Here is a 72,089-nt window from a genome sequence, read left to right on the forward strand (position 1 = left end):
GATGTCATCCTCGTAACCCAGGACTTTGCCTCGGAGAGCCAGGATATGTCGCTTCCATCAGGAGACAGTGCATCAACTCTTCAGGATCAAGCCAGAAAATTCACTAGTCACTTACAGCACCACTGTGGGATTTCAAGCTTCGACAGGCCGGAAGACTGATAATTTTACCTCTTTCATAACCGATTGTTCCTACCCTGACATAATATCCAGTTTAACTTCCCTCTTAACCCTTTCTCTCCCTGCGTGGAGTATCCCCTGTAATAAACCCTTTAACTCTTGCTCTGCCTCCTGCTCGTCACTGCATCCTGCATCCCTGCTATTCTACAATTACACACTACAGCTCTCATCTCACAGTATAACAGCGTGAAATAGGTGTTGTAATGTATGAGCAGCACTTGTCATTTACACCACTTTGGATTTGTGCCAGATTTCAAGGCATTATTCCCCAATACCTGGGTTAGATGTAGATCGGTGTTTGTAATTACATACAGGTCTCCTCTCCTCCCTCTGCAAAATAATAGCAGTTAGATCTGTGTGATCTGGTTAGATATGAGTTTTGCCATATCACACAGAAAAAGCCATGTCTGACAATTTCTAGTTGAATTCTTTTTTTTCTTATCTAAAAAAAATATGTTTTATTCAGATCCTCAACCACTTTGGATCGCCCCCGTAGGGCAGTGGGGTACTCGGTACCGGGTTCTTCGGTTCTCAGGGGGGATGTCACGGTGGCTGACCCAGTCCGTGGCCCTCGGGAGGTCCGTTGAAATAAGAAGAAAGGTCTTTAAAGGGGAAATGTTCGTGACGCCACCTGTGGTATTTGGTCAGGGTGACCGACGCTGCTTTAAGAGATCCGCTGGGGTGATGTTATGGCAGCTAGATGGTATACCTTCCCACAGGTGAAATGTATCCCCAGGGCTTCCCAGTGTGTAGATGGTGAGAGGCGCAGTGAAGAACGAGGATACAAGGTTTCAGTCTCTTTACCTTTTACCGAAGGCTTCAGCGTCCACAGTCCAGAGCACCAGATCACAGGGCAGGCAGAGTCCGGCCGGTCTCAAGGCAAATCCAGAGTCCCCTTATCCAGGTGGAAATCAGTAGCCTTCCTCTAGCGCCTGGGTGTTGTAGTGCCTTCCTGCTGAGCTTCTCGGTAAGGTCCTCACAACTGTTGTAGATGTTATGTCTCTCTCTCTGTCCCCCTGATGGTAATGATAGGACAAACCCGTATGACTGATGGCCTGAGGCTTTTCACAGGGACTCTAGCATGCCCCAGCCCCCACAAGTTGCCACCGTGCCTCCTGGGTATGGGTCGGGCAGGTAATATGGAATTAGCTGTCCTGCCGGTCTCTGGAGCAAGGCATGGAGACGATTGCTCCCTCGGTGTTCCGGCTACTGGATCCTGCGCCTCAGAAGGAGGCAGCCTGTATAGGGCAGAACTCCTTCTGGCTTCCTCTCCTTTTGCTATGACTTCGTTTCTCACCCTCTTCAATACAATTCACTGTTCGTGTCTCTTTCTTAGGATGCTGCCGCATCGGTAGGCAGTCGCAGCTCCTTGGCCTTCTGTCTAGGCCTCTGAAAGGATCCCACCCCTGTCAGGGACCAACTACCTGAGCAGAGCTCAGATACTAGCTCACTTGGTGAAACCCAGCCAGCTTCTGTCTAACTTCCTATCCAGACCACCAGTTTTACCTAATTGTGAAGAGTGCCCTAATAAATAGGAGCATAGCTCCCCCTGGTGGACTGGAGTGTGAAATGTGTTGTGTGGTTTGTGATACCTGGTAAAGTGATCTCCTTTATTGCCTTCAGACGTAACATCACTCCCCCTGGTGGAAGAATGACATTACTGCAACAACCAGGACCCTGGGGCACTGCACTCCCCCCTGTTAAATCCAGTACTCCAGGACTGGGAAAAGAAAACAACAATACATTAGCAAAAAGACATACAAATTTTTGAAATGCTATAAAACAAATTAATTTAACTATGCTTCCCTTTATGGGAGGTGAGGACACTTGAACGTTACAAACAAGAACATATTTACATTGCTGACCAATAACAGATGTGCTAACTAACTATGAAATACGATTACCCGTACAGGTATACTATCTATTGAGTGCAAAAGCAAACATTTTATCTTTATTTAAGTGCAAAAGTCATTAACGAACCCCCATGGGCTTACTTTATTTAAATGCAGAACAGTCTATTAACCCCCATGGGCTCACTGCATTCTCTTCATTTTATCTAAAGTACATTATCAACTATTTTCCACTAAATCTAAATTTCTGGCTACATACTATCGATTATGTAAACATTATTACTATCTAAACCTAAATTTCTAACTTTATTTGCTATATTACTCTATAATATATTAACTTTTTATCAAAGTGCAACAAGTAAACATTCCCTTTAACCCCTTCCCGACCCATGACGCCACATAGGCGTCATGAAAACCCGTGCCAATCCGACCCATGACGCCTATGTGGCGTCATGGAATGATCGCGTCCCTGCAGATCGGGTGAAGGGGTTAACTCCTATTTTACCCGATCTGCAAGGAGAGGGGGAGTGGTGCTTCAGCCCAGGGGGGGTGGCTTCACCCCCCCGTGGCTACGATCGCTCTGATTGGCTGTTGAAAGTGAAACTGCCAATCAGAGCGATTTGTAATATTTCACCTAAAAAACAGGTGAAATATTACAATCCAGCCATGGCCGATGCTGCAATATCATCGGCCATGGCTGGAAAACCTGAAGTGACCACCCCCCACCCCACCGATCGCCCCCCCACCGCTCCGTTATGGGGTCCGGTCCCCTCCGTCCTGTGCTCCGCTGCCCCGTGCTCCTGCCCGCTCCCCCGTCCTGCTGTCCGCTCCCCCCGTCCTCCGATCACCCCCCCTGTGCTCAGATCCACCCCCCCACCACCCCTTCATACTTACCGATCCTCCCGGTGTCCGGCCGTCTCCTCGCTGGGCGCCGCCATCTTCCAAAATGGCGGGCGCATGCTCAGTACGCCCGCCGGCCGGCAGATTTCTTACAGGTACATTTTGATCGCTGTGGTAGGTTCTACCACAGCGATCAAAATAAAAAAAATAATAAATAAACCCCCCCCCTTTATCACCCCCATAGATAGGGACAATAATAAAATAAAGAAAATATATATTTTTTTTTTTTCCCACTGTGGTTAGGGTTAGAACTAGGGTTAGGGTTAGAACTAGGGTTAGGGTTACGGGTAGGGTTAGGGTTATGGCATGTGCGGATTTGGCAGCGGATCCGCAGCGGATCGGCCGCGGATCCGCAGCGGATCGGCCGCGGATCCGCAGCGGATCGGCCGCGGATCCGCAGCGGATTGGCCGCTGCGAATTCGTAGCAGTTTTCCATCAGGTTTACAGTACCGTGTACACCTATGGAAAACCAAATCCGCTGTGCCCATGGTGCGGAAAATTCCGTGCAGAAACGCTGCGTTGTATTTTCCACAGCATGTCAATTCTTTGTGCGGATTCCGCAGCGTTTTACACCTGTTCCTCAATAGGAATTCGCAGGTGAAATCCGCACAAAAAAACACTGGAAATCTGCTGTAAATCCGCAGGTAAAACTCAGTGCCTTTTACTTGCAGATTTTTCAAAAGTCGTGCGGAAAAATCTCACACGAATCCACTACGTGGGCACATACCCTTAGGGTTAGGGTTGGAATTAGGGCTAGGGTTGGAATTAGGGTTACGGGTGTGTTGGGGTTAGGGTTGTGGTTAGGGGTGTGTTGGGGTTAGGGTTGGGATTAGGGTTATGGCTACAGTTGGGATTAGGATTAGGGGTGTGTTGGGGTTAGTGTTGAAGTTAGAAATGAGGGGTTTCCACTGTTAGGGCACATCAGGGGTCTCCAAACGCAACATGGCGCCACCATTGATTCCAGCCAATCTTGCATTCAAAAAGTCAAATGGTGCTCCCTCCCTTCCAAGCCCCGACGTGTGCCCAAACAGTGGTTTACCCCCACATTTGGGGTACCAGCGTACTCAGGACAAACTGGGCAACAACTGTTGGGGTCCAATTTCTCCTGTTACCCTTGCAAAAATAAAAAATTACTTGCTAAGACATAATTTTTGAGGAAAGAAGAATTATTTTTTATTTTCACGGCTCTGCGTTGTAAACTTTTGTGAAGCACTTGGAGGTTGAACGTGCTCATCACACATCTAGATAAGTTCCTTGGGGGGTCTAGTTTCCAAAATGGGGTCACTTGTGGGGTGTTTCTACTGTTTAGGCACATCAGGGGCTCTGCAAATGCAACGTGACGCCCGCAGACCATTCCATCAAAGTCTGCATTTCAAATGTCACTACTTCCCTTCCGAGCCCTGACGTGTGCCCAAACAGTGGTTTACCCCCACATATGGGGTATCACTGTACTCACAACAAACTGGGCAACAAACATTGGGGCCCAATTTCTCCTGTTACCCTTGTGAAAATAAAAAATTGCTTGCTAAAACATCTTTTTTGAGGAAAGAAAAATGATTTTTTATTTTCACGGCTCTGCGTTGTAAACTTCTGTGAAGCACTTGGGGGTTGAATGTGCTCATCACACATCTAGATAAGTTCCTTGGGGGGTCTAGTTTCCAAAATGGGGTCACTTGTGGGGTGTTTCTACTGTTTAGGCACATCAGGGGCTCTGCAAATGCAACGTGACGCCCGCAGACCATTCCATCAAAGTCTGCATTTCAAATGTCACTACTTCCCTTCCGAGCCCTGACGTGCGCCCAAACAGTGGTTTACCCCCACATATGGGGTATCACTGTACTCACAACAAACTGGGCAACAAACATTGGGGCCCAATTTCTCCTGTTACCCTTGTGAAAATAAAAAATTGCTTGCTAAAACATCTTTTTTGAGGAAAGAAAAATGATTTTTTATTTTCACAGCTCTGCGTTGTAAACTTCTGTGAAGCACTTGGGGGTTGAATGTGCTCATCACACATCTAGATAAGTTCCTTGGGGGGTCTAGTTTCCAAAATGGGGTCACTTGTGGGGTGTTTCTACTGTTTAGGCACATCAGGGGCTCTGCAAATGCAACGTGACGCCCGCAGACCATTCCATCAAAGTCTGCATTTCAAATGTCACTACTTCCCTTCCGAGCCCTGACGTGTGCCCAAACAGTGGTTTACCCCCACATATGGGGTATCACTGTACTCACAACAAACTGGGCAACAAACATTGGGGCCCAATTTCTCCTGTTACCCTTGTGAAAATAAAAAATTGCTTGCTAAAACATCTTTTTTGAGGAAAGAAAAATGATTTTTTATTTTCACGGCTCTGCGTTGTAAACTTCTGTGAAGCACTTGGGGGTTGAATGTGCTCATCACACATCTAGATAAGTTCCTTGGGGGGTCTAGTTTCCAAAATGGGGTCACTTGTGGGGTGTTTCTACTGTTTAGGCACATCAGGGGCTCTGCAAATGCAACGTGACGCCCGCAGACCATTCCATCAAAGTCTGCATTTCAAATGTCACTACTTCCCTTCCGAGCCCTGACGTGCGCCCAAACAGTGGTTTACCCCCACATATGGGGTATCACTGTACTCACAACAAACTGGGCAACAAACATTGGGGCCCAATTTCTCCTGTTACCCTTGTGAAAATAAAAAATTGCTTGCTAAAACATCTTTTTTGAGGAAAGAAAAATGATTTTTTATTTTCACGGCTCTGCGTTGTAAACTTCTGTGAAGCACTTGGGGGTTGAATGTGCTCATCACACATCTAGATAAGTTCCTTGGGGGGTCTAGTTTCCAAAATAGGGTCACTTGTGGGGTGTTTCTACTGTTTAGGCACATCAGGGGCTCTGCAAATGCAACGTGACGCCCGCAGAGCATTCCATCAAAGTCTGCATTCCAAAACGTCACTACTTCCCTTCCGAGCCCCGGCATGTGCCCAAACAGTGGTTTACCCCCACATATGGGGTATCACCGTACTCAGGAGAAACTGGACAACAACTTTTGGGGTCCAATTTCTCCTGTTACCCTTGCAAAAATAAAAAATTCTGGGCTAAAAAAATATTTTTGAGGAAAGGAAACACATTTATTATTTTCACGGCTCTGCGTTATAAACTTCTGCGAAGCACTTGGGGGTTCAAAGTGCTCACCACACATCTAGATTAGTTCCTTGGGAGGTCTAGTTTCCAAAATGGGGTCACTTGTTAGGGAGCTCCAATGTTTAGGCACACAGGGGCTCTCCAAACGTGACATGGTGTCCGCTAATGATTGGAGCTAATTTTCCATTCAAAAAGCCAAATGGCGTGCCTTCCCTTCCGAGCCCTGCCGTGTGCCCAAACAGTGGTTTACCCCCACATATGGGGTATCATCGTACTCAGGACAAACTGGACAACAACATTTGGGGTCCAATTTCTCCCATTACCCTTGGAAAATTAAAAAATCCTGGGCTAAAACTCATTTTTGAGGAAAGAAAAATTATTTTTTTATTTTCACGGCTCTGCGTTATAAACTTCTGTGAAGCACCTGGGGGTTATAAGTGCTCACTATGCATCTAGATAAGTTCCTTGGGGGGTCTAGTTTCCAAAATGGGGTCACGTGTTGGGGAGCTCCAATGTTTAGGCACACAGGGGCTCTCCAAACGCGACATGGTGTTCGCTAACGATTGGAGCTAATTTTCCATTCAAAAAGTCAAATGGCACGCCTCCCCTTCCGAGCCTTGCCGTGCACCCAAACAGTGGTTTACCCCCACATATGAGGTATCAACATACTCAGCAGAAATTGCCCAACAAATTTTAGGATCCATTTTATCCTGTTGCCCATGTGAAAATGAAAAAATTGAGGCTAAAAGAAATTTTGTGTGAAAAAAAAGTACTTTTTAATTTTTACGGATCAATTTGTGAAGCACCTGAGAGTTTAAAGTGCTCACTATGCTTCTAGATAAGTTCCTTGGGGGGTCTACTTTCCAAAATGGGGTCACTTGTGGGAGCGCTCCAATGTTTAGGCACACGGGGGCTCTCCAAACGTGACATGGTCTCTGCTAGCGATGGAGATCATTTTTCATTCAAAAAGTCAAATGGCGCTCCTTCCCTTCCGAGCCTTACCATGTGCCCAAACAGTGGTTTACCCCCACATGTGAGGTATCAGTGTACTCAGGAGAAATTGTCCAACAAATTTTAGGATCCATTTTATCCTGTTGCCCATGTGAAAATGAAAAAATTGAGGCTAAAATAATTTTTTTGTGAAAAAAAAGTACTGTTTAATTTTTACGGATCAATTTGTGAAGCACCTGGGGGTTTAAAGTGCTCACTATGCTTCTAGATAAGTTCCTTGGGGGGTCTAGTTTCCAAAATGGGGTCACTTGTGGGGGAGCTCCAATGTTTAGGCACACGGGGGCTCTCCAAACGCGACATGGTGTCCGCTAAAGATTGGAGCCAATTTTTCATTCAAAAAGTCAAATGGCGCTCCTTTCCTTCCAAGCCCTGCCGTATGCCCAAACAGTGGTTTACCCCCACATATGAGGTATCAGCGTACTCAGGACAAATTGTACAACATCGTTCGTGGTCCAGTTTTTCCTTTTACCCTTGGGAAAATAAAAAAATTGTTGCTAAAAGATCATTTTTGTGACTAAAAAGTTAAATGTTCATTTTTTCCTTCCATGTTGCTTCTGCTGCTGTGAAACACCTGAAGGGTTAATAAACTTCTTGAATGTGGTTTTGAGCACCTTGAGGGGTGCAGTTTTTAGAATGGTGTCACTTTGGGGTATTTTCAGCCATATAGAACCCTCAAACTGACTTCAAATGTGAGGTGGTCCCTAAAAAAAATGGTTTTGTAAATTTTGTTGTAAAAATGAGAAATCACTGGTCAAATTTTAACCCTTATAACTTCCTAGCAAAAAAAAAATTTGTTTCCAAAATTGTGCTGATGTAAAGTAGACATGTGGGAAATGTTATTTATTAACTATTTTGTGTCACATAACTCTCTGGTTTAACAGAATAAAAATTCAAAATGTGAAAATTGCGAAATTTTCAAAATTTTCGCCAAATTTCCGTTTTTTTCACAAATAAACTCAGAAATTATCGACCTAAATTTACCACTAACATGAAGCCCAATATGTCACGAAAAAACAATCTCAGAATCGCTAGGATCCGTTGAAGCGTTCCTGAGTTATTACCTCATAAAGGGACACTGGTCAGAATTGCAAAAAACGGCAAGGTCATTAAGGCCAAAATAGGCTGGGTCATGAAGGGGTTAAGGGCAAAGTCAAGTCTTTCAATGAGGTAGTGCAAACAATCACATCATCAATATTCAAGTCAGTTTTAAAGGTGACGTGATGCGAGGGACCCGTGACGAAACCCCAACGTTGGTCTTGGGTGGGCTACAAGATGTGTATCCTGACCCAGAATTCTGCCACACCAATGGTTTTTTTTTCAAGTCTGAAAAGCAAAGTAGTTTTTACAGCAAGATTAACAGCAGTTTCTGTTGGAGGCAGTCTCTGTAAAAGCCTCCTTTGTAAAACCAGTAGGGAGCACCGTTAAGAAGATGCCAACTATTTACAAGGACAGTTTGTGATCATGCACAGTTCATGATTCTGCAGTTCACGGATACAATAAGAAAACTTGTGCAAAACTAGTGCAAAAGTAAGGATCCTTTTAAGCATGGGACCCCTTTAAGAGTTAACCTTAGACGGGTTTTAATTAGAAAAAGGAAAGTTTGAGAACTATTTACAATCTTCAGTCAGTGTTCTTTTATTGCAACTCTGGAGGTATCACTGGTGGAGGTAGTCCTTTTGGGTACTGGCGGCAACCAGGTGCTAAATAGGGGGCTACCTCACTCCAGATGGGGGTCTAAGTGCCCACTGAATTCAGTTCCGGGGTAACCTTAGCACAGGTTACCATTGGAGTTGGTTCCGTGGCCACAACAGTTTTTGTAGTAGTGACGGTGTATATTGTGGTCCTTGTGAAAGTACAGGTAGGAGTGACAGTAGTAGTGGTAGTAGTGGCAGTGTTCTTGACACATGGCGGCGCTGTTGTCGCAGGAGACAGCATAGCTGGAGTTTTAGCATGGTGTGTCATAGTGTCTCTTTGTTTGTGGACATTCAGGGCAAACCATCCCTTTTCACCAAAGTGCCTGGTGTAAGTAACTTTATCCCCTGGATACAGGTCTCTGTCTGGATGTCCTTCCCAGAGATGAGACTCTACGTCTCTGCGGTTGACAAATATTTTGGCATATAGTCCTTGTTCTTTGATAAAGCCCCATCCTCCTTGTAATTTAAAGGTTACGACTGTGCCCTGCTTACGCAGGGCCTGGTTAGTGGTGCGATCCTTGCAGGCCTGGGCTTTAACTTGTCAGTCTCATTTGTCAAAGGCTCTGCGTTGGGCCTGGTGTCTTTTTTGTGTTTCCTCCCACTTGCGAGCAAGCTGGGCCTGGTAGTCCTCCCAACTTAGGACTTCCACGGTTTCTCCCTTCTGCTTTTCTGCCCCGGGGAACCCCATGAAGTCTGATCCGGGATTCACCCAGCGGTATACAGTCCGCTCTGCATACAACTCACCCGGCAGGGTGGTGGGTGTAATTGGGCCTTCATGAATTGCTCCATGCCCATGGCCTGGTCCCAAGGCTCAAGACGCTGGAGGCGGTGATTACCGCGAGGAGGTGGTGCTGCTTCGGGGCCTATCAGCAGTTCCTCTGTCACCGGGGCAGGGTCGGCGTCCTTACCTGCCGCAATGGTGTCCTCGATGTCGGCTGGCTCTGCTGGCGGCGGCGTCTGCAACTGTGCTGGCAGTGGCTCCTGGAGTGCTGTCGATGGGTCCTCCGCAGGCGTTGTCCGGCATGCGGCCTTGGTGCTCACCCGCAGCTGCAGGAGCTGGTCGATTAGCTCCTCCACTCCGGCCTGCAGGAAGTCAGCGCCAACTGTGGATGCCTGGTTGCGGTGCCTCTCCAGGTAGCTGGGGGAGTCCTCTGCTCCGACCCCACGCTCTGGTTCCGGACGACTGGCCATGGCGTCCTCCACATGGCTCACTCCTTCCTCGTCCTTTTCCCGCTCCCTTCTCCGGGGGCGGTTTCTGTTTCTTCGTCTCTGCCCGCCATGGAGGATCAGGAGGCGGATCTCGGCTGCTGCTGGACACGTCCTCAAGGTACAGAGATATTTAGACTTGGCGGCCATTATTTTTCACGCTTCTCAGTTCGTTCACGCCCACGATGAAACGCCCTTCTTCTTCTCCTGCGCTCCTCGTGGCGCTGTAATGGCGGCAGTTTTGGTGGGAATTTTGGCGGTCCTTTGCAATACACAGTCTTTTAGCAAATCACAGTTCAACACAGTTCTGGCAGAGTTCTTAGGCGCACATGACCCGATTTTCAGGCTTAAGTAGATCCTGTTCGTGATGCCAAAATTTGGATCGCCCCCGTAGGGCAGTGGGGTACTCGGTACCGGGTCCTTCGGTTCTCAGGGGGGATGTCACGGTGGCTGACCCAGTCCATGGCCCTTGGGAGGTCCGTTGAAATAAGGGGAAAGGTCTTTAAAGGGGAAATGTTTGTGATGCCACCTGTGGTATTCGGTCAGGGTGACCGACGCTGCTTTAAGAGATCCGCTGGGGTGATGTTATGGCAGCTAGATGGTATACCTTCCCACGGGTGAAGTGTGTCCCCAGGGCTTCCCAGTGTGTAGATGGTGGATGGTGAGAGGCGCAGTGAAGAACGAGGACACAAGGTTGCAGTCTCTTTACCTTTTGCTGAAGGCTTCAGGGTCCACAGTCCAGAGCACCAGATCACAGGGCAGGCAGAGTCCGGACGGTCTGAAGGCAAATCCAGAGTCCCATTGTCCAGGTGGAAATCAGTAGCCTTCCTCCAGCGCCTGGGTGTTGTAGTGCCTTCCTGCTGAGCTTCTCGTTAAGGTCCTCACAACTGTTGTAGATGTTATGTCTCTCTCTCTGTCCCCCTAATGGTAAGGATAGGACAAACCAGTATGACTGATGGCCTGAGGCTTTTTACAGGGACTCTAGCATGCCCCAGCCCCCACAAGTTGCCACCGTGCCTCCTGGGTATGGGTCGGGCAGGTAATAAGGAATTAGCTGTCCTGACGGTCTTTGGAGCAAGGCATGGAGATAATTCCTCCCTCGGTGTTCCAGCTACCGGATCCTGCGCCTCAGAAGGAGGCAGCCTGTATAGGGCAGAACACCTTCTGGCTTCCTCTCCTTTTGCTATGACTTCGTTTCTCACCCTCTTCAATACAATTCGCTATTCGTGTCTCTTTCTTAGGATGCTGCCGCATCGGTAGGCAGTCGCAGCTCCGTGGCCTTCTGTCTAGGCCTCTGACAGGATCCCACCCATGTCAGGGACCAACTACCTGAGCAGAGCTCAGATAGCAGCTCACTGGGTGAAGCCCAGCCAGCTTCTGTCTAACTTCCTATCCAGACCACCAGTTTTACCTAATTGTGAAGAGTGCCCTAATAAATAGCATAGCTCCCCCTGGTGGACTGGAGTGTGAAGTGTGTTGTGTGGTTTGTGATACCTGGTAAAGTGATCTCCTTTTTTGCCTCCAGACGTAACATCACTCCCCCTGGTGGAAGAATGACATTACTGCAACGACCAGGACCCTGGGGCGCTGCAACTTCATTATGATGTTAGTGCCTTAAATTCTGGAGAAAAGTCCTCTTCAATATGAGTTCATCAACTTGACTACCGTCTTACATTCAGACTTAAAAAAAGGCACATGTGAAACTGCGTTGTTTTCTAACACACAGAATTGAGACATATTTTTAGTAATGACCTAAAGGACAAACTATTCCATTAGATCAGAGAAGCTTACTGTTGTGTGAGGAGTATGGCAGACCATTTGCATGTCTGCAGAAGCGTGAATGCTGTTGACAGCTTATACAGAAAAACCTACACACAGCAATTTGTTACTAAATTTCACCAGCCAATACAGGCCAGATCCACTGAGTCATAACACAATACATAGAAGAATAGTATTAAATATTAATTCACAGATGAGAAATTTGATTTAATGTATGCTTGCTTATTTATATATCTACTCTACATTTATAAGATCATTATTGTATTATCATTATTTTACAACCTCTTTGTCCCTTTGATTCATCTTGCAATCATTATAAAGTAGGCATAAGGAGCAGAGATTTAAAAGGGGATTGCATCTCCTTGCCCTTCTGACATTCATGTCATTCCCTGCACTTTTTAAACATTGTTTATAGGTATATTTTTCAGTAAAATGTAAATTGTTCATTTACTCTATAAACTTCTGACAACATGTCTCTGAATTTCCAAGCAATACATTTTGTATTTTTTTTCTGAAAAAGAAAAATGATCAAAATTAAAAAAAACAAAAACCCAGTGCTTTCAGACCTCAAATAATGCAAATAAAACAAGTTCATAATCATTTAGAAACAACGATACTAATGTTTTAACTCAGGAAGAGTTCAGAAATCAATATTTTGTGGAATAACCATGATTTTTAATCACAGCTTTCATGCGTCTTGGCATGCTTTCCACCAGTCTTTCACACTTTTTTTGGCGCAAAAATAGGAGCAGTTTTTCTTTGTTTGATGGCTTGTAACAATCCATCATCCTCTTGATTACATTTCAGAGGTTTTTAATGGGATTCATGTCTGGAGATTGGGCTGCCCATGACAGGGTTTTGACGTGGTGGTCGCTTAATTTTTGTCAGAGCTGTAGGCAACGTTTCAGATAAAACAAATCCTTTCTCAAGCAATGGATCAAGCAGTGCTACAGACAGGACCGGACTGGCCATGGGGCAGTTCTGGCAAATGCCAGAAGGGCCGGTGGCAGTAGTGGGCCGCTCGAGTGTGCCGCTGTCGGCACACTCCCCCCTGCTGTCGGCACACTCCCGACCCCGCATTCAACTATACCGGCGTCATAGACACCGGTACAGTTGAATGCAATGATGGAGGAGAGCGTCTGCTGATGCTCCCTCTCCCATCATTCCCCGATCTACCTACCGCTGACACTGCGGGTGCGCGATGACATCATATCATCGTGCACCGGCTGTGTGACCGGGCAGACTGCAGCTGCTGAGACCGGAGCCAGGATCAGCGCGGGGCACGAGGAGAGGTGAGTAGAGTGTTTTTTTTATTATTATTATATATCAATGAGTGATAACTGGATTGTGGGGCTATTGGGGGGGGCTGCATTACATTCTATGGGGCTGTGCTGCATTACATTCTATGGGGGCTGTGCTGCATTACATTCTATGGGGGCTGTGCTGCATTACATTCTATGGGGGCTGGCTGCATTACATTCTATGGGGCTGTGCTGTATTACATTCTATTGGGGCTGTGCTGCATTACATTCTATGGGGGCTGGCTGTATTACATTCTATGGGGGCTGTGATGTATTACATTCTATGGGGGCTGGCTGTATTACATTCTATGGGGACTGGCTGCATTACATTCTATGGGGGCTGTGCTGCATTACATTCTATGGGAGCTGGCTGTATTACGTTCTATGGGGGCTGTGCTGCATTACATTCTATGGGGGCTGGCTGCATTACATTCTATGGGGGCTGGCTGCATTACATTCTATTGGGAATGGCTGCATTACATTCTATGGGGGCTGTGCTGTATTACATTCTATGGGGACTGTGCTGCATTACATTCTATGGGGGCTGTGCTGTATTACATTCTATGGGGGCTGTGCTGTATTACATTCTATGGGGGCTGGCTGCATTACATTCTATGGGGGCTGTGCTGCATTACATTCTATGGGGGCTGTGCTGTATTACATTCTATGGGGGCTGTGCTGTATTACATTCTATGGGGGCTGGCAGTATTACATTCTATGGGGGCTGGCTGTATTACATTCTATGGGGGCTGTGCTGTATTACATTCTATGGGGGCTGTGCTGCATTACATTCTATGGGGGCTGTGCTGTATTACATTCTATGGGGGCTGTGCTGTATTACATTCTATGGGGGCTGGCAGTATTACATTCTATGGGGGCTGGCTGTATTACATTCTATGGGGGCTGTGCTGTATTACATTCTATGGGGGCTGTGCTGTATTACATTCTATGGGGGCTGTGCTCTATTACATTCTATGGGGGCTGTGCTGTATTACATTCTATGGGGGCTGGCTGCATTACATTCTATGGGGACTGAGCTGTAATGTTGGATACAGCTGTAATTATATGTTATATAGTCGTGTTACACTCCCCTCACTTCTTGTAACCTACGAGTGTACAAAGATATTATACAGTCACCATGCGACAAGTGGGCCTGTGTAACTTCACATGCCAGGGCTGAATTTTAGTCCCAGTCCGGCCCTGGCTACAGACATATATAGGGTGCACATGTGATTAATGAATTAATTAGCATAACATTTCAAACATGATTTTTGAAGACCTATTCACCGTGTTACATAGATTAAAGTGCTAAGTGCAAATATACAAAATCTTTCATAAAATATCTTATACACATATAGTGATATATAGTGTACTAAGTACCTAATATTGCAAATATCATGTGATTAATTAAGTAGTTGCAGGTGTTGCACGCCAAAAAGGACTAAAAACACATCTTCATTAAAAATACATGCTAGATCCCCGGCGTCCTCAGGAGTCTATTACACATGTCTGTGATGACATAACAACCTTCCCATAAATCCAAATTCTTCAGCAATGTGGTGCTGAAGAAAAAAAGATCGGGAAAGGTTCTGACTGCTGCGCATGTCCATAGTTTGTAAAGTATTTAAAACGTCATTATGGCACTGTTTTAGGGCTCTTTCACACGCTCTGATATTTCCGGTACCGGAAAAACCGGTACCGGAGATATCCGTGTCCGTATGTCCGTGTGCTCAAGTGGCACATACGTGCGGCATCCGTTTGCCGTCCGTGTGCCGCCTGAGGACCACACGGACCGTGCAGGAGAGACAGCGCTACACTAAGCGCTGTCCCCCCCGCATGTGGTGCTGAAGGCAGAATTAATCTCTTCTCCCCCAGCGTTCGTTGGAGAGAAGAGATGAAAGATCTTTTTTTTTTTTTTGCGGGGGGGGTGAAAAATAAAGTTTGCATGTGCCCCCGCCTCCCCCCTCAGTGCGCCGCCTGGCCCCTTGCCGCAGAAATACTCACCTAGCTCCAGCGATGTCTCCTCTGTCCTCTCAGCGCTGGCAGCTACTCCTGTGTGAGCGGTCACGTGGGACCGCTCATTACAGTCAGTGAATTTTCCCTGACTGTAATGAGCGGTACCACGTGACCGCTCACACAGGAGAAGCTGCCAGCGCGGAGAGGACAGAGGAGACATCGTGGGAGCTAGGTGAGTATTTCTGCGGCAAGGGGCCAGGCGGCGCACTGAGGGGGGAGGCGGGGGCACATGCAAACTTTATTTTTCACCCCCCCCCAAAAAAAAAAAAAAAAGATCTTTCATCTCTTCTCTCCAACGAACGCTGGGGGAGAGGAGATGAATTCTGCCTTCAGCACCACATGCGGGGGGGACAGCGCTTAGTGTAGCGCTGTCTCTCCTGCGGGCGGTACGTGCACACGGAGGAGAGTGCACACTGTTCTCCGTGTGCACGTGTGCTGTCCGTATTGTGGTCCGTGCTGCCGGTAGAAAACGGATATGTCGACGTGTTTTCAGCACGGACATACGGTCCGTGTGAAAACACGCACATGTGCATAGACCCATTCATTTTAATGGGTCTACGTGTGTCAGTGTCTCCGGTACGTGAGAAAACTGTCACTACACGTACCGGAGACACTGACGTGTGAAAGAGGCCTTAAGGCGCACGATAAGCACATTTCCCACATAGTGCATAAAAAATCACTTGTCATAAAATACCGCCATATACTGTGGCTTCTCATTATATCTCTGTTTTAAGGCACAGGATAAGTGCACTTATCACACAGTGTATAAAAAATCACTTGTCATAAAATACCGCCAAATATTGTGGCTTGTCATTATATCTCTGTTTTAAAGTATACAAAAAAATCACTTGCCATTAAATACCGCCATATATTGTGGCATGATGCAGGTAATGTAATATAACAAATATAAGCACACATCATAAATATAGCGTTAGTAAGAGAACAAGTTACCAAGGAATATGGCATATAAATTAGGAGGTCAGGACATAAGTCCATCCGTGCCACAAAGTGTGGGGGAACCCCATCAGTCAAATGGGGCATCCCACACCCAAACGTGTAATGTGAAAATGGAAGGGAGAGTAAATCCCCCCACCAACCAACCACAAAGGTGGCACATCACGACCAAAAGCCCATTTTTTCACAAAATGTTCCTTGCCATTAAACAATTGATATGCAATGATGGTGCATTTACCACTTGACTGATGGGGTTCTCCCACACCTTGTGACACGGATAGACTTATGTTAATTTATTCAAGGGTAACAGGAGAAAATTAACTCCAAAATTTGCTGTGCAATTTCTCCTGAGTACTCCGATCTACAGCAGGGCTCAGAAAGAAAAGAACACCATTTGACTTTTTGAATGAAAAATTTTCTGGAATCATTAGCGGTTGAAATATCACATTTCTAGAGCCCCTAATGTGCCTAAACAGTAAAAACACCCTACAGATAAGGCCGGCGTCACACTCAGCGTATGTAAATACGGTCCATTTTCAGCCTCAACCTCGGTAGTGAGAGCCGAAACCACAACACCGTTTTGGAGGATGGGTACTGGATCTTCCCGAGGCTCTCCCCCCAGAAAACACCTGGACAAAGCATCCGCCTTAGTGTTTTTAGAACCAGGTCTGTAAGTGACAACAAAGTTGAACCGCGTGAAAAACAATGCCCAGCGAGCCTGCCTGGGAGACAGACGCTTGGCAGACTCCAAATAAAGCAAATTCTTATGGTTGGTAATAACAGTAACCTGATGAACCGACCCCTCCAAAAAGTGTCGCCATTCCTCAAAGGCCAATTTGATTGCCAACAACTCTCTGTTGCCGATATCGTAGTTACGTTCGGCGGGCGACAGTTTCTTGGAAAAATAGGCGCATGGACGCAAACCGCTCAAGGATGAGCCTTGTGACAGCACCGCCCCCACACCAACCTCAGAGGCATCGACTTCTACAACAAAAGGTTTCGATAAATCTGGCTGCACCAGAATGGGAGCCGAAACAAACCTGTTTTTAAGGGATTCAAATGTGCGCACAGCAGACTCAGGCCAAACGGAGAAATTGGTACCCTTTTTAGTCATGTCAGTTAGCGGTTTAGCAATGATTGAAAAATTCTTGATAAACTTCCTATAGTAGTTAGAAAACCCAAGGAACCGCTGAAGTGCTTTTAGGTTATCAGGCCGTTCCCAATGCAACACCGCTTGCACCTTAGCGGCGTCCATTTTCAACCCTGAAGCAGACACAATATAGCCCAAGAAAGGCAACTCCTATACCGAAAATACACATTTCTCCAGTTTCGCATATAGCTTATTGTCATGTCGGATGCTGTTCAGACCAGGTCGTTCGACAGACAGCGGTAATTCCGCTTTTGACCACTATGCGCTCATTGGCGTCGGCTAGATTTTATCTAGCTGGTCCGGGGTTAATTTACCTGGTGCTCGGATTGGAAGCTGGGCCATGCCCACTGCCTTTAAATAGTTCTCCTGAACATTGGGCATCGCCGATTATAGCTTCTGTCTTGTGCGTTGTTATCTCGGTCTGGAGTGGTGAGCTAGTAGTTGGAGTATCGTTGCTGGTGGTGTATTTCCCTTTGTCTTATTTACTCCTTCCTATATTTGTATTTATTTTGCCCTGCGCACTTATTGTGTATTCCTGAGTGACTGCGGTGTGGTGTATATTTTTACCGTTATCCTTGTCTGTGCTAACTGTGGGTATTGGTGTATAATCGTTTCACTGGGTGGTGGGCAGTGGTTTCAGCCTAGGGTTGAAACAGGAGACAGGGTGAGGTTCGAGGCCTAGACATGCACACCATCAGTGTAAACTCTAGGTAGAGGGTCAGTCAGGATTTCCCTAGTCTGAGGGAAATTGCAGGGGCCCGGGTTATTTGCTCTTGCCCACCTAGTCTTCCCGTGACATTATAATCGGCCTTTAAAACAAAAAAAAAAGGGGGGGTTTCCTTTTTTTTTGTTGTTTTGTCATGGATCCCATGACTGCCATAACCCGCCAGTTGGAGGCGCTGTCCCTACAGGTCACTGAGTTGAGGGGGGCAGTGCAGCAACAAGGACTAGCAGTATCTAATGTGCAAGCTGGAGCGACAGGTAGAGTTGCTGAGCCTAAGTTTCCTTTGCCTGAAAAATTTGCTGGGGAACGCAGTAAATTTGTTTCTTTTCGTGAAGCTTGCAAACTATATTTCCGTATGCGCCCGATCTCCTCGGGTAATGAGGCTCAGCGTGTGGGCCTGGTGTTGTCATTGTTAAGAGGGGATCCCCAAGCATGGGCGTTTTCTTTGCCATCTGATTCAGCTGCATTTGACTCTGTGGAGAGTTTTTTTTCCTTTCTTGGAAATATATACGATGAGCCTGACAGAATGGCTCTAGCAGAATCTAAGATACGCACTATTCGCCAGGGGGAGCGAGTTGCAGAGGATTACTGTTCTGAATTTCATTGCTGGGCGATCGATACACAGTGGAATGATCCAGCGCTGCGGAGTCAGTTTATTCATGGGGTTTCTGGAAGGGTTAAAAAAGCCCTTCTGATGTACGAGACTCCTACTTCTCTAGACTCCGCTATGAGTTTGGTTGTCCGCATTGATCGATGTTTGCGTCAGGGGGAGCATGAGACATCGCCTATGGGAGAGGGTTTAGGTTCACGTGAGGTTGCTGCAGGTGAGCCCACGGAGCCTATGCAAATCGCAGGGGTGTCACATGTAAAGTGTCGAGCCCCTGAGCTCAGGAAGCAGGGAGCCTGTTTTTACTGTGGTAAAACTGGTCATTTTATTAACATCTGTCCTCTGCTGTCTAAGAAAAATGCAACGGTGGAAAACTTCTAAGCTCAGAGGGTGTGGAGGAGACCAATCTGAGCTTATGTATATCCTCCATGGTGGTTTCTCAATGCATGCTCCCTGCTAAGGTTATTATCGCTGGCAGTGAGCTGCCAATTACTGTTTTTGTGGATAGTGGTTCAGCCACAAATCTCATTGATGAGGAGTTTGCGCGCACAGCAGGTTTTAGGATTGAAAAACTGCCTCATCCTATCCGCGTGGTCACCATCAATGCTGCTCCTCTCTCACAGGGGGAGATTACTGAATTTGTGGCTGAGGTGAAACTCCACATTGGGGTTTTACACTCCGAGCAGGTTACATGTAAGGTGCTCAGGAATCTACCTGCTCAGGTGGTTTTGGGTTTTCCATGGTTGTCTATGCACAACCCGGTAATTGACTGGAAAACTCAGGACTAGTGTTGAGCATTCCGATACCGCAAGTATCGGGTATCGGCCGATACTTGCGGGTATCGGAATTCCGATACCGAGATCCGATACTTTTGTGGTATCGGGAATCGGTATCGGGATTAATATCAATGTGTAAAATAAAGAATTAAAATAAAAAATAGGGATATACTCACCTCTCCGGTGGCTCCTGGACTTTACCGCCGTAACCGGGAGCCGTTGTACCTAAGAATGCACGCTTGAAGGGCCTTAGATGAGGTCACTGCGCTCTGATTGGTCCGTAGCGGTCGCGTGACCGCTACGCGACCAATCACAAAGCAGTGACGTCACCTAAGGTCTTTCAAGCACTTGAAATACCTTAGAAGACGTCACTGCTTTGTGATTGGTCGCGTAGCGGTTGCGCGACCACTACGCGACCAATCAGAAGCTGCGGACGTCTTCTAAGGTATTTCAAGCGCTTGAAAGACCTTAGGTGATGTCACTGCTTTGTGATTGGTCGCGTAGCGGTCACGAGACCGCTACGGACCAATCAGAGCGCAGTGACCTCATCTAAGGCCCTTCAAGCGCGCATTCTTAGGTACAACGGCTCCCGGTTACGGCGGTAAAGTCCAGGCTGCGTCGGAGGGTGAGTATATCCCTATTTTTTATTTTAATTCTTTCTTTTACACATTGATATGGATCCCAGGGCCTGAAGGAGAGTTTCCTCTCCTTCAGACCCTGGGAACCATACAGGATACCGTCCGATACTTGGTGTCCCATTGACTTGAATTGGTATCGGGTATCGGTATCGGATTAGATCCGATACTTTGCCGGTATCGGCCGATACTTTCCGACGGTATCGCTCAACACTACTCAGGACATAGTTCAGTGGAGCGAGTTCTTCCAGGAGAATTCCCTGGCCACATGTGTGTCTGCTGTGACTTCAAGCGTTCCGGAGTCACTTCTGGATTTTGTGGATGTGTTCTCTGAGAAGGGTTGTTCAGAGTTGCCGCCACATCGTCCCTATGACTGTACTATCAGGTTTACACCAGGGGCCAAATTGCCTAAAGCAAGGATGTTTAACATCTCCAGTCCGGAGAGACAAGCGTTAAAGGATTACATTGCTGAAAGTTTGAGCAAAGGGCACATCAGGCCTTCATCCTCGCCTGTGGCAGCAGGGTTCTTCTTCGTGAAGAAGAAAGATGGCGGATTACGCCCATGTTTGGATTTCAGGGAGTTGAACCAGATTACAGTTCGTGATCCATATCTCCACACAAGTGACACCATTTTGGAAAGTAGACCCCCTAAGGAACTCATCTAGATGTGTTGTGAGAGCTTTGAACCCCCAAGTGTTTCACTGCAGTTCATAACGCAGAGTCGTGAAAATAAAAATTATTTTTTTTCACACAAAAATTATTTTTTAGCCCCCAGTTTTGTATTTTTCCAAGGGTAACAGTTGAAATTAGACCGCAAAAGTTGTTGTCCAATTTGTCCTGAGTACGCTGATACCCCATATGTGGGGGAACCACCGTTTGAGTGCATGGCAGAGCTCAGAAGGGAAGGAGCATCATTTGGAATGCAGACTTAGATGGATTGGTCTGCAGGCGTCACATTGCGTTTGCAGAGCCCCTAATGTACCTATACAGTAGAAACCCCCCACAAGTGACCCCATATTGGAAACTAGACCCCCCAAGGAACTTATCTAGATGTGTTGTGAGAACCTTGAACCCCCAAGTGTTTAACTACAGTTTATAACGCAGAGCCGTGAAAATAAAAAATCTTCTTTTTTCCACAAAAATTATTTTTTAGCCCCCAGTTTTGTATTTTCCCAAGGGTAACAGGAGAAATTGGACCTGAAAAGTTGTTGTCCAATGTGTCCTGAGTACGCTGATACACCATATGTTGGGGTAAACCCCTGTTTGGGCGCACGGGAGAGCTCGGAAGGGAAGGAGCACTGTTTTACTTTTTCAATGCAGAATTGGCTGGAATTGAGATTGGACTCCATGTCGCGTTTGGAGAGCCCCTGATGTGCCTAAACAGTGAAAACCCCCCAATTATAACTGAAACCCTAATCCGAACACATCCCTAACCCTAATCCCAAAGGTAACCCTAACCACACCCCTAACCCTGACACACCCCTAACCCTAATCCCAACCCTATTCCCAACCATAAATGTAATCCAAACTCTAACCCTAACTTTAGCCCCAACTCTAACCCTAACTTTAGCCCAAACCCTAACTGTAGCCTAAACCCTAGCCCCAACCCTAACCCTAGCCCTAACCCTTGCCCTAACCCTAACCCTAACCCTAACCCTAGCCCTAACCCTAACCCTAGCCCTAACCCTAACCCTAGCCCTAACCCTAACCCTAACCCTAGCCCTAACCCTAAACCTAGCCCTATCCCTATCCCTAACCCTAACCCTAAACCTAGCCCTAACCCTAATGGGAAAATGGAAATAAATACATTTTTTTAATTTTTTTATTTTTCGCTAACTAAGGGGGTGATGAAGGGGGGTTTGATTTACTTTTATAGCGGGTTTTTTGGCGGATATTTATGATTGGCAGCCGTCACACACTGAAAGACGCTTTTTATTGCAAAAAATATTTTTTGTGTTACCACATTTTGAGAGCTATAATTTTTTCATATTTTGGTCCACAGAGTCATGTGAGGTCTTGTTTTTGCGGGACGAGTTGACGTTTTTATTTGTAACATTTTCGGGCACGTGACATTTTTTGATCGCTTTTTATTCCGATTTTTGTGAGGCAGAATGACCAAAAACCAGCTATTCATGAATTTCTTTTGGGGGAGGCGTTTATACCGTTCCGCATTTGGTAAAATGGATAAAGCAGTTTTATTCTTCGGGTCAGTACGATTACAGCGATACCTCATTTATATAATTTTTTTATGTTTTGGTGCTTTTATACGATAAAAACTATTTTATAGAAAAAATAATTATTTTTGCATTGCTTTATTCTGAGGACTATAACTTTTTTATTTTTTCTTTGATGACGCTGTATGGCAGCTCTTTTTTTGCGGGACAAGATGATGTTTTCAGCGGTACCATGGTTATTTATTTTTGCATTTTTGGGGGAATTTTTTTTTTTTTTTACACATGTCAATTTTTTTTTCACACTATAACATTGCCCCAGGGGGGGGCATGATGTTATAGTGTAAGATTGCCGATCTGACACTTTGCTGTGCACTGTGTCAGATCGGCAATCTGACGTGCACAACTCCTGGTGGCTTCCCGGCGCCTGCTCTGAGCAGGCGCAGTGAAGCCACCTCCCTGCAGGACCCGGATGCCACAGCCATCTTGGATCTGGGCCTGCTGCAGGGAGGAGGAGGTAAGAGACCCTCGGAGCAACGCGATTACATCGCGTTGCTCCGGGGGTCTCAGGGAAGCCCGCAGGGAGCCCCCTCCCTGCGCGATGCTTCCCTGTACCGCCGGTACACTGCGATCATGTTTGATTGCAGTGTGCCGGGGGTTAATGTGCCGGGGGCGGTCCGTGACCGCTCCTGGCACATAGTGCCGGATGTCAGCTGCGATAGTCAGCTGACACCCGGCCGCGATCGGCCGCTCTCCCCCCGTGAACGTGGCTGATCACACTGGACGTACTATCCCGTCGGTGGTCATACGGGCCCACCCCACCTCGACGGGATAGTATGTCCAGTGTCAGAAAGGGGTTAAAATAATTATTTTTGCATCGCTTTATTCTGAAAGCTATAACTTTTTTATTTTTCTGCTGATGGAGCTGTGTGGCAGCTTGTTTTTTGTGGGACAAGATGGCATTTTCAGAGATACCTTTTTTATTTACTTTTGTTTTTTTTATCACGTTTTATTCCACGTTTTGTTCGGCATGATAAGGGTATGTGCACACGTTCAGATATGCCTGTGGAATTTTCTGCGCAGATTCAGCATCTCTTGGCGGAAAATGCAGTTAAAAATCCGCACGGATTTGAAGCGTTTTTGATGCGGATTTTCATACATTTTTTTCATCTGGATTTGTATGTGTTTTTATAGGCTAAATAAAGATCTATTATTTAACAAAAAAAAAATTGATGTCATTTCTTGTCCAACCTCTTCATTTACGTACTCCATTGAAGAAAAATGTTTACACACACACACACACACAGATAGATAGATAGATGATAGATATATAGATAATAGATAGATCTATAGATAGATAGATAGATAGATAGATAGATAGATCTATAGATAGATAGATAAATCTATCTATCTATCTATCTATAGATCTATCTATAGGCAAAGTTCTGTGGATTTCCAAAAGGGGCTAAAATCTGATGCAGAAAATGGTGACAAACTGCTGCTGGACACTGATTCGGTCTGCATTTTCCTGGGATATCTTTCTTGTGCAAAACTAAAGACTGAGAGGATATTAAGTTGCTAAAGTGTAAATGAAGAAAGTTTTGTTCAACGATAGATAGATAGATAGATAGATAGATAGATAGATAGATAGATAGATAGATAGATAGATCTATAGATAGATGGAAACTGTTTGGATAAGAATACAAGAACAGAACAATGGAAAGGACATGATTGTAGGTAGGGTTGAGCGACTTTTATTTTTATAGGATCGGGTCGGGTTTCACGAAACCCGACTTTCTCAAAAGTCGGGTCGAGTGAAATCGGCCGATCCTATAAAAAAGTCGGGGTCGGGGTCGGCCGAAACACGAAACCCAATGCAGTGCAATGGGATACTATGGTTCTCAGGGTCTGAAGGAGAGGAAACTCTCCTTCAGGCCCTGGGATCCATATTAATGTGTAAAATAAAGAATCAAAATAAAAAATATTGATATACTCACCCTCGGACGCGCCCTGGTACTAACCGGCAGCCTTCCTTCCAAAGAATGAGCGCGTGAATGACCTGCGGTGACGTAGCGGCTTGTGATTGGTCGCGAGCGGTCACATGGGCGGTCACGCGACCAATCACAAGCCACGACGTCATCTAAGGTCCTTCCCGCGCTCATTCTTAGGAAGGAAGGCTGCCGGAAAGAAGCAGGGCGCGTCCGAGGGTGAGTATATTCCTATCAGGTATTAAATATGGATTCCGATACCGATTCCCGATATCGCAAACATATCGGAACTCGGTATCGGAATTCCGATACCAGATTCAGAAGATCGCTGACCTCATGGCCGACCCCACACAGGCCAAAAGCCAAAAGTCGGCGACTTCTGAAAATGGCCGACCCGTTTCGCTCAACCCTAATTGTAGGCATTTACTACAGGCCACCTGTGCAAGCTGAAGATATGGGTGAACTTTTTATGCATCAAATGGCCAAGTTCTCCCTAAAATATGACATAGTGGTCATGGGAGATTACAACTATCCAGACATTTGTTGGGAATCTCTCTCAGGCAAAACTAACAGGTCAAGCAAATTCTTATCCTCTCTTGCTGACAATTTTATCTACCAAAAGGTAGGGGAGAAAACAAGGGGATCTGCTACCTTGGATCTAATCCTTATAAACAGGGAGGAAATGGTTGAGGGGGTAAGAGTGGCTGGGACCCTAGGAGGTAGTGACCATGCTATTTTAGAATTTTGGATAACTAGAGGAGGAAGACCTGTGAAGACTCAGACATCAAGGTTAGGTTTCAGAAAGGCAGATTTTAAGGGACTCCGAAAGAGCATCAGAGGGATCCAATGGCTGGATAGTCTTAAGGACAAAAATGTCCAGGAAGGTTGGGAAATCTTGAAAAATGAGATTCTCAAAGCACAATCGTTAAAAATTCCAAAAAGAGGGAAAAATACAAAGCATTTAAGGAAACCAGGATGGATGAACACAGAACTTTAACACATGCTAAAAAGTGTGATGCAGCAGTAGGACCATACACAGTGAAACGGCAGTGACCCAAACAAGTTCAAACAAAACGTTATTTTACTGTGTTACTTCACACAGTCAATATAGTATACAGCTTCTTCATACAGTCCATTAATAATGCATGGCTATATGATGCAGTCAATACACTGGCCAACCTTTCCTCTGTCCAGTTTCCCTGGGTGACCGCACGCCGGTAACAAGTTTCTGTACTCACTCAGTGCACTGCACTCTTTATCCTATGGAGTGCAGCCGGGTACACATAAGACAGCCCAAGAAGCAGGGTGTCAGTCTCTCTGGTTCCTTTAGCCTCTGTGTTGCTCCACACAGAGAGAGCTCTGCAGACAACTGCCCTGTCTACTTCCAAGAACACACTGACACCTCCCCCTCTATTCCAGGGCTTTTAATCAGTCACTGCTTCACTATTTTAATTACAGCCACACCTGTGTCTGTAGTACGCCCTCATGGCCTCACTACGCTTCCATACACATTCTGGGGAGCACATACAGCACCCCCTAGCAACAGGGGTCACTGCCTCACAAAAGGAAGAAAGAAATGTTTATCAAATGGAAAGAGGGAGGCATATCTAAAGAAGAATATAATGCTGTCTGCAGAACCTGCAGGGCACGAATCAGATTATCTAAAGCTGACAATGAATTAAGGCTTGCAAGAGACATCGCAAGCAATAAAAAAGGATTTTGGGGATAAGTCAAAAGTAAAAGAAAAGTCAAAGATGCTATAGGATTTTTACAGGATGAAAATGATGAAATTGTAAGAAAGGAACTTTTAAATTCCTATCATCTAATTTTCACTGTCCTATTAAGGGAATAGAAGAATCCAGGATATCTATAAACAGAAAGATAGTGAGGAAACACTTAGCTAACATAAATGAATTCAAGTCTCCAGGTCCAGATGAATTACACCCCAGAGTACTGAAGGAGATAGCAGAAGAAATTTTTGAACCACACTCAATAATCTTTGAAAATTCTTGGAGAACAGGAGAAGTCCCAGAAGACAGGAGAAGAGCAAATGCTGTTCCTATCTTCAAAAGGGGAAGAAGGTGTACCCAGGGAACTATAGGCCGGTGAGTCTGACGTCTATACCAGGAAAGATCTTTGAATAAATTATTGAACAACATGTATGTAAGTACCTGGATAAGAATGAAGTGATTTACCAGAGTCAGCATGGGTTTGTAACTAATAAGTTATGGCAGACTAATTTAATTTCCTTCTATGACAAAATCACTGACTGGGTGGATCAGGGAAATGCTGTAGATATAGTATATCTTGACATCAGAAAAGCATTTGACAAAGTATCTCACACAATCCTTATTGAAAAAATGACTAAGTATGGAATGGACAAGGCAACTGTTAGGTGGATTTATAACTGGCTTTGTGATTGGACCCAAAGAGTGGTCATAAATGGCTGCACATCCAGTCGGAAGAATGTTTCAAGTGGGGTACCACAGGGCTCTGTCCTGGGCCCTCTACTGTTCAACATATTTATTAATGATTTAGATGAAGGAATTGAGGGTAAACTGATTAAATTTGCTGATGACACAAAGCTAGGAGGGATAACTAATACGAGAGAAGAGAGAGAGAGGATTCAAAAAGATATAAATAAACTGGAGCAGTGGGCAGCAACTAACAGAATGGTATTTAACAGGGAAAAATGCAAAGTACTACATCTGGGCAATAAAAATGAAAAAAGCATATACAGAATGGGAGGAAGAGGGCTAAGCAACAGCAAATGTGAAAAAGACTTGGGTATAGTAATAGATCATAAACTGAACATGAGTCAACAGTGTGATGCAGCAGCAAAAAGGCAAAAACAATTCTGGGATATATTAACACAAGCATACAGTCTAGATCACGTGAAGTCATTATTGCCCTCTATTCCTCTTTGGTCAGACCTCATTTGGAATACTGTGTCCAGTTTTGGGCACCACAATTTAAAAAAGACATCAACAAACTGGAGCAAGTTCAGAGAAGAGCGACCAGAATGGTGACCGGTCTGCAAACCACGTCCTTTGAGGAACATTTACAGGATTTGGGAATGCTTAGCTTGCAAAAAAGAAGACTGAGAGGAGACCTAATAGCTGTAAACAAATATCTCAAAGGCTGTCACATTGTAGAATGATCATCTTTATTCTCATTTGCACAAGGAAAGACTAGAAGCAATGGGATGAAACAGAATGGGAGGAGATACAGATTAAATATTAGAAAAAACTTTTTGACAGTTATGGTGATCAATGAGTGGAACAGGCTACCACGAGAGGTGGTGAGTAGTGTTGAGCATTCCGATACCGCAAGTATCGGGTATCGGCCGATACTTGCGGGTATCGGAATTCCGATACCGAGATCCGATACTTTTGTGGTATCGGGTATCGGTATCGAAACAACATTAATGTAAAAATGTGTAAAAGAGAGAATTAAAATAAAAAATATTGCTATACTCACCTCTCCGACGCAGCCTGCACCTTACCGAGGGAAGCGGCAGCGTTCTTTGTTTAAAATTCGCGCTTTTCTTTCCTTTACGTGAAGTCCCGGCTTGTGATTGGTTGCATCGCAGTCACATGGGCGACGCAACCAATCACAGCAAGCCGTGACGTAATTTCAGGTCCTTAAGGATTTTAAAATTACGTCCCGGCTTTGTGATTGGTTGTGTCGCAGTCACATGGGCGACGCAACCAATCACAGCAAGCCGTGATGTAATTTCAGGCCCTTAAGGATTTTAAAATTACGTCCCGGCTTTGTGATTGGTTGCGTCGCAGTCACATGGGCGACGCAACTAATCACAAGCCGTGACGTCACGGGAGGCTGGACACGCGCGCATTTTAAAATGCGCGCTTGTCCAGCCTCCCGTGACGTCCCGGCTTGTGATTGGTTGCATCGCGGTCAACCAATCACAAGCCGGGAGGCTGGACACGCGCGCATTTTAAAATGCGCGCTTGTCCAGCCTCCCGTGACGTCCCGGCTTGTGATTGGTTGCGTCGCGGTCAACCAAATTTTAAAATGCGTGCGTGTCCAGCCTCCCGGCTTGTGATTGGTTGACCGCGACGCAACGTCTCTTAAATATTTTCCTAATGTTCAAAAGCAATTTTGCTATTCATATTTCATGTATTTCATATTAGACATGCTTTAGCACGATAGAGTGCAACCTTTTTTGTATATTTGTGTATGGAGGTAGCTGCTCCTGGTATGCACCTATTTACACTAGTTTGGATGTGCCAGTCTTTTTTTCTGTCATTTCTATGTTAGCTTACTGACTGAGCACTCCTCCCGTCACCATCTGGTTTTTAATTACATCTCATCACACTTGGTTCCGGCCAACCCATATGTAGGCTTTGCTGAACAGAGGTGTCCACATTCACCCAGGCATACAGACATTGGCCTTCAGTAAGAGTTCACATTTCGACAGGGAAGTCAGGGACCCATTAGTTTAGTGAGACCACCTTGACGATGGTTGATGGGCTCACACTATTTGATTAAATCAAATTCTGTGCAAAGCTTCTCTTAAATATTTTCCTAATGTTCAAAAGCCATTTTGCTATTCATATTTCATGTATTTCATATTAGACATGCTTTGGCACGATAGAGTGCAACCTTTTTTGTATATTTGTGTATGGAGGTAGCTGCTCCTGGTATGCACCTATTCACACTAGTTTGGATGTGCCAGTCTTTTTTCTGTCATTTCTATGTTAGCTTACTAACTGAGCACTCCTCCCGTCACCATCTGGTTTTTAATTACATCTCATCACACTTGGTTCCGGTCAACCCATATGTAGGCTTTGCTGAACAGAGGTGTCCACATTCACCCAGGCATACAGACATTGGCCTTCGGTAAGTGTTCACATTTGGACAGGGAGGTCAGGGACCCATCAGTTTAATGAGACCACCTTGACGATGGTTGATGGGCTCACACTATTTGATTAAATCAAATTCTGCGCAAAGCGTCTCTTAAATATTTTCCTAATGTTCAAAAGCCATTTTGCTATTCATATTTCATGTATTTCATATTAGACATGCTTTGGCACGATAGAGTGCAACCTTTTTTGTATATTTGTGTATGGAGGTAGCTGCTCCTGGTATGCACCTATTCACACTAGTTTGGATGTGCCAGTCTTTTTTCTGTCATTTCTATGTTAGCTTACTGACTGAGCACTCCTCCCGTCACCACCTGGTTTTTAATTACATCTCATCACACTTGGTTCCGGGCAACCCATATGTAGACTTTGCTGAACAGAGGTGTCCACATTCACCCAGGCATACAGACATTGGCCTTCGGTAAGTGTTCACATTTGGACAGGGAGGTCAGGGACCCATCAGTTTAATGAGACCACCTTGACGATGGTTGATGGGCTCACACTATTTGATTAAATCAAATTCTGTGCAAAGCGTCTCTTAAATATTTTCCTAATGTTTAAAAGCCATTTTGCTATTCATATTTCATGTATTTCATATTAGACATACTTTGGCACGATAGATTGCAACCTTTTTTGTATATCTACCATTCTATGATTCTGATTCTTTGATATATCTATAGATAGATATAGCTATAAATAGATGGATAGATAGATATATCGATAGATAAATAATACCAAGCCCGATGCTTAGTAATAAACATAATAAAATGGTACATAAAGAGTTAAATAAAGACACACACACACAAAATCTGCGTTAGGCCGGGGTCACACTTGCGAAAAACTCGTACTAGCCTCTCTCATCAATACCGGCACTGCTGCTGGCACTTGGGACTGGAGCGTTCAGCTGCAAAGACATTCCTGCAGAAGCACACCCTGGTCCTGAGTGCCGGTGGCAGTGACGGTTACTGAGGTGCGAGACTCGTGCGAGTTTCTCGCAAGTGTAACCCAGGCCTTAAACGCAATATCTGTTTAATAAAAAAAATGGCGTGGGCTCCCGCACAATTTTCTGGGCCAGAGAGGGGGCCAATATTTATAGTCTAGGAGGCGGTTATACCCATGGATGTTCCCAGACTATGAATATCAGTCCACAGCTGTATATTTAGCCTTTACTGGCTATTAAACTGGGGACTCCCCCCAAAAAATGACGTGGGGTCTCTCTATAATTAATAGCCAGAAAAAGCTATGCAGACGGCTGTGGGCTCATATTCATAGCTTGGGAAGGGGCCATGGATATTGGCCCCCCTGGCTACAAACACCAGCTCTCTAAGATGCATCAATTCCGGCACTTAGCCTCTCTCTTCCCACTGCCCTGTAGCTGTGGCATATGGGGTAATATTTGTGGGGTTGTTGTCACCTTTGTATTGTGAGGTGACATCAAGCTGGCTTAGTAATGGAGAGGTGTCAATAAGACACTTATCCATTACTAATCCTGTAGTTGGTAAAGGGTTAAATAAAGACACAGCCAGAATAAAGTATTTTAGTGAAAAAAAACACTACACAGTTTTGCCATCTTTATTTTATGCCTAATTCCTGCGACACCCTCGATAATAAATACAAATACTCCCTGGTCCAACGCAGTCCATTTAATAACTACTGTCCCACATCAGGAGATGTGACCGCACTATAGGGCCTCCAGTGACACACTTACAGGAGAAATTGGCTCCTGCAGTGTTATCACTGAGGGTTCAATGAGTTCAGGCTCTCACTTTAAGGCTCTGCTGCATGAGAATTTTTCCCATGCAGCGGTGCCGCAAGTGACAGCGACCTCTGACGGCGGAGTGATACAGTGCGGGAGGATACCTGCCAGCATTGTATCAACGGAGCCCCTGGAGAGCCGTCACATCTGCCGCCACGGGAGATCGTCTTAGGACACTTGTTATTAAGATTACATCGGAACAGGGAGTATACTGTTGGTTTGTTTATTTTTTTTTTTACAAGTGATCAAGGGCATCGGGGACTAGGTGATTGGTGAGTATGTACTGTATGTACTGTATGTGCATATGTGTGTATGTGTGTACTGTCTGTGTATATGTATGTACTGCATGTGGGTTTTGTTTTACACTTCAACACAGTAGCCAGATGAGGGGAATACTACTATCCCATCATCCGGCTAGCTGTCACTGTAGCAGGCATAGCTGGATAGGATGCACAGATCGGAGAACCATGAGTCAAAAAATGCCAAAAACAGTTTAACAAATAATACAAAATTTATTGAGGGCACATCAATGCCATGAGTAAAATATTACCATTTACAACAAAGTAACAGTAAAGTGACTAAATCCGTGGTTACAATGGTGAGCTGAGAGCACCAGTACGGGACAATAGTACACTGAATCCCTAAAACATGCAGTAAATATGCAGTCAACAAGGTGCACTTAAAGCTATCTGCCAATGTCAGGCAGCCTGGCTAAATAATATAAACGCATGCATGAATGCTACAGTGGTAGCTAGGAGCCAAAGTGCACATGATACAAATAAAGATATTAATTACCCATGTGGAGTGAAGTAAAGGTCCCGTCCGGATCCCAGTCACATACCCCAACGCGCGTTTCACGTTTGAACGTCACCGCTTCCTCAGGGGGCGTGGCTTAATTAAGATCTCAGTCCCATATAAATAGTTGTCACATCCGATCATGTGACCAAGTGAGAATGGTGATTACGCATGCGTGAACCGCATGCAGAACCCACTATATGCGTCCCAGACCTCACCTCCACCATGCCGACACCGGTCATGTGAGCGGGCAGGCGCCACGCCCACAACACATGACACGGGACCGCCGTCAGAGGGGAGGCCGAGAACGCAGTAAGCACCGCATGCCAGCATGTAAGTATAGAGTGACAGTGCTGAAAAGTGCAACAGTGCGTAAGAATAAAAACTATTAACAATCTTATAATCCTTTGTATAACGCCGAATAATGCGCATGCGTGATGAATAATATTAGTGACTAGATCCCCAATGTCCAACCCCTATGGTCCCGCAATGGATTTCGGCCATAAACTCCACCCCAAGACCGAGATCCACAGACCAGAGGAGAACTGGGCAGGGGAATATGCAATAAAATAGGTGTGCTCATTGCGAAAAATAGTGAAAAGAACAATAGTAAATGGTAATAATAACCACAATATAAAATATCCCAACAATGTACATAGGGAAGCCTGCAATTGAGGACACACATAGTGACACAATATCCAACGTGTAGATTTAGGACGATGAAGAATGAAGCAATATATAACAAGTCTTCCGTTGGTTATTGTTACGGTAACTGTTGTTGATAGCTTTATGCATTCAGAACATGCCACAGTATATTGTCCACTTTCAGATCTTTATAATCCTTAATTCAGGGGTAAGTTTATAAATATTTCAATCCCACTTCATCTTCATATTGATGTCAACAAAAACAGACGTCACATGGACACAGTCAGGATACTGAACACACTAAAAATTGTATGATACAAAGACACAAAATTAAAAACTGATAGGGCATGGTGGGGACTACAGGAAAAAGAATAAGCATATATATCTCTATCAAAGATAAGAGGAGAATCCATGCGCTTCATTAAGACCTATGGGCGTCATTGTGCCCAGTGTGGTAATCCAGCGGCATTCTCTCTGTGCCAGAATGCGCTTGATATTTCCACCTCTAATACCACACTGGACAAGATCAATTCCACGTACCATGAGGGATTTCGGGTTACACCCGTGAAACTGTCGAAAATGGCGTGGTATTGTTTTCAATTGTGTCACGTCTGTCACATTTGCAGCAGCCATTATGTCACGCACATGTTCCCGAGTACGGGTGCCCAAACGGCGAGACGTTAAACCGATATAGATCTTAGGGCAGCTGCATACAGCGTAATATACAACCTGAATGGTATTGCAGGTTATATGGTAATTGATAGAAATTTTTTTTTACCATCTGCTGACTCAAAAGTAGCAATGCGACAGACATTTTGACAAGAGACACAATCGCCACATGGAAAACAGCCATGAGGTGGCCCACCAGATCCAAAATTGTATATATTTAACTTGGGAACATAGTGACTTGACACCAACAGATCCTTAAGGTTTTTACTACGTCTTGCGGTCATTGAGGGACATTTTGTCAGGCATTTAGAGAGGAATGGATCACTATGGAGAATGCTCCAATGTTTTTGGAGACATTCCCTCATAGTGGACCATTCACCATTGTAAGTGGAAATAAATCTTACCACATTTTGCTGTTCAATGGTTTTCATGCTCTTTTTAGCAGAGCAATTCATCGCGCGGCACATATTTGGCTCTTAAGTACCCCTTGTTGATACTTCTATTGCTATACCCCCTAGTTTGAAATCTGACTTTAAGATCAGCTGCCTGGGCCTCAAATTTGGTGGTGGAGGAGCAGATCCCCTTCATCCTGAGATGCTGACCAACTGAGATGGCTTTGATTGTACTATACGGATGGCCTGATTCAGCATGCAAGAGTGAGTTGACCGACGTGGATTTTCTGAAAACGTCAGTCTGCAAAAAACGGTCACGATCGACCTCGATCTTAATGTCCAGAAAATCCACCTCGGCCTTACTCATTTGATACGTCAGTTTAATATTATACGTATTCTCATTAAGTTGATGCATGAACTCGTGTAAAGCCTCATCAGGTCCTTGCCATATGATGAATAAATCATCAATATAGCGCAGCCAGCACTGCACATGGTCCGTGGCCCGCGGCCCTCCCCCGCCAAAGATCTCCCTCTCCCAATAACCCAGGAAGAGATTGGCGAAAGAGGGCGCAGCAGCCCATGGCAGTGCCGCGCTGCTGCAAATAAAAAACATCCTTAAAAACAAAAAAGTTTGCTGGATAGGACTAGTAGTCCCATCGGACGATGCCTGCCTACATACAGACCTGCACACACACACCCACACAGCCCCGCACACACCCACATACCTGCAGACACCCGCAAACCCACGCACACACACAGATACACACAGACACGCACAAAACGTTGCGTCCAAAAACTATTTTTTACGTTTTTAATAACTTCTTTTCTACTTTTTTACATTGTCTCAGGATGGAACATCAACTTTTCCAGCCCTGATCGGTGATCTAATACTCTGCAATGCCTTTGCATTGCAGGGCATTAGATCTGTGCATCGCAGGCAGGGAGGGGGTGTGTCTGCTCCTGCTCCGAGTAGAAGCTAACAGGCCACTGTCCCTGCGTATCCCTCTGGCCATCTTTCAGCCGAGGATACCATAGAGACCATCATCAAAACACAATCGCAATCACATTGTGCCGATGTGAGCAGAGAGGGGGTACCCTCCCTGTGCTATGCCCATCACTATTGCTGTTACCCTGGGCATTGCGGCAGGGTGTCAGCTCTCATATAGAGCTGACACCCACTTTTGACCGTGGTAGCGCTGAGCATGAGCCACCACAATCGTGAAGCAGTATATGTACATCGGTTTGCGGGAACACAGCTCCCGAAGCACGATACATATACGGCACATGTTAGTAAGGGGATAAAAAGGTACGCAATAAAACAAATGCAAAGTTCAGCAAAATAAACACGGCCCTTCTGGCGTAACGGGAGAATGAAAGATAATATATAGCACAGTCTATATGACTGCAGGGATCCTCCCACTCAGGAAAAACAACAGGGCTCAGCAATTAGCTTATACTATAAGCACAGCTCTGGAGCTCTTGTCTCCAGGCATACTGAACACTGAATGATTCAGAAGGCTGACTATTTACCTCCTAGACTCCACCCTGGGGTTGAGACATGGTGGATAGCCCCCCACCCACACTATAACTATCCACAAAAACCCAGTCAAAGGGAACCTGTCACCCCGTTTTTTCCGTATGAGATAAAAATACTGTTAAATAGGGCCTGAGCTGTGCATTACAATAGTGTATTTTGTGGACCCCGATTACCCACCTATGCTGCCGAAATACATTACCAAAGTAGCCATTTTCGCCTGTCAATCAGGCTGGTCTGGTCAGATGGGCGTGGTGTCTTCCCCCAGATCTTGCTTAGTTTTCCGTTGGTGGCGTAGTGGTGTGCGCACGCCCAAGTCCAGAATCCACTGCACAGGGGAGGGAAAAGAGCGCGATCTGCGCTATTACCCTGGTGATCTGTGGGGGCGGCCATCTTCCTGTGGCCGCGCATGCGCAGATCGAGTGCTCTGCTGCCCGGGGCTTCAGGAAAATGGCCGCGGGATGCCGCGCGTTCGCAGATGGAGATCGCGGCGGCCATTTTCCTGAAGCAGAGATGCGAACTCTGCTTCAGGAAAATGGCCGCCGCGATCTCCATCTGCGCACGCGCGGCATCCCGCGGCCATTTTCCTGAAGCCCCGGGCAGCAGAGCGCTCGATCTGCACACGCGCGGCCACAGGAAGATGGCCGCCCCCACCGATCACCAGGGGAATAGCGCAGATCGCGCTCTTTTCCCTCCCCTGTGCAGTGGATTCTGGACTTGGGCATGTGCACACCACTACGCCACCAACGGAAAACTAAGCAAGATCTGGGGGAAGACACCACGCCCATCTGACCAGAGCAGCCTGATTGACAGGCGAAAACGGCTACTTTGGTAACGTATTTCGGCAGCATAGGTGGGGAATCGGGGTCCACAAAATACACTATTGTAATGCACAGCTCAGGCCCTATTTAACAGTATTTTTATCTCATACGGAAAAAACGGGGTGACGGGTTCCCTTTAACATGGCCAGTTAACCCCTCTCAGCACTTAGTGTGCTGGAGCATTTTCCCCAGGTTCATATAACTAAACATTCTGAGTGATACATATCTCTCCTCCAGTAGTTTACCAGTGACCTTGTCATATATGCATGTTATCTTTCACTATTATCTGTCTGTGATGATAATGTGACTACTGAAAAGTTATCTCTACAGAACAGGATGTATAAATTCAGTATTAGATTTAGTAGCAAGTGTGAAAATTGCATTTTTATTTTTAACAGAGATAGTAATATGTCAATTTTCAAAAATAATTAAAAAATATTCGTTTAACATAGAAATTTTCTTTAAAAGGTTTGAAAATAATGAAGTATTGAAGCACAAAGCATAGTATAGTATTAATCAAGTGATGTGAATAATCATTGTGGTGCACATTCAGAAAAACTTGAAAATTTAGACAGCAAATAGTAGAACTACAGTAAATAGTTCAACTTATATTGGTCCTACATATTTACAAAAAAAACAGAGGTAACGCTTAACAGGCACTAAGCATTAAACTTTACATTTTCTAAATACACTTAGATGAAAAGCATGTTAAGATTTTGGTTAAACCTACACTGGCATTATACCGTACATGGCACTTGCATTGAAATGGTTAAATGTGGCATATTTTCTTCGACTGGCAGAAGCTTAGTATATCTTTCTCTGGGATAGTAATTAATGAGCTCTAGTTATAAAAACAATTACATTTCTCACCAGACTATACACATCGCACCTACTGTACATTTTCAAGGAAAAAAAGAACAATGATAACAAAATGCCATCCTTTAAAAATATTTTGGCGATGGTAAACTGTATAGACTATTTGAAATTTGGAAACGAACTATAGAAATTGATCTAATTTTAGAGACTATATAAAAGAAGTTTGCTCCAGATGATAGGATGACCAAGGACTGTTTCTAATTTCTTCTTGAATTTCTGGCTTTACTACCAAAGGCAAAATTAAGCATAGCGCAGTTCTTCTAAAAATCAATATGCTCTTATTGTAATGCATGTATATTCCAGTGTAACAGGCCATAGTATACCCCGAGTCCAGACTATACCCGGAGTTAAAGCAGCCTAGGCCCGTGGTATATTATAGCCTAGACCATTTCATACCCCCCGATTCCAGATTATCAGATTATGCTCCCTTGATATCAGCAGTGTTGAGTGATATACACAAGAATTACTTAATTTTTCAACATCTTATTGGGGGTTCAGGTTTGTCAGGTAAAGGTACCGTCACACTCAGCGACGCTGCAGCGATATAGACAATGAGCCGATCGCTGCAGCGTCGCTGTTTAGGTCGCTGGGGAGCTGTCACACAGACAGCTCTCTCCAGCGACCAACGATCAGGGGAACGACTTCGGCATCGTTGAAACTGTCTTCAACGATGCCGAAGTCGCCCTGCAGCACCCAGGTAACCAGGGTAAACATCGGGTTACTAAGTGCAGGGCCGCGCTTAGTAACCCGATATTTACCCTGGTTACCATTGTAAAAGTAAAAAAAAAAACACTACATACTCACCTTCTGATGTCTGTCACGTCCCCCGGCGTCCACAGGGTTACGCGCTGCTGCTCAGAGCTTCCTGCACTGAATGACGTCACCGCTGTTACTGCTGGCGCTGACACAGTCAGTGCAGGAAGCTCTGAGCAGCAGCGCGTAACCCTGTAGACGCCGGGGGACGTGACAGACATCAGAAGGTGAGTATGTACTGTTTTTTTTTTTAACTTTTACAATGGTAACCAGGGTAAATATCGGGTTACTAAGCGCGGCCCTGCACTTAGTAACCGGATGTTTACCCTGTTTACAAGTGAACACATCGTTGGATCGGCGTGACACACGCCGATCCAACGATGGACAGCGGGTGATCAGCGACGAAATAAAGTTCTGGACTTCTAGCTCCGACCAGCGATATCACAGCGGGATCCAGATCGCTGCTGCGTGTCAAACACGACGAGATCACTATCCAGGACGCTGCAACGTCACGCATCATCGTCGTTCTTGCTGCAAAGTCGCTTAGTGTGAGGCCATGTGCACACGTTCAGGATTTTTCACGTTTTTTTCGCGTTTTTTCGCTATAAAAACGTGATAAAAACGCGAAAAAAACGCCAACCTATGCCTCCTATTATTTACAGTGTATTCCGCATTTTTTGTGCAAATGTTGTGATTTTTTCCGCAAAAAAATCACATCGCGGAAAAAAAAGCAACATGTTCATTAAAAATGCGGAATTGCGGGGATTCCGCACACCTAGGAGTGCATTGATCTGCTTACTTCCCGCACGGGGCTGTGCACACCATGCGGGAAGTAAGCAGATTATGTGCGGTTGGTACCCAGGGTGGAGGAGAGGAGACTCTCCTCCACGCACTGGGCACCATATAATTGGTCGAAAAAAAAGAATTAAAATAAAAAATAGTCATATACTCACCTTCGATGTCCCCGGAGTGTTCCCGCCTCTCACCGCTGCATGCTGCCGCTTCTGTTCGTATAGATGGTGTGGTTCAGGACCTGCGGTGACGTCACTGTCTTGTGATTGGTCGCGTGACCGCTCATGTGACCGCTCGCGACCAATCACAAGCCGTGACGTCACCAAAGGCCCTGAACCACGGTGAGTATAACCATTTTTTTATTTTTTTTATTATTTTTAAACATTCTATCTTTTACTATAGATGCTGCATAAGCAGCATCTATAGTAAAAAGTTGGTCACACTTGTCAAACAGTATGTTTGACAAGTGTGACCAACCTGTCAGTCAGTTTTCCAAGCGATGCTACAGATCGCTTGGAAAACTTTAGCATTCTGCAAGCTAATTACGCTTGCAAAATGCTAAAAAAACGCGAAAAAAACGGAAAAAAAAACGCAAAAAAAAAAATGCGGATTTCTTGCAGAAAATTTCCGGTTTTCTTCAGGAAATTTCTGCAAGAAATCCGGACATGTGCACATACCCTGAAGGTACCTTAAGTAATGTGAGAAGATAACATCTTAATGGACAACAGTGTAATCTCAGATGTAATGTCCGTTGCCCGGTTCCCTTGAGAATGTATTGTAAGATCAATCTTCATCATGTGATTAACACTACAAAAACCATCCCACTAAGTGTAAGTTATTTTTAAGTTGTTAAAAAATAGCATCTAAATTCCATCTCATTTACATGGACTCATAAGATAGAGGGGTATATTGTAGCCTGGAGGGGTATAGTTTGGGATGGGCTATTTTACACACCATGGTATAGTTTAGCAGTGCCGGACTGGGAATAATAATCAGCCCTGGCACACAAACCAAAGCAGCTCACATGCTAATCTTGTTTTGGCTGTAGGAACCACCAGACTGTATGTGGAGGGGATTACTTTGGGTGCCATTCTACTGTGTTGGGAACAGAAGGGCCATCATACAGTGTTGGGGTCACTGGAGATCTTAATGTGTATGGGTGGTGACAGTGGGGTCATCACTGTGTGGGGGCACTGAGTGGGAATCATGCTGTGCATGTGGAGGGTACTGTGGAGAAATTCACTGTGAGGGTATCATGTGTTTGCGGGAAAAATTTGTTTGTATCATACTTTATGGTGGCCATTAATGGGTTATTGTAGTGGGTGAGAACACTAATGGGGTTCAGTAGGGGAAAATGACTTTGTAAGTGCTACAACACATGTCCCTCTCCCTGCCTTTAAGACATGGGATATACAGCCTTCTAGGACTTCACCTATGTGCTGTGACCTCACTTACATTTTTTAATTCTGAAAGAGGAAACCCCAATTAGGATGTCTGCTATGGATCCCCATGAATTCTATATATGCCCCAAACTGCAGGAGGACCTAAGGTCAGGTCATATTATGATAATTATAGTTTATAGACTCAGCCAATCCTCCAATCCTCCCACTTTATTAAAGGAGTTTTTAACCCAGTGAAAATGTTTAGTCCCCAGTGCTGAATACTAACAAAGTGCAATGTTCAGATTTGGCTTTATTAGGTGGTTCAAGCAGTTGTTTTTTACCAGATTCTCATTTGCTTCGTATCCATTTCTCTTAAAGAGGTTGTCTGGTCTAAGTCCCCAAGTCTGCATTCACTCTATGTCACTCTATGTGACCGCAGACTTGTGATTCCTCACATCGTACACACTGCACTCTATGGGGAGTCTTTGGTGTCAGAGCTGGGAATGGAAGTCATGTGACTGCGAGTAGGCGATATGCATACACCCGGCAACATTCGCACTTGCAATATACTTACTAGTGACACATAGTGTGAATGCCGACTTGTGGATTTAGACTGGGTAAGCCCTTTAAGAGAAACAAATGAGAATCTGTTTGGTAACAAGCATACTTACATTCACGTAACAACTGCTTGAGCTCCAAGTAAAGTCGAATCCAAACATTACACTTATAGAAATCATAGCATCTCTTGGACAAATGAGCTACTGGTGCAGAACTGGCTGGAGGGCTGGCCACTTTAAGGGGAAAATATTATTATCATAACTCATATCCCTAACCCCAGTCCCAGTAGGCAGCCTGCAGCTAGTTCTGGACCAGGGAAGGGAAAAGGGAATCAGAAAATATTTTAAATTAAACTTGCTTCTGGGCTGGGAATACTCACTCAGACCCAGACTCAAAATAGAAGCAGCCAAGAACAGGCACGCAGGCAGGAGCTCCGGCTGTCCCTGATACTTTCTCATGCTGCAGAGCTTGATCAACAGCTGCAGCCTCCGTTACAAGGGCAGGAGAGCAGAGCTCATGCTCTCCACCCACAAAGAACGTCCTGATGCGCCGACGTCAAAGTGTTCTTTCCCCTATGTGCGTAGCAGCATTCAATCAGATTTAAAGGGCCAGTGGCAGGAAAAACGGGCCAGTGGCAGGATGAGCAGGCGGGTGGCCAAATAAATGGGTGGGTGGCCGACTGGCCACATTGCAGCCCAGTGGGAAAATGCCAAGTGGGGCAGATTATCAATCCGGGCTTGTAGTTTAGGCTACAACAGTTTTTCCCACAAGGTATACTCTGGCTTGGACCAAACTATATGCAGGTTTAAACTGGGCAGGGGTTAATTTGGCCTGTTACACCGGGTCTCCCAGAGTTGAGTACTCTAGCTGATATTGCAGAAGTGGGTTCGGGTAACTCTTTAATTAATTGCTAAATAGAATACTTAAAACATGGATTTTTTAAGCAGTAAACCACCCCTTTGAACAGATCCAATCACCAAAATGCCTAATTTTCTCTTAGAAGCAGAGATGATCAGATTGATCTACCGATGATTGAGATCAAGTCGAGTTTCCTGAAAGTCAAGGTTTCATGCAAACTCAAGCACTTTGAGATTCCATTTGCAGTTTACAAAAAAAACTTGCTTTAGCAACAGAGAGCTGTAGGGGATGAGCCCCTGCTAAGAACTGAATTACACTGTGACTTTAAGAGACAATGCTCTGATTTGTGTGGACTATGGACATGCTGTGTTTTAGTTTTGAATAAGAAGCAGTAAGTGTGTCAGTTTAGAAAGGGAAGAGGAAGCTTCTTGCCTGTGAGACAAGCAGGACAATAAGTACGTCCTAGAACGAGAGACTGGTAAATGAACTAACAGCTTCAAGGGAGAAGATATTGCACAGTTATCGCAGTATTTATCACAAGGACTGTGTTAGAAGGAAAGAATCTCATCGCACACCCATGATGATTCTCCCTGAACACCTGTAACCTAAGAGAGAAAACAACACTGTGGTACCTGTTATGGACCTGGTGGTTAGGTGCACCAGGAATGACCTGATAGTTAAACACGGAATCGGGACGAGCTCTGGGGAAATGGGAACTCTGCTGACCGCAAACCCTACTCCTATCAACACAACTAGAAATAGCCGTGGAGCGTGCCTGACTCTGCCTAGACGCCTCTTCACAGCCTAAGAGCTAACTACCCCTAAAGAAAGGAAACAAAGCCTCACTTGCCTCAGAGAAATTTCCCCAAAGGTAAAAGCAGCCCCCCACAAGTATTGACTGTGAGTTAAGAGGAAATCACAAACACTGGATGAAATAGGCTTTAGCAAAGAGAGGCCAGCCTAACTAAACAGATTGAGGATAGAAAAGGGATCTTTGCAGTCAACACAACAAACTACAAAAACCACGCAGAGTGTGCAAAAAATACCCCCGCACCGACTCACGGTGCGGTGGTGCCACTCTGCACCACCAGAGCTTCCAGCTAGCCAGGCAGTTTCATGAAAGCCAGCTGGACTAGAACTTAGCAAGAAAAACCATAAGAACAAATGAACAAGCTGGAACTTAGCTTTTGCTGGAGTAGTCAGGTCCTCAGAAAGATCCAGGAGAGATCTGAACCAGTACTAGAACATTGACAGCTGGCATGGAGTAATGATCTGAGTGGAGTTAAATAGCAAATCCAGCCTAGCCCTAAACGAGGGCAGGTGGGGAAGGAATCGCAGAACCAGCAGCTCCACTCACAGCCACCAGAGGGAGTCCACGGACAGAACTCACCGAAGTACCATTCATGACCACAGGAGGGAGTTTGAGAACGGAATTCACAACAGTACCCCCCCCTTGAGGAGGGGTCACGGAACCCTCACCAGAGCCCCCCGGCCGATCAGGACGAGCCAAATGAAAGGCACGAACTAAATCGGCAGCATGGACATCAGAGGCAACAACCCAGGAATTATCCTCCTGACCATAGCCCTTCCATTTGACCAAGTACTGAAGTTTTCGTCTCGAAATACGAGAATCCAAAATCTTCTCCACCACATACTCCAACTCCCCCTCAACCAACACAGGAGCAGGAGGATCAACGGAGGGAACCATAGGCGCCACATATCTCTGCAGCAACGACCTATGGAACACATTATGGATGGCAAAAGAAGCAGGAAGTGCCAAACGAAATGATACAGGATTAAGAATTTCAGAAATCTTATAAGGACCAATGAAACGAGGCTTAAACTTAGGAGAAGAAACCTTCATAGGAACATAACGAGATGATAACCAAACCAAATCCCCAACACGAAGTCGGGGACCAACACGGCGACGGCGGTTAGCGAAACGTTGAGCCTTCTCTTGGGACAAGGTCAAATTGTCCACCACATGAGTCCAAATTTGCTGCAACCTGTCCACCACAGAATCCACACCAGGACAGTCCGAAGGCTCTACCTGCCCTGAAGAAAAACGAGGATGAAAACCAGAATTACAAAAAAAAGGCGAAACCAAAGTAGCCGAACTGGCCCGATTATTAAGGGTGAACTCAGCCAATGGCAAGAAGGTCACCCAATCATCCTGATCCTCAGAAACAAAGCATCTCAGATAGGTTTCCAAAGTCTGATTGGTTCGTTCGGTTTGGCCATTTGTCTGAGGATGGAAAGCCAAAGAAAAAGACAAATCAATGCCCATCTTAGCACAAAAGGAACGCCAAAACCTTGAAACAAACTGGGAACCTCTGTCATACACGATGTTCTCCGGAATGCCACCACATGTTGGAAAAATAATGGAACCAAATCAGAGGAAGAAGGCAATTTAGGCAAGGGTACCAAATGGACCATTTTAGAGAAGCGATCACAAACCACCCAGATGACCGACATCCTTTGAGAAACAGGAAGATCTGAAATAAAATCCATGGAAACATGCGTCCAGGGCCTTTTCGGGACCGGCAAGGGCAAAAGTAACCCACTGGCACGAGAACAGCAGGGCTTAGCCCGAGCACAAGTCCCACAAGACTGCACAAAAGAACGCACATCCCGCGACAAAGAAGGCCACCAAAAGGACCTAGCCACCAAATCTCTGGTACCAAAAATCCCAGGATGACCAGCCAACTCCGAACAATGAACCTCAGAGATAACTCTATTAGTCCATCTATCAGGGACAAACAGTTTCTCCGCTGGACAACGGTCAGGTCTATCAGCCTGGAACTCTTGCAGCACCCGCCGCAAATCAGGGGAGATGGCAAACAGAACTACCCCCTCTCTGAGAATACCAGCTGGCTCAGGAACCCCAGGAGAATCAGGCACAAAACTCCTTGAAAGGGCATCAGCCTTCACATTCTTAGAACCCGGAAGGTACGAAACCACAAAATTGAAACGGGAGAAAAACAGCGACCAACGAGCCTGTCTAGGATTCAACCGCTTGGCAGACTCGAGATAAGTCAGATTCTTGTGATCTGTCAAGACCACCACGTGATGCTTGGCTCCTTCAAGCCAATGTCACCAATCCTCAAATGCCCACTTCATAGCCAACAACTCCCGATTGCCAACATCATAATTACGCTCAGCAGGCGAAAACTTTCTTGAAAAGAAAGCGCACGGCTTCATTACAGAGCAATCAGAACTTCTCTGAGACAAAACAGGCCCTGCTCCAATTTCAGAAGCATCAACCTCGACCTGAAAAGGGAGTGAAACATCTGGCTGACACAACACAGGAGCCAAAGAGAAATTACGTTTCAACTCCTGAAAAGCCTCAACGGCCGCAGAGGACCAATTCACCACATCAGCACCCTTCTTGGTCAAATCAGTCAACGGTTTAAAAACACTAGAAAAATTAGCGATGAAGCGACGGTAAAAATTGGCAAAGCCCAGAAATTTCTGAAGGCTCTTCACAGATGTAGGCCGAGTCCAATCATAAATAGCTTGGACTTTAACAGGATCCATCTCGATAGTAGAAGGGGAAAAAATGAAACCCAAAAAGGAAACCTTCTGAACTCCAAAGAGACACTTAGATCCCTTCACAAACAAGGAATTAGCACTAAGGACCTGGAACACCATTCTGACCTGCTTCACATGGGACTCCCAATCATCCGAAAAGACCAAAATATCATCCAAATATACGATCATGAATCTATCCAGATACTTTCGGAAGATGTCATGCATAAAGGACTGAAACACAAAGGGAGCATTAGAAAGGCCGAATGGCATCACCAGGTACTCAAAATGGCCCTCGGGCGTATTAAATGCTGTTTTCCATTCATCGTCCTGTTTAATACGCACGAGATTATACGCCCCTCGAAGGTCTATCTTGGTGAACCAACTAGCCCCCTTAATCCGAGCAAATAAATGAGACAATAGAGGCAAAGGGTACTGAAATTTGACCGTGATTTTATTAAGAAGGCGGTAATCTATACAAGGTCTCAGAGAACCATCCTTCTTGGCCACAAAAAAGAACCCTGCTCCCAATGGTGACGACGACGGGCGGATATGCCCTTTCTCCAAGGACTCCTTTATATAACTCCTCATAGCGGCGTGTTCTGGCACAGACAAATTTAAAAGTCGTCCCTTAGGGAACTTGCTACCAGGAATCAAATTAATAGCACAATCACAATCCCTATGAGGAGGTAGGGTACTAGACTTGGGCTCATCAAATACATCCCGGTAATCTGACAAAAACTCAGGGACTTCAGAAGGAGTGGAGGAAGAAATTGACAACAATGAAACATCCCCATGTACCCCTTGACAGCCCCAACTGGACACCGACATTGATTTCCAATCCAATACTGGATTATGGACCTGCAGCCATGGCAAACCTAACACGACCACATCATGCAGATTATGCAACACCAAAAAGCGAATATCCTCCTGATGCGCAGGAGCCATGCACATGGTCAACTGGGTCCAGTACTGAGGCTTATTCTTGGCCAAAGGTGTAGCATCAATTCCCCTCAAAGGAATGGGATGCTGCAAGGGCTCCAAGAAAAAACCACAGCGCCTGGCAAACTCTAAGTCCATCAAATTCAGGGCAGCGCCTGAATCCACAAATGCCATAACAGAATAGGATGACAAAGAGCAAATCAGAGTAATGGACAAAAGAAATTTAGGCTGTACAGTACCAATGGTGACAGACCTAGCGAACCGCTTAGTGCGCTTAGGACAATCAGAGATAGCATGAGTGGAGTCACCACAGTAAAAACACAGCCCATTCTGACGTCTATGTTCTTGCCGTTCAGCTCTGGTCAAAGTCCTATCACATTGCATAGGCTCAGGCCTCTGCTCAGAGGATACCGCCAAATGGTGCACAGTTTTGCGCTCACGTAAGCGCCGATCGATCTGTATGGCCAAGGACATTGATTCATTCAGACCAGCAGGCGTGGGGAACCCCACCATAACATCCTTAAGGGCTTCAGAAAGACCCTTTCTGAAAATTGCTGCCAGGGCACACTCATTCCACTGAGTAAGCACAGACCACTTTCTGAACTTCTGGCAATATACCTCCGCTTCATCCTGACCCTGACACAAAGCCAGCAAAATTTTCTCTGCTTGATCCACAAAATTCGGTTCATCATAAAGCAATCCCAGCGCCAGAAAAAACGCATCTACATTACGTAATGCAGGATCTCCTGGCGCCAGGGCGAATGCCCAGTCTTGAGGGTCGCCACGCAACAAAGAAATAATGATTCTCACTTGCTGAATAGGGTCACCAGGAGAGCGGGTTTCAGAGCAAGAAACAGTTTACAATTGTTTTTGAAACTCAGAAATTTAGATCTATCCCCAGAAAACAAATCAGGAATTGGAATTCTAGGCTCCAACATAGGATTCTGAACAACATAATCTTGAATGTTTTGTACCCTTGCAGCGAGTTGATCTACACTAGAGGACAGACCTTGAATGTCCATATCCACACCTGAGTTCTGAACCACCCAGAGTTTAAGGGGAAAAGAAAGGCAAAACACACTGCAGAAAAAAAAAAATGGTCTCAGAACTTCTCTTTTCCCTCTATTGAGATGCATTAACACTTTGTTGGCCAGCTGTACTGTTATGGACCTGGTGGTTAGGTGCACCAGGAATGACCTGATAGTTAAACACGGAATCGGGACGAGCTCTGGGGAAATGGGAACTCTGCTGGCCGCAAACCCTACTCCTATCAACACAACTAGAAATAGCCGTGGAGCGTGCCTGACTCTGCCTAGATGCATCTTCACAGCCTAAGAGCTAACTACCCCTAAAGAAAGGAAACAAAGCCTCACTTGCCTCAGAGAAATTTCCCCAAAGGTAAAAGCAGCCCCCCACAAGTATTGACTGTGAGTTAAGAGGAAATCACAAACACTGGATGAAATAGGCTTTAGCAAAGAGAGGCCAGTCTAACTAAACAGATTGAGGATAGAAAAGGGATCTTTGCGGTCAACACAACAAACTACAAAAACCACGCAGAGTGTGCAAAAAATACCCCCGCACCGACTCACGGTGCGGTGGTGCCACTCTGCACCCCCAGAGCTTCCAGCTAGCCAGGCAGTTTCATGAAAGCCAGCTGGACTAGAACTTAGCAAGAAAAACCATAAGAACAAATGAACAAGCCGGAACTTAGCTTTTGCTGGAGTAGTCAGGTCCTCAGAAAGATCCAGGAGAGATCTGAACCAGTACTAAAACATTGACAGCTGGCATGGAGTAATGATCTGAGTGGAGTTAAATAGCGAATCCAGCCTAGCCCTAAACGAGGGCAGGTGGGGAAGGAATCGCAGAACCAGCAGCTCCAGCAGCCACCAGAGGGAGTCCACGGACAGAACTCACCGAAGTACCATTCATGACCACAGGAGGGAGTTCGAGAACGGAATTCACAACAGGTACCAGTAATCCCTCAGCATTGAAATTGGGAATGAGACTTTCCTGGATCCAGAAGAAGACGGATAAGTTACCTTTAACACAACAAGCTCGACTCCACTGCATCAGGACCAAGCAGCAGCTTCCAGACTTTCTTCTAAACACTACAGGACAGTGAGTGAGACACCAGTGTTCAACTGTGTTAGGGTGTAGACAAGAGTTCTTTAGCTAGGGCGCTGAAGCAGCACGGCCCGATTACACTGGTCAACAGCATTTTTGGTGCCAAAGATATTTCATCGAATTTAGGGTATTTTTGGGGTGCTGATTCTGAATACGTCATCAGTTTTGCCAGATTGGCTCAAGTTTTTGAGATTTTTGGTATCTTATTTATAGCACTTGTTGGTAAATGCGACGCATCATCTCATTAATTTCTTTGGATTAGTACTTGAACTGAGCAGTTCTCAATATAGTTTTGTGTTAATTAGTGTTCTAAAAGTTTGTTCATAGCTTGATTTTTGCACTAACTTTATGTTGTTGTCTGTTTTCCAGTGAAAAGCATGAACTCATCAAGAAGAAGTTGTCTTAACGATCCAGACTCATTCTGTTACATTTGTGGTGAATACACACTGCGAAAACATAGAAGAAACATAACAGACTTCGTAAAAAAAGTGTATTTTGCCTATTTTGGGGTTATGCTTGGGGACCAAGACAAGTTTTGGGCACCACACATAGTGTGCAAAGCATGTATCGAATTATTACGAAAATGGAGCAAAGGACAAAGAAAAAGCTTCAAATTTGGTGTTCCAATGGTGTGGAGAGAGCCAAAAAATCATCATGATGACTGTTATTTATGGTAAACACAGGTACAGGCACATCTTCACAATGAGGGACAGGCCTTCTTGCAGATTCCATGTTACTCCCATTTTCGTTTCTTATGCTTATTGAATCCTTGCACTTGCACTGCACAGAAATAACAGTCATCATGATGATTTTTTGGCTCTCTCCACACCATTGGAACACCAAACTTGAAGCTTTTTCTTTGTCCTTTGCTCTCCTTCAGGCCCTGGGATCCATATTAGTGTGTAAAATAAAGAATAAAAATAAAAAATATTGATATACTCACCTCTCTGACGCAGCCTGGACCTTACCGATGTAACCGGCAGCTTCCGTTCCTAAGAATGAGCGCTTGAAAGACCTTAGATGACGTCGCGGCTTGTGATTGGTCGTGTGGCGGTCACGTGACTGCTCACGTGACCAATCACAGGCCGCGATGTCATCTAAGGTCTTTCAAGCGCTCATTCTTAGGAACGGAAGCTGCCGGTTACATCGGTAAGGTCCAGGCTGCGTCGGAGAGGTGAGTATATCAATATTTTTTATTTTTATTCTTTATTTTACACATTAATATCGATCCCGATACCGATTCCCGATATCACAAAAGTATCGGATCTCGGTATCGGAATTCCGATACAGCAAATATCGGCCTATACCCGATACTTGCGGTATCGGAATGCTCAACACTAGTGGTGGCCAGAACTGTACACAGTATTCCAGATGCAGTATGACCAATGAGGAGTGGAGGGGATAATGACTTCATGTGATCTAGACTCTATGCTTCTGTTAATACATCCTAGAACTGTGTTTGCCTTTTTTGCTGCTGCATCACTGTTGACTCATGTGCAGTCTGTGCTCTATTACTATAGCCAAGTCTTTTTCGCACGTGCTGTTGCTTAGTTTCATTCCTCTCATTCTGTAGATGTATTTTTCGTTTTTTTTTGCCGAACTGTAGAATCTTGCATTTGTCCCTGTGAAATACCATTCTATTATTTGCTGCCCATTGTTCAAGCTTATCTAGATCCTTCGGAATCTCGGAATCCTTTCTCTCTCTTCCTAGTGTTAGCTATCCCTCCTAGCTGTGCATCATCTGCAAATTTGATTAGTCTACCTTCAGTTACCTTATCTAGATCATTTATAAAAATGTTGACTAACACTCGAGCCAGGACACAGCCTTGTGGTTCCCCACTTGAAACACTCTTACATTGGATGTGCAACCATTTATCACCACTCTTTGAGTACAATCACTGAGTAAGTTATGAATCCACCTAAGTGTAGCCAGTGGGGTCTCTCTCCTATAAAGTATAAGTTCTTTCAGTCAATGGGGTACTCTCTCTTTCTAGCTCCTGTAAAGTCTAAGCTCTTATGGTCGGCATGGTTTTCTTTCTCTCTCTCGTCTTCCGCACTTGTATTTTCTGAGTAATTACAAGATTTCCAGTATTGAGATTTAGGTCATATTTGATTTTCAATAGATTTGCTCACCTCTAATTAGAACCAATTATTTAGAATGGCAAAGCAAACATTTTCGACCTTTTTTTTTCTTTATATTATTCACATTGTCACCCTAATACAAATTTGAGATCCAGCCCTTTAGAATACATAATTTTTCACTCTACTGTATACATTCTTGAAGCCAATTGACATGTCACTGATTCTGCCTTCAGATACAAGTTTCAAGATCTCTCCTAGATTTGTTTTGATTATTAGAATATCATCCCAAAAATGTATGCTGTCATGAGAATATGTTGCACACTTGCTGGACCTATGGGGGTTATTAAGGTGTCAAAAGCTAGGTCCACTGGTTGATCAATGAATATTTTGGCCAGTCCAGCTCCCACCTACAGTGCTATAATAGCAATAATGGAATTATTACACATTTTAGTTTTATTATTTTACTGTGCCTAGTGCAATCAGGGCACTACAACCTGCACTAACACAAAGCGCAATGCCAAAACCCAAAAATCTATTCTGTGTACAGTAGTTAGTTAGCTGCTAGTGGCCATGGATACCTACGCTATTGCAATGCCTTGCACATGGGGTAAGCAACATAGCAAATCAGAAGAACTATGCTACATTTCTAATTGGAGTTATTTGCTAATACTAATATTATTACACTTACTACATCCTCTGTAAGTGGTGCAGACTTGACATAACAGAGCTAAATATTCCAACATCTGCAGACAGGTACTGCTGCCACTGGGTTTGTAACCTCATGAGTGCGCCGATTAGAGCAGTGGTACTATTTTAGTACTACTTTTAGTAAAGTCCTGCTTACCTTGCTGTTCTATCAGGTGAAAACCCAACACCCAAACTGTCCCTGGTGCAAAATGAGTTGAGTACTCCCGGTTTAGAGGGAACAATTAAAACTTTGTTTGTCTCAACTGTTAGATGGTGACAGCAAATGAGAAAAGAAAAAGCAAAGGGAGTGAAATAAATACTTGTTAATTCTTTTTCATTAAGAACATTATGTGTAATAGCTGACTGTGCTAATATTCCGTAATGAACTGGAAGACAGAAAGTGCTTTGTCAGCTCCTTTGCTGAGTCTTTTTACCTTCCGCTGTCATCCATGACTGTCTTTATCTTAAAAAGGTATGGATGGGGGTAACGGAAACAAACTTTAGGTTGTGGAGAAGGGCATGTGCCCCAGACTTGAGTAGTAAATCTGCAACGTTGTTTCTTTTCTGTCGACTTTTATCTAAACAATTGGAATAGGAGACATACCAATAAAAGTGAAAGCGAGAAAGAAAGCTCCTCTTGAAAACTATGTTTATTAAATGTATTAAAGAGGTTATCCTCAATTATTATTTTTTCTTTTCGCGGAGCTACCTACCTGCCTGTTCTGACCGGCACCGGCACAGAGGAATTACAGATGGCTCCTGCTGGCGATTCTGCTGCTTCTCATCAACAGAGCAGCTCCTCCTCTTCCAGACTGCTTTGTCGACAGGGCTTGTCTGCCAATGATATGCTGATTGACAGCTGTCTCCGCGCAGTTAGGGAGCTGGTTATCAATCAGCATGATATTGGCCTTTATATGCCCTATGAACAGAGAAGATGTTGCTCTGTGACGTGACGTCACTGGAAGCCACAGAGTTGCTGGCAGGAGTGGTCTGTGAAATCGGCGCCAGGCAGATGTGCAGGGCATTGCAGTAGCTTAGGTGTCCATGGTTATGACCAGGCAGAAAGGTAGGTCACTGCCTGTCTTTAAGTGCTTAGGCCCATAAGAAAAAAAACATTCCCAGATAACCCCTTTTAATTTCTTATACATGAGTCTATGTAAGTAATATTAATATTGTGATTCCTATTACCTGTTTTATATATTTTTTTAATGTTCATTCAATGCTGGGCTTCACAGTGCTTATATAACATGCTTATTAGTCTAATTACTGTCTGTCTCTGTACTAACAAGATACTGATGCCATTCTCTTGCTTGGTTGCCCCATCAAAGCATTTGCCCTGCAGTAAACTTCCCGCTGCAAGGTGTTAGATATAAATAAGAGGAATAAGAGGTCTGGAGTTTGTCACTCATCGTAACCAGACACCTTGAGTGAAACAGCATACATGGCATAACTGACACAGATGAAATATTGTCTCATCAAATTTACGCGAACAGGAAGTATCAAAGCCGTGAGTAGAGGTGTCAGTGTCAGCATGCTTTCCTATCACTGTGGATTGGCACTTGAAATATACTAAATAACTGAATAAATATGGCTAGAGGTGCATATACTGGAGCAGCTGAAAGATATCTAGTGCCAAACTATCTGCTTGCATATAGTTTCATCATTATTATGAAGTATAAGGTAAGTCTGCGGTATGTTCCTTCTTATTGTTCATATACTGTATATAGATGATATAATCTTCATTATTTTTCACCAAATATGTATAAGAAGCAGCACTCAAGAGATTATAAAAAAGTGGTGGTATTTATTCAGCCGTTGCTCAGGACAATGTTTCAGCTCCTCCACGGGACCATTTTCAGAGTTTCAAATCTATTTTAGTTTCCTGGCACATGTTCTCTGTTTCTACATAGTTTTTGGTTTTGGGTCAGGTATTTAGAAAGAATTGCACCATCGGTTGATTTTTTGAGGGGATTTGCGCTATCTTCACAATTTGCTTCTAATTATCATTCACATGCACAAATACATAAATTAGTAATCATATAGTATAGTCATAGTATTGTAAAGGTAAAGGTTTTTCATTCAGTCCCATTCCTACAGATGTATACAATCCAGCCCCTAGCCATGCATTTGTGAAAGGTTGGCTCAAGCATGGCAGTATAATAGGATGTCTCTTTCACAACAAGTCATTTAATACAATTTCTTCCTTCCTAGATATTCCACAATAAACTGTGAGTCGTATTATTGAAAAGTGGAATCTTTTAGAGACCACTGCAACTCGGCCACTAAGTGTATTCTATTTGGCTATAGTGCACAATCGCTGAGTGCTGAGATGAGGGCACATAAAAGTTGCCCATCTGCTGACTCACTACCTGGAGAGTTTCAAACCTCCTATGGCATTAACATTAGCAAACAAACTGCATGACGGGATCTTCCTGTCATGAATTTCCATGGATGAGTATTCAAGCCTTACATCACCTAGCACAATGCCACATGTCTGATAAGGTGGAGTAAAGCATGCAGCTAGGGCTGGTTTTAGACAGAGTGGGGCCCTGGGCACAAGTTTAAAGTGGGGCCCCAAATGCTAACATATTGCACATCACACAGAAACATTTTGGTTGTATTTACATGTGTTCAGGCCACTAAATGAGCATGATCAACAATATTGAAGTCGTTCAACGCTTGTTTCCCGACTTCTTTACACTTGCTGATGAAGAATGACAGGCACAGAACAATCACTAGTAGCTCAATTTGTCCACATACAGTATTATGCTATCAGCAGCATATCTGCAGTTTTCACCAGGTAATGTGCTGCTAATAACAATGATTTCTGTTTCGGCATAAACAATACAATCACTCGATGAATAGGCAGCATTTTCCTTGTTTAGTATAATGCACCCCATAGTCCTCCACATAGTATAATGCCCCCCATAGTCCTCTACATAGTATAATGCACTCATCATAGTCTTCCATATAGTATAATGTACATCCCATAGTGTTACATAGAGTATAATACACACCCTATAGTGCTCCATATACTGATATTACACACCCCATAGTACTCCATATAACACAATTCAAACCATAATCCTCCATAGGAGTATAATGCACCCCTGCAGGAGTACAATGCAGTGCAGTGTAGCACAACCTCCACCAGGGGGAGCATGTGAGGGAAGTGAGACTGCACACACAGAGTAGCAGCACAGGCACCACCAAGTGGTGAGAGAGTGGTCAGAAAAGCCGAGTCAAAAAACAGTCAGAAGCAGAAGTACCAGAAATTGCATCAGTACACATGGTCAGGAACAAGCCAGGGGGTTCAGCAATGGTCGAAAGTGGAAAAGACAAAGACAGAAGGCAGAAGCGAGTCTGAATACAAGCCAAGTCAAAAACCAGGGAATCAAAGCAACTAACAGGGAAACACTGGGAAAGGACAGATAGAGGGAGTCAACAGACATGGGGCAAGTCAGGGATCACAGCAGGACAAATCAAGATCTACCAGAGTCAGGTACACACACCAAAGACAGAACTATAGCTGACACCACCAGCAGGATGCATCGGAGCTAAATAGCAAACCTGAACCTAGAAAGCAGAGCAAAGTTAAGCCTTGACATGATCCACCCGGAAAAAGGGCAGGCAGGTCAAAAACTCCAGAACGGATCATGACAGTACCCTCCTATCAAGGGGGGGCCACCGGTCTCCCAGATTCCCCAGGATAATGTGCATGAAATGCCCGAACCAATCGACCAGCATGGACAGATCATGCCGGGACCCAGGATCGATCCTCAGGACCGTAAGCCTTTCAGTGGACCAAATACTGAAATGAACTACGGACCTTGCGAGAATCCACAATCCGTTCCACTTCATACTCGATCTGACCATCCAAAGAGACAGGAGGTGGAGGGGATGGAGGCCCAGCAGAGGATGGTACAAATGACTTAAGAAGGGACTTATGGAACACATTGGGGATCCGAAGTGATGGAGGAAGGCGTAAGCGAAAGACAACTGGATTGACCACCTCAATGATCTCGTAAGGACCAATAAACCTGGGAACTAGCTTAGCAGAAGGAACCTTTAGACGAATGTTCTTGGTAGACAACCACACTTTATCTCCTACCAGGAATATCGTGTCAGGACTCTGAACATTTTTTACCTTTTGTGCATTACTGCCCTTTTCCAAGATGGCGTCTTTGGTCTCATGTGCACTGTGTCTTCCTGCTATAAAACTCCACCCCAGCCTTCAGTCTGTGCTAGAGTATTCTGCCTTGCATCCAGCTCCTGATCTCTGATTACTCCCTGGCTATACACCTGCTCCTGTGAACCTGTGTGGTGATCCTGCTACTCTGCTCTGAGTTCCTGCTGCATACACAAGTTTCCAGTAATCCTCCTTCATCTGCTGCTCATGTTTACTTCCACCTGCATTTGCTGGACATGTAAGCTGCTGCTGCTTTGCATTAACCTGAGACTATTAACCAGGTCTCCCTGGTTGAGCTAAGATATGATTTGAACTGCCTATAAGCATATCTATTTGAGTCTGGACTAAGACAAGGATTTATTCGTGTCAAGTATCCACAAGAATAACTGTGCTTCATAGACTTTCTGCTTGATTGCATTTTGCTCTGAAATTTCCTATAGACTGCTAAGCTGCGTTTATTATTTGCACCAAGTGTTGTGGACTTGAGTTTCTCTCTGCACCTGTTTGAATCGCCGTGTGATAATATAGACATTACCACTTATAAAACTGTGTCCTGTAGTTGTCTTATTCCACGCAAAGAGTCTCCTGAGTTATCCCCTATAATTATTACATATCGGTCCTACAGACCATCGCTTATCGGCAAAATGTTTATGTTTGCCCTGAGCCCCAATGTTCTTCTGGACCTCCTTCCACACTTCCCCAATCATTGCACTGCCGTATCAGCCCCTGGATAGCCTGAAGGCAGCATAGAAAATTCTCCAAAATGGGGGTGAAAGCCATAGTTACAGAAGAATGGAGAAGTGCCAGTGGACTGGTTAATCCGATTGTTAAATGCAAACTCAGCCATAGGCAACGAAGAACACCAATTATCCTGCTGAGACATAGCAAGACATCTCAAAATCTGTTCAAGTGACTGATTGATTCTCTCCCTCTGACCGTTGGTTTCAGGATGGTAAGCAGAAGAGAAGGTCAAGCTGTCACGGGGAGACTAGGTGGGCAAGAGCTAATAACCGGGCCCCTGCAATTTCCCTCAGACTAGGGAAATCCTGACTGACCCTCTACCTAGAGTTTACACTGATGGTGTGCATGTCTAGGCCTCGACCCTCGCCCTGTCTCCTGTTTCAACCCTAGGCTGAAACGACCGCCCACCACCCAGTGAAAAGATAAAACACCAGTACCCACAGTTAGCACAGACAGGGATAACGGAAAATATACACCACGCCGCAGTCACTCAGGAATACACTATAAATGTGCAGGGCAAAATAAATACAAATATAGGAAGGAGTAAATAAGACAAAGGGAAATACTCTACCAGCAACGATACTCCAACTACTAGCTCACCACTCCAGACCAAGATAACAACACACAAGACAGAAGCTATAATCGGCGATGCCCAATGTTCAGGAGAACTATTTAAAGGCAGTGGGCATGGCCCAGCTTCCAATCCGATCACTCGGTAAATTAACCCCGGACCAGCTAGATAAAATCTAGCCGACGCCAATGAGTGCATAGTGGACAACAGCGGAATTACCGCTGTCTGTCGGACGACCTGGTCTGAACGGCATCCGACATGACAGTACCCCGCCTTCTACGAGGGACCCCAGGGCCCTCATGGCTTATAGGACCCGGCTTGTCCGGATGGCGGCGGTGAAACAATCTGACCAGCCGATCCACATGAACGTCTGAGGCTGGTACCCAGGACCTCTCCTCAGGCCCATAACCGCGCCAGTGTACCAAGTACTGTAAAGAGCGGCGCACTACATGAGAGTCAACCACCTTGGAGACTTCAAATTCCAGATTACCATCCACCAAGACTGGAGAAGGCATTGGTGTTGCGTCCACAAGACCCACCTCCTTCTTTAACAACGATCTGTGGAACACGTTGTGTATTTTATACACCGTAGGAAGCTCCAACCGGTACACTACTGGGTTAATGACAGCGGCGACCCTAAATGGACCAATAAACCGTGGACCCAATTTAAGGGATGGTATTTTGAGTCTTATGTTTTTTGTGGATAACCACACCCAGTCATCCACACTCAGGTCCAGACCTGGCACTCGCCTACTGTCAGCCACACGTTTGTACCTAGCACCCACACTCAGGCGCTGTTTAACTCTCCTCCAGACAGATGATAATTGTGCTCCTAACTGGTCTTTCTCCGGGACGCCGGAAGAGCCCCCATGACTCAAAGTACAAAATTGAGGATGAAGCCCGTAAACACAAAAAAACGGAGACTCCCCAGACGACTCCTGGCGGTGATTATTGATGGCAAACTCAGCCAAAGGAAGGAACTTCGACCACTCCTCCTGGTTATCCGAAACAAAGCAGCGTAAGTACTGTTCCAAATTTTGGTTCATAAGCTCAGTCTGACCATTTGACTGAGGATGAAACGCCGAAGAATGAGACAACTTGATCCCCAGCCGTGAACAAAATGCTTTCCAAAATTTTGCCACAAACTGAGACCCCCTATCAGAAATGATGTCAGACGGAACCCCATGAAGTCTGACCACCTCCTGCACAAATACCTGAGCCAGAGTCTTAGCATTAGGCAATGAAGGCAAAGACACAAAATGCGACATTTTTGAGAATCGATCAACAATCACCAAGATGACCGTGTTCCCAGCTGAGGAGGGCAAGTCAGTGATAAAATCCATGGAGATTTCCGTCCATGGCTTACTAGGTACCTCGAGAGGAAGTAGTGTGCCAACAGGACGGGAGCGGGGCGTCTTAGTCCTAGCGCACGTGGTGCAAGCCGACACGTATGAGACCACGTCCTGTCGGATCTTGGGCCACCAAAACTGACGTGACACCAACTCCAAAGTACCCCTAACCCCTGGATGGCCAGCCAGGACGGTATCATGATGCTCCGCCAAAACCTTTAAGCGGAGATGAAGCGGTACAAACGTTTTGTTGATGGGAAGCTCAGACGGTACCTCCTCCTGGGCCTCGGCAATCTCAGCCTCAACCTCGGTAGTGAGAGTCGAAACCACAACACCCTTTTGGAGGATGGATACTGGATCTTCCCGAGGCTCTCCCCCCGGAAAACACCTGGACAGGGAATCTGCCGTAGTGTTTATAGAACCAGGTCTGTAAGTGACAACAAAGTTGAACCGCGTGAAAAACAATGCCCAGCGAGCCTGCCTGGGAGACAGACGCTTGGCAGACTCCAAATAAAGCAAATTCTTATGGTCGGTAATAATAGTAACCTGATGAATCGACCCCTCCAAGAAGTGTCGCCATTCCTCAAAGGCCAATTTGATTGCCAACAACTCTCTGTTGCTGATATCGTAGTTACGTTCGGCGGGCGACAGTTTCTTGGAAAAGTAGGCGCATGGACGCAAACCGCTCAAGGATGAGCCTTGTGACAGCACCGCCCCCACACCAACCTCAGACGCATCGACTTCCACCACAAAAGGTTTCGATATATCTGGCTGCACAAGAATGGGGGCCGAAACAAACCTGTTCTTAAGAGATTCAAATGCGCACACAGCAGCCTCAGGCCAAACGGAGAAATTGGTACAATTTTTAGTCATGTCAGTTAGCGGTTTAGCAATGATGGAAAAATCCTTGATAAATTTCCTATAGTAGTTAGAAAGCCCAAGGAACCGCTGAAGTGCTTTCAGGTTATCAGGCCGTTCCCAATGCAACACCGCTTGCACCTTATCGGCGTCCATTTTAAAACCAGAAGCAGACACAATATAGCCCAAGAAAGGCAACTCCTGTACCGAAAACACACATTTCTCCAGTTTTGCATATAGCTTATTCTCTCTGAGAAGCTGTAACACCTGCCCGACATGATCTAAATGAGTATCACGGTCGCAAGAATATATGAGAATGTCATCTAGGTACACAATAACGAACTTCCCCAAAACATGCGAGAACACATCATTTATGAAATGCTGAAACACTGCAGGTGCATTTGTCAACCCAAATGGCATCACCAAATTTTCAAAATGACCCTCAGGGGTATTAAAAGCCATCTTCCACTCATCACCTTGACGGACTCTTATGAGGTTGTACTCCCCCCTGAGGTCAAGCTTGGTAAACCACTTAGCACCTGCCACCTGGTTGAACAAATCCGGTATCAATGGCATAGGGTATGGATCACGAATCGTAATCTGGTTTAACTCCCTGAAATCCAGACACGGCCATAGTCCACCATCTTTCTTCTTAACGAAGAAGAACCCTGCTGCCACAGGTGAGGATGAAGGCCTGATGTGCCCTTTGCTCAAACTTTCAGCAATGTAATCCTTTAGCGCTTGTCTCTCTGGACCGGAGATGTTAAACATCCTTGCTTTAGGCAATTTAGCCCCTGGTTTAAACCTGATAGTACAGTCATAGGAGCGATGTGGTGGCAACTCTGAACAACCCTTCTCAGAGAACACATCCACAAAATCCAGAAGTGACTCAGGAACGCTTGAAGTCACAGCAGACACACATGTGGCCAAGCAATTCTCCTCACAGAAATCACTCCACTGAATAATGTCCTGAGTTTTCCAGTCAATCACCGGGTTGTGTGTAGACAACCATGGAAACCCAGAACCAATTGTGCCGGAAGACTCTTGAGCACCTTACATGTAACCTGCTCGAAATGAAGAACCCCAATGTGGAGTTTAATCTCAGCCACAAACTCAGTAATCTCCCCCTGTGGGAGAGGAGCAGAATTGATGGTGACCACGCGGATAGGATGAGGCAGTTTTTCGATCTTAAAACCAGCAGTGCGCGCAAACTGCTCATCAATGAGATTTGTGGCAGAACCACTATCCACAAAAGCAGTGATTGGCAGCTGTCTGCCAGCGACAACAACTTTGGCAGGGAGCATGCACTGAGAAACCATCATGGAGGATATACATAAGCTCAGATTGGACTCCTCCACACCCTCTGAGCTTAGAAGTTTTTCCGCCGTTGCGTTTTTCTTTGACAACAGAGGACAGATATTAATAAAATGACCAGTTTTACCGCAGAAACAACAGGCTCCCTGCTTTCTGAGTACAGGAGCACGATTAACATGTGATACCCCTGCGATTTGCATAGGTTCCGTGGGCTCACCTGCAGCAACCTCACGTGAACCTAAACCTTCTCCCACAGGCGGCGTCTCATGCTCCCCCAGATGCAAACGGCGATCAATGCGGACAACAAGACTCATAGCGGAATCTAGTGAAGTAGGAGTCTCGTACATCAGGAGGGCTTTTTTAACCCTATTAGAAACTCCATGAATGAAGTGACTCCGCAGCTGGGAATCATTCCACTGAGTGTCGACCGCCCGCGAAATTCAGAACAGTAATCCTCTGCAATTAGCTCCCCTTGTCTCCTGTTTCAACCCTAGGCTGAAACCACCACCCACCACCCAGTGAAAAGATAAAACACCAATACCCACAGTTAGCACAGACAGGGATAACGGAAAATATACACCACGCCGCAGTCACTCAGGAATACACTATAAATGCGCAGGGCAAAATAAATAGAAATATAGGAAGGAGTAAATAAGACAAAGGGAAATACTCCACCAGCAACGATACTCCAACTACTAGCTCCCCACTCCAGACCGAGATAACAACGCACAAGACAGAAGCTATAATCGGCAACGCCCAATGTTCAGGAGAACTATTTAAAGGCAGTGGGCATGGCCCAGCTTCCAATCCGATCATTCGGTAATTTAACCCCGGACCAGCTAGATAAAATCTAGCCGACGCCAATGAGCGCATAGTGGACAAAAGCGGAATTACCGCTGTCTGTCAGACAACCTGGTCTGAACGGCGTCCGACATGACACAAGCAAATACCCAATCTTTTACAAAGTCCCCTCCAAAATTTGAACACAAATTGTACCCCTCTATCAGAAACCACACTCAAAGGCACGCCATGCAGCTGAACAACGTGCTCAACAAACAACTTAGATAGTGTTTCAGTATTAGGCAATCCTGCCAGAGGCACAAAATGTCCTGTTTACTGAATCTATCAACCATTACCCACATTACAGTTTTGCCATTGGAAAGAGGGAGATCAGTGATAAAGTCCATGGACAAATGAGTCCAAGGTCTATCCGGAATTGGGAATGGCACCAATACCCTGGCCGGCCGGTTATGGGAGCTCTTGGCACGGGCACAGGTATCACAAGCAGACACAAACACAGTGATATCAGAGGTCATGCAGGGCCACCAAAACAGCCTAACAATGGCTTTCCGGGTGCCTGAGATCCCCGGATGTCCACTGAGAGCAGAATCGTGAAACTTCCGGAGAACCCTCAACTGGTACTGAACCAGGACAAAGAGCTTATTATCAAGCAAAGAGGGAGGAGCAAGAGACTGAGCCTTCCAAATCTCCTGCTCCAATTCAGAGGATACCCCCGCAACAACCACCCCATGCTGAAGAATGGAGGAAGGATGTTCGGGGGGTGATATCAGATCAAAACTGTGAGATAAGGCACCCGCCTTGGCATTCTTGGAACCAAGGCCGAAAAGTGATTGATCGTGTTTCAAAAAAGTCTTTCTCATAATGGGAATTTTTGAATAACTTAGTGAACATGCATCCCCTTAAAAAATAATTTTATTTCAAGATATTTAAAATACACCACCCAGTGTTTATTGGCAGCCAAAAAAAAAACTGCCTAATAATAGGACCAAGGTCTAGCGCATACCCTACACTAATCCTTACTTGACCCCTGCCTAGCTGTGGAGGTTGGCACCCTGTAGGAACGATTTTTTGGCGCCCCCACTCAGCGTCGGCTGTCCCTCTCTGCCCTATCTCACCCTACTATGCAGGTGAGAAAACAATAGCATAAGAACAGAAATGAAAAAAGACAAAAAAATGGTCAAAAAATATATAATAAACTGAATATAATAAACTTAGCAAAAAATAGGGTGAAAGGAAATTAGTAGGAATAAGATAGCGTTTCCTTATAAAACATATAGCAGAATAATTACATGCTATATTCTAATGGGTATGCCACCATTTTTTTACGTAGATATTGTATTCAAACTAAAACAACTTCTTTTGGACTAGCACCCATACCATAAAGAAGATGTGTCAGAAATAAAGGCCATCAACCATATATTTTGTATCCAATAACATTAGTGGCATATGCATCCACACATTCATTAGGTTGATAACTGGCCATACACATAATCAATGCAAGGTACCTGTGTAATAAATAACCATAGGCGCATCTATAACCACTATCATACTGTTTGTTACTTCTTAGAACGCAGATACGTTAACATATGCTAGTTTGTCACAATACGTATTGCCTAATAACATCAGGTACCCATATGAAAATACATTTAACCCAGTTTTTTACGGTATGCCAAATACTCTCCACCGCTTAACATGATATTTAGTCACAATATATGATGCTTCATCCACACTATTGCATGTTACTTATCGCAATGTGTTGCGCCTCAACGCGTTTCCCCAGTTTGGTTCATCAGGAGGCCTATCAAAGAAGATTCATGATACCAGATGCCGTAGATGAATAGCATGGCCAGCGACCTCGCTCGGTGGAATTTAACACCACCGGTGATATCATGGCTCCAATCAGCGCTCAGACTAATCAGTCATGACACAAAAAACCTGAGTAGTATGATGTTTTACCTGTCAAACATCCCCGCTGCTCCGGCGTGCATAACCCTCTAGTGCGCAGATACGGAAGTGCTGAGACCACGGGTTCAAAACAGAAGTTCCTGTGCAACAGTGCGCATGCGCAGGGTACACTCACTTACCCTAGTGCACATGACAAAATACTTTAGTATCGCCGGCATTATACGATACCAACGCCGGGCTTATGCGCATGAGCGGATACCTCATGTGTCGCAGGCAATACCACAGCTGCATAGAACCGGAAGTAGCCTCTAATGTGCACTCAAAAAAAAAACAAAAAACGATATACTGAAAAACATGTACCAACACTTCAATTCCGGGTTATAAACTTACACCAGAGCATGTATTATAGATAAAAAACAAAACAGAATCTATAAGCACTATAAGTGCTAAGTCTTTGCTGATCTCGTTAAATACTGGGTACAAATCATATGTTAATAAAACACCATCAATCTTGATATTCTTGTGCCCAGATACTCAGGTATACATTCCTGCTCGATAGTTTCAAGATGTTTAACAGACACATGGATACAGCTAATAAAAGATATTATGTCCCATCCAGAACGATAAATCTCTTGATACATTTACCATACAATGTGGCGCATATACAAATATGCATTAACATAGCCACTCAACAAGTCCCCATTAACCCCATTCTGAGGGACAACTTTACCCTAACCCTCATCACAATACGTAGAGAATTGGAACTATTTTATGAAGCAGGTATATGAGAGATACTCATTTAGGCCCTTGGGGGACAAAGACTGTAGCCTGTACATCCATTCCGTTTCTTTGCACTGAACGGCTTTATCCAGGTCTCCCCCCCTTATTTTTGGTCTAATCAACTCCACCATGTTGAAGGTTATTTCTTTAATATTCCCCCCATGTACCTCATTCATATGTCGAGCCACCGGGGTGTCTCTTTTATTTCTTATATCCCCTACGTGCTCACCCACCCTCACCTTCAATTCCCTTATCGTTTTCCCGATGTAGTCTTTTGGGCAGGTGCACGTAGCTTTATAGACAACCCCGGTGGATTTACAGTTTCCAAAATCCCTAATACGGTATTCTCTACCATTTGATGCACTGCAGAAAGTTTTACATTGCGTCATCATTGCACACCTAGAACAATTCCCACATTTATAGAAGCCAATGGGCTTCCTATCAAGCCATGTACCTTCCTTCTGAGGTTTAACATACAGGCTTCGGACCAGGGAATCCCCTATGGTCCTACCTCTCCTGTACGTAATGCTAGGCCTAGACGATATCAGATTGCTAACATTGGGGTCTGCAAGCAGTATCCCCCAATGCTTTTGAAAAACCTGAAATACCCTCTCAGACTGTCCATCGAAGGTACCAATCATTCTGACCATACCTTCATTGCTATCTCGGTCTTTTTTAACCAGGAGGGATGGTCTATTGGCTCTAAGCGCCTCCTCAAAGGGACCATCCAACACATTCTTTGGGTATCCTTTTGCCCTAAACCTGCCATACAGATCTTTTGCTTGCTTCCTGTAAACCCCCACATCTGTGCAGTTCCTCCTGATACGTAGGAACTGCCCTTTAGGTATTCCTCTTTTTAGGGGCACAGGGTGATGCTACTCCATCTTAACAAGTTATTGGCAGCTGTTGGTTTGCGGAACGTGCAGGTCTCAATATTCCCATCCCGTCCCTTTGATATAGTCAGGTCCAAAAAGTTGATACTATGCTCATGGTACTCACAGGTGAACTTCAAACCTATGGTGTTGTCGTTAATGTCCTCCACAAATCTACAAAACGAAAAGTGATTGAAAAATGAAAACGAGAAAAAAAGTGACCACCTAGCTTGTCAAGGAGTTAACTGTTTGGCAGATTCAATATAAGACAAGTTCTTGTGATCCGATGAACTGCCCCCTCCAAAAACTGCCTCCATTATTCAAAAGCCAATTTTATGGCCAATAACTCCCGGTTACCAACATCATAGTTCCTCTCTGCAGAAGAAAACTTGGTCTTAAATTGGTCAAAGTAAAGGGTCCCTGAGACAACACCGCCCCTACTCCCGCCTCTGATGTGTCCACCTCTACAATGAACAGTTCAGATGGATCGGGGAGAACCAATACAGGAGCAGACATAAAACACTTTTTAATGTAGAAAATGCTTCAACCGCCAAGGGTGACCAAACTTTGAGATCAGCCTCTTTGCAAGTGAGATCAGGGAGTGGCTTGACCACCTGAGAAAACCCCTTGATGAATTTTCGATAATAATTGGCGAAACCCAGAAAATGTTTCAGCCCCTTGAGGTCTCTGGGTTGCACCCTATCAACAATGGCCTGTACCTTTCCGGGATCCATCCAAAACCCATTGGCAGAAAGGATGATCCCCAGAAAGGAAAGCTCCTGGACACAAAACAGACATTTCTCGGGTTTAGCGAGCAGATAATTTCCCCATAACCTGTGAAGAACAGTACGTAAATGACCAATGTGGGATACCTTGTCAGGCGAGAAAACAAGGATATCATCCAGGTATACAACCATAAAGCGCCTGATAAAATCAGAAAAAACCTCATTCATGAAGTTCTGAAACATTGCGGGCGCATTCGTGAGACCAAAGGACATGACCAAAGTTTCAAACTGACCCTCGGAGGTGAGAAATTTTCCACTCATCCCCTTCCTGAATGCGGATAAGGTTATATGCTCCCCTGAGATCAAGTTTGGAAAGCCACTTAGCCCCAGACAATTGGTTATAGAGATCAGGAATGCATGGGAGAGGATAGATATTTCTCACAGTAATTATATATATATTTTAGTTCCCGAAAATCGAGGTACGGGTGTAAACCACCATCTTTTTTCTTGATAAAAAAGAATCCCGCAGCCACGGGTGAGACAGAGGGACAGATGTGACCTTTGCATAGACTATCAGAGATATAGTTTTTCATAGTGGTACGTTCCGGGCCAGAAAGATTGTACAAACGGGCTTTGGGCAATTTAGAACCCGGAATAAGATTAATAGTACAATCATAAGGACGATGTGGTGGCAAAACCTCAGCCTCTTTTTCGGAGAACACATCCCCAAAGTCCTTTAGGTACTCCGGAATACCCTCCAGACTAATGGCAGACAATTGTAACAAATAGGACCCCATTTAACAATATCACGAGATCCCCAGTCTATAACAGGATTATGCCTCTGTAACCAGGGGAACTCCAACATCAGTCCTGCAGGAAGATTATTCATTACACAACATGAAATTTGTTTCTGGTGCAAGGAACCCACCTTGAGGAGGAACTCCTCTGAGACAAACTTAATGACATTTTGAGCCAACGGTGTCTTATCAATGGCAACGATATGGATGGGAGTCTCTAGCCTAACTGTCCCTAACTTTAACTTGGACACCAGACTAGAGTCAATGATGTTCATGGAAGATCCACAGTCCACAAAAGCTGAAGTGGATGCAAAACCACCTCCATAACACAGTTCCACCTCTAACAAAACTTTTTGAAATGATGAAAATGGTACCTGAGAGTCTGGATAACCTTCTAGACAATCACCCAGACTCGGCAGCTTGTTACTCGATGTAAAAGAGGGGAAGTACTTCTTCCAATGTCCCGAATCTCCACAATAAAAACATAATTTCCCATCATGTCGTCGCTTCCTCTCTTTCTCCTTGAAGTTGGTGGCACCAACTTCCATAGTCTCCTTGAATGACATCACCTCAGACTTTGCAGGCAATACAGAAATCTCACACTGGATAATTCCTCTCTCCCGTAACCTACGGTCCATACGAATGACCTGGGTCATGGCCTCCTCTAGGGAAAGGGATGGTGTATGGAGGGCTAGCGTGTCCTTGAGATGATCAGAAAGTCCTCTCTCAAACAGGCATCTCAAAGCAGAGTTACCCCAAGACACCTGAATAGACCACCGTTTAAACTCAGAATAATACTGTTCAGCAGTGAGTTCATTCTGGGAGAGACCCATGATCATGTCCTCTGCTACCCTAACCTGGTCTGGTTCATCACAAATCAGTCCCAAAGCCTCAAAGAATCTGTCCACAGACACACATTCAGGGGCAGAAGTAGGTAGAGAGAAAGCTCACAACTGAGGTCCCTCCTGCAATAATGAAATGATTATCCCCACCCGCTGACTCTCATCTACAGAAGATCAGGGTCTATGAGAAAACAATAGCTTGCAGCTCTCCTTAAATGTATGGAATCTCTCCCTTTCCCCGGGGAAGGTATCTGGGAGCCTGACAGTAGGTTCAGGAGAGTGCAATGAGACATCAACAGTGTTAGAGTGCTTACAGTCAGTCTGCAACGATTTTACTGTGTCACAAAGCTCCCTTTGCAGGTGGTTATGAGACAAGGCCAAGGCCCTCTGCTCCACAAACAGGTCTTCTATCATTTGTGACAAACTATCCATTTGATCCGCCATGGTATGAAGTGAATCCATAGAAAACAGAGCAGAGAAAAAAAATGCAGAATTCCCTTTAAATGTATGATCAGCTTTAATGTCATGCTGCTGCAGGGCAGTATAGCACAACCTCCACCAGGGGGAGCTTGTGAGGGAAGTGAGACTGCAGACACAGAGTGGCACCACAGAGCAGCAGCACAGGCGGCACCAAGTGGAGAGAGTGGTCAGACAAGCCGAGTCAAAAAACAGTCAGAAACAGAAGTACCAGAAAATGTAGCAGTACACGTGGTCAGGAACAAGCCAGGGGGTTCAGCAACAGTCGAAAGCGGAAAAGACAAAGACAGAAGGCAAAAGCGAGTCCACATACAAGCCAAGTAAAAAAACAGGGAATTAAACCAACTAACAGGGAAACACTGGGAAAGGACAGACAGAGTGAGTCAACAGACACAGAGCAAGTCAGGGATCACAGCAGGACAAATCAAGATCTACCAGAGTCAGGTACACACACCGAAGACAGAACTATAGCTGACACCGCCAGCAGGATGCATCGGAGCTAAATAGCAAACCTGAAGCCAGAACGAGGCAGAGCAAAGTTAACCATTGACATGATCCACCCTGAAAAAGGGCAGACAGGACAAAACCCCCAGAACGGATCATAACAGGAGTATAATGCAGCTCGCAAAGGAGTATAATGGAGCCCCCACAGGAATATAATGCAGCCCCCACAGGAGTATAATGCAGCCCCCACAGGAATATAATGCAGCCCCATAGGATATAATTCAGCCTCAAAGGAGTATAATGCAGCCTCATAGAATATAATGCAGCCACACTGAGCATAATGCAGCCCCATAGAATATAATGCAGCCTCATAGAGTATAATACAGCCCCATGGAATATACTGCAGCCTCATATAGTATAATGCAGCTTCATAGAGTGTAATACAGCCCATATGAGTTTAATGCAGCTCAATAGAATATAATGCAGCCTCATAGAGTATAATGTAGCCCCCTAGAAGTTTAATGCAGCCCCCCATAGAACTATAGTGTGACCCTACAGTCTTCCAGTATTATGGCTAGCACATACTCAGTGATTTAAAAAATAAATACAATACTCACCTCTTCTTGTTCCCACCTGCAGCATGTCTCCTCACCTCAGCATCTCCACTGTCCGCCACATCATGGTGAACAATGAAGTGATTCCCACACAGTTGATTGCACGATGCAGGGGGGAAGTTGGTGGCATTGGGCCCCCCTGACTCACAGGCCCATAGCAGCCATGCAGGCTGCCTCTATTAGCAGCACACTACTGGCTAGGGGCCCCTTGGGTAATGGGAGCCCTAGGATGCCTGCCTCTAATGCTGGCCCTGCATGCAGTCACTGGACACTGGAGAAGTCTAAATGTTTTCTATGGGGAGACATGCTTTTTTTCTAAGAGTCTGATGAATAAGTCTGTGTTTGGTGAATACCATGAGAATGCTACTCACCTGACTGCATGGTGCCAACTGTAAAATTTAGTTGGAGAAGGGATAATGCTATGAGGGTATTTTCCATTGGTTAGTCTTCACCACTTAAAGAGGTTGTCCACTACTTTAACATTGATTGATTGGTGGGGGTGCGACCCTCGGCACCCTGCCTATCAGCTGTTCTCTGTATCGGCAGCAGTGCACGGAAACGCTCAATTACAGAGCTACTTCATCTACTGATAACAGCTATAGCTGGGTACTCCACATCCACCCCCTATTGTTTTGCACATCTGCCCCAACTATTAATATACGGAGCAGCATAACTGAGCACTCCCTACCGCCGTCGACATTGAAAACAGCTGAGTGCTGAGTGTTGTGCCAATCTGATCAAACATCGATGACCTATCCTAAGGATAGGTCACAACTAGTGTTGAGCGATACTGTCCGATACTTGAAAGTATCGGTATCGGAAAGTATCGGTCGATACCGGCAAAGTATCGGATCTGATCCGATACCGATACCCGATACCAATACAAGTCAATGGGACTCAAGTATCGGAAGGTATCCCTGATGGTTCCCAGGGTCTGAAGGAGAGGAAACTCTCCTTCAGGCCCTGGGATCCATATTTATGTGTAAAATAAAGAATTAAAATAAAAAATATTGATATACTCACCTCTCCGGAGGCCCCTGCACCTTACCGCTGTGAACCGGCAGCCTTCTTTGCTTAAAATGAGTGTGTTCAGCACCTTCCATGACGTCACGGCTTCTGATTGGTCGCGTGCCGCTCATGTGACCGCCATGCGACCAATCAGAAGCCGTGACGTCATCCCTCAGGTCCTAAATTCCTAGAAGGGAATTTAGGACCTGAGGGATGACATCGCGGCTTGTGACGTGATGTCATGGAAGGTGCTGAACGCGCTCATTTTAAACAAAGAAGGCTGCCGGTTACCAGCAGTGATGTCCAGGGGCCTCTGGACAGGTGAGTATATCAATATTTTTTATTTTAATTCTTTATTTTACACATTCATATGGATCCCAGGGCCTGAAGGAGAGTTTCCTCTCCTTCAGACCCTGGGAACCATACACTGGAAACTTCCGATTCCGATTCCCGATACCACAAAAGTATCGGATCTCGGTATCGGAATTCCGATACCGCAAGTATCGGCCGATACCCGATACTTGCGGTATCGGAATGCTCAACACTAGTCACAACGTAAAAATAGTGGACAACTTCTTCAATTTAAATGAAGCTAGGTTTAGAGAGTTTGGTGTGGAAGAACTTTACTGGCTGGCACACAACTTGGACCTCAATGCCATTGAAAAACCCTAAAAAATGGCGATTGTGAGCTAAGCCCTCTCATCTAGTATTAATGTCTGGCTGCTGTTATGGGAGACATGTTTGTTTCGGGAAGAATATATGACTGCCATTGGGGAATTTGTGGCTGTTATATAGAAAATCTGTGGCTTTCATGGAGTGCATTTGTTTCTGTTATTTGGAAGATATGTGGCTGTCATGGGAGCCATGTATGGCTATCATGGAGAGTATCAAAGGCTATTAACTAAGAGCATTTGTGGATAACATGGGGCAGTACGTGGCTAAAATTGAGGGTGTCTGGGGCTTACATGGGGCAATGAGTTGCTTGAAAGAGTGGCATTGTGGCTGACAGGGGACCAGCAGGCTTACACTTCAAAAGGATGCAGAATAATGGTATAACACTGCATAGTAGGATTAAGAGTTTGTGTTGTTAGATGGAAATGGCTCATTTAAGTTTAGGCCACTGAATTTTTTTCTGGTAATAATAATAGTAGTGTGCTATTACATCTTAATTCTCATAACTCAAATGATGTCCAGAGATAACAAAAGAATCAGACATTTAAAGTGGTTTTCTGGTCTTTACAAAAACGTAACAGTGGGGGAAGGGATACTATTAAATGAAACAAAGAAGGCATACTTACCTGCCCTCTGCTCCAGTGCTTTTGATCTGACCAGCTCCACTGGACTGGAAAAGATGCCATCCTGACAGCCTGTCATCCAATCCTGCTGCCTATCAGTGGCCTCAGCAGTTGGATGTTTAGTAATTTGTCATCTCATTACTCATTTATTTTTTTAAAGATCATACAATGAAATATACCATACTTAAAAATAAAATGTCAACATTGTTGATTTAATGAGTGAAATTAAAAAATGCCGTCCATAACAGTAGATGCCTTTATTTTACTTTATAAATGTGTTGCATGGTATTGCACTGTTTCTGCACATGGCATATTTGTCATTTCTAATCCCTCATGGATTGCCATGACCTCAGAAATATTTGCCAAATCCATCATCTTGCTATTAGCTGATTTTGCTTGCTCTGAGAAATTGTTCACCTCTCAGTTATGTTTCTGCAGGCTAGACACTAACACCTGCTACTAAAACTCATAGAGGTACATTTGATCAGACACCATGAAACGTATTGTTTTTCATAAAGCCGGAAACCATGACTTATAGATGGCAATGTAGAAAAATTGTTTCCAAATTAATGAAAACCACTTTATTGTACATTATTGTAAATCACACACATATATATATATATATATATATATATATATATATATATATATATATATATATATATATATATATATATATATATATATTACAACAAATATATATATATATATATGTGTGTGTGATTTACAGTAATGTACAGTAAAGTGGTTTTCAATATTTGGAAATAATTTTTCTATGTATATAGTAAATTCCATGGATCTACATATCAGGACATAATAAAAAAAAATAGCATTCTGTGTTTTAGGAGGTCTTAAAAATTAGGAAAACACATCCCCGGATGTACAACAAATTACACAGCGTCATTATTTACCGTATTTTTCGGACTTTAAGATGCACTTTTTTCCCCACAAATTTTTGGCAAAATGGGGGTGCGTCTTACAGTCAGAATATACTTACCAATACTGTGGAGGCAGCTGGAGTTGGGCGATTTTGCGGCAGTCCCGGACCGACACTGCAGGGCGATGCTCACACTCCCTTCCCAGGCTGGTGTGGCTAGTGTGGTAGGTCCGGCGGTGGTGCTGTGTGGTGGGGGGCTCCACTGGCATTTTGTGAAAGCCCGGAGGCCCCCCGCACTTCCATTTCTGTGATGCGGTGGCCTCCGGGAAAATGGCCACCAGGGGTGGTGCATGTTCAGATTGAGATCTCGGCAACGTGATCTTGTCCTGAGATATCGTCTCCTGAGATCTAGGGACGAGATCTCGTTGCGGAGATCTCAATCCCGATGCGATGCGGTGGCCTCCGGGAAAATGTCCACCAGAGGGGGCGCATGCTTAGATTGAGATCTCGTCCCAAGATCTTGGGAGACGAGATCTCGGGATGAGATCTCGTTGCCGAGATCTCAATCTGAGCATGCGCTGCCCTGGCGTCCATTTTCTCGGAGGCCACTGCATCGCAGCAATGGATGTACGGGGGCCTCCGGACTTTCACAAAATACTGGCTGAGCCCCCAGTACCACAGAGCACCACCGCTGCATCTGCCACACCTGCCGAACCTGCCGTACAAGCCTGGAATTGGATTTTCTGGAGGCCACCGCATCTGCCGCATCAGCCTGGGACCTTCGAACATCCCCTGTGACCACGCTTCCCCAACGCTGCCGATCCCCCCAGTAAGCTGAATTCAGACTGTAAGATGGACACCCATTTGACACATGAATTTTTTTCCCTGTTTTCCTTCTGAAAATTTGGGGTGCATCTTGTGGTCTGCACTGGATTGTCTGAAAAATACGGTATCTCACAAAAATGAAGTAATCGTTTTATGTATGAAATTTTTGGAGACATTTTGTCCAGCTCTTCCTTACAATGTTGCTTAAGTTTATTGAAGTTGTAGGCATTTTCTTATGCACAAATCTCGTAAGATCCACCACAACATTTCAGTTGGATTGAAGTCTGGTCTTTGTCTAGACCATTACAACACCCTATTTTTTTTCATTTTCAGCCATTCTAATGTACTGTAGATGTATGTGCTTGAGATCATTGTCCTGGTTCAAGATACAGTTTTAGCCAAGGTTTAGCTTTTGGATAGATGGCATCATATAAGACTCTAGAATAATTTGGTATGTAGATGAGTTTGTGGTCGACCCAATGACTGTAAATTTTGCAAGTCCTTAGGTGCAAAAATAATGCCCAATTGTCACTCCTTCTCACGTTTGACAGTTAGTATGAGCTGTTTATGCTGTTATTCAGTGTTTGATTTTCACACAGAATAATGGCTAACCATCATTCCTTTGGTCTCATCTGTCAAAGGGTCATTTGTTTTGTAAATTT

The sequence above is a fragment of the Ranitomeya variabilis genome, chromosome 1 (genome assembly GCF_051348905.1).
Source record: "Ranitomeya variabilis isolate aRanVar5 chromosome 1, aRanVar5.hap1, whole genome shotgun sequence".
NCBI lineage: Eukaryota > Metazoa > Chordata > Amphibia > Anura > Dendrobatidae > Ranitomeya > Ranitomeya variabilis.